The following is a 72089-nucleotide window of genomic DNA, read 5'->3' as shown; positions in this document are numbered from 1 at the left end:
ATTTAAATTTGCATAATATGAATTGAAACATGTTTAAACATAATATAGGTAATTCTATGTATAATATGTACTTGCATACTTAAAATTTAAAATTTAAATATTAATATTATATTATTATTATGCCATACATATAATAATAATACAATCGAATATTCTTTAATTTAAATAATTCTTTTTTTAAGAGGAAATGATTTTTCCAACATTTATTACAATTTATTACATATATTGCATAACTATTATGGATTTATTATATCATTTCTTTTAAAATTTACATTACTTATACATGGGAGACTGTTGTACCTTGAATAACATTTTGCATTTATATGCTTTTTTGAAACTATTTTTAAAATACTACAATGGATAGTCTCTTCTTAAAGAATCAAAATTTTTGTCCACTATATAATAGTAATAATAATAATAATAAGACAAAAGAGGGGAACCGCAAGTGGGTCCCTAACATCTATACCAAGAGTCCTCTGTGTCCTCCTTGAGAACGACTTGAAACCCTAAGACGAGGCATCTTCGGGTTGGAGGCGCTATTAAAATCATATGAAGCTAAAGGATTTTGTCGAGACCAGACGCCAAACAGAAAGCCCACAGTTTCTCCGTCGGGATTTCTCCCAGGATAAATGGATCCAAGGTTTCGGACCCGAACATCCTGAAACTAACGCCCTGCAGATTTCTTCAGACGCAAATAACATGTATGGAGGTTTCATCATCCTCAATACAGGCTCTACAAGTGGGATCATTAGCGATCCCCATATTGTGAAGGTGATAGTTCAATCGTCAGTGTCCTGTCAAGAGTCCCACCACCGTTCTCAACTGTGCTCTAGCTTGGCTGTGGTTATACACAGTTTGGCCTGTCGCATGCTTTGCGTAAACAAGATGGGCTTGTCGTAGCCATTCTTTGATTCGGTAAATTACAGACCATCTTGCTAAAGGAATGGCAAGCTCAGGTGTAAGGGACGTTTGAGACGACCCCTCTCGTGCCAACGAGAATGCTGCTTGATTTTTTTTAACGACAGAGTCTGACGACTGACTTTTTTTTCAGTGCTAATTTGTCCGTAATATACTTTCGTTTGAGAATCTAAATATTAAACAGCTATGAAAAACCACCAGCTTTAAAAAAAATGGCACGTTGATATATAAAAGTCCACCACCACTGTTGAGTGTCTACGTTCTTTCATTAGGATCAAGGTACAACAAGTACACCCTACTGTTATTTATGTGAAATAAAAAGAGCATTTTTGTAAATAATAATTTAAATTTATTGTGTTAAATTGATTGATTTCAATTTAAGATGTGTATGCGGGTGTTTTATGGGAATGTCATTTTAATTTACAACATCCTTTTGTTAGTGAAAGTACGTACCTACATTCTTATTCTTTTTCTTTTTGCAAATATATAATCTTTAATCTCATAATCATACCTAAAATGCCTAAAATATTACAATAATCTAATCTATAATTACATAATCCGTTGAAGATATTTAGGTTTCCTCAGTTGAACCACGGCTGATGAAATCTGCTGAAAATACTGAAAACCAGAAATAATAAAATCAACTTAAAAGTATGAAATTTTATTATTGAATAGTTATTTTATACAAAACATGTTTTTATGTAAACACCGTGGACACAGCCCACAGCCATAGTAAATCTAAGTAAATTACTGGAGTAAATTATTACTGGAGTAAATCTAAGCAAAAAAAGGCTGTTATATGGATTAAAAGTTCGAGCAGCGAAACTTTGGGGTTTTTCTTTTCACAACAAAATAAGTATTTTTTGAAATTTTTTACTTTCCCGGAGTGGTGCAACATGTTTAAAAAACAAAATGGCGTCAAAAATGAAATTTTTTTCAGAAATTTTATCATTTTTATTTTATATTCGCAAAAGGAGGCATCGGTGCATATCCAAATTTGGTAGGTTTGTAGTCCATGTTAAGAACTATTCCTCATAATTTTTTGGTGGGGTTTCGTCCCTTCCCCTCCCAGTTATATATATATGTATACATACATATGGTAAAACAGTTCATTTGACTATAACTTGAAAAATATTCGATTGATTTTAATGAAACTAATATCAATAGTAGGTTTTATTACTTACAACTTTCGGTTAAAATTTTAGCGAAATCCGTTAAATAGTTCGGCCAAAATTTCTAATTTAGGGAATTGTTTAAAATGGCTGCCATTTTATGCCATTTTGTCCTACGAGGTTAAATTTTTTTTTAAATTGTAGCATTTTTTATTATCTTATTTTATAATAAGTGGCTTACCCGTAAAATGACTCCTTGACCCATATTTTTGCGAAAAACGGCAAATTTAACACTTTCTGGAAATAATTGTTTGGGGGGTGTATGGACTGGCTTTGGGGGGTGTTTTTTGCTTTGGCATGAGAAAACTATTTTTAAAAGAGGTCTATATGGTTTAAAGCAAAATTTTTAAGTTTTAACCCCCGCGCTGTAAGGGGGAAGGGGTGTATGAAATAAATGTATCTTAAAAGATTTTAAAAAGAGGTCAAAATAGTTTAAAATGCTAAAGTAACCCAAAATTTTAGATGCTTTTATTAATATAGCACTTTTTACAACGTCCACCACTTCCCCTCCCGCTTTCATATTTTTTGCCAATTCAAAATTTTTATGACGTATGAAGGGGTTGTGACGATAGAATATAATATCTCCAAGACAACTCAATGGAACAGGTAACTTAAAGCAACACTGTCCAATTGTGCTGTGTTTGGATAACCATTCAATTCCTTCAAATGGTGATAGTGACCGAACTGTGATCGAAGAATCGCACAATTGAGCGGTGCTCCTTTTAGTTACCTGTTTCATTTGTGTTGCCTTGGGGATATTATTTTTGATTTTAATTTTAAGGATTTAATCCTATTGAAGAGGATTGCAAAAATCAATCGAAATCGGTCTAGCTAAATGATACAATTTTTTATAAATCTAGCTAATTATTTATATTATGGGTCCTGAAGGGAATATATTTTAACAAAATGCATGATACAGCCCACAGAAATGCTCGTCTTAATTTAAAAAATTTGCGTATATTAAAAAAATATGGATTTAAGAATTTTCTCAATGTTAAAGTTAGTTGTCGCCCTATTAGCTCAGTTGGTTAAGGCGTAACCAATTCCGTCCGCGATATGCTTAGCGTAGTTGTGATGGGCTGGTGTAGTGCATGGTATATGCATGAAGGAGGTGCACTCAGCCTCTGAAATTGAGGAGCTAGTAAATGAAATTATCAGCGGATAGGTGGTAAAACACATATATGGTATCACGATGGGCTGTATAGCCTAAGTGTGTCCTTCGTGGACAACCAATATAACTTAACCTAATTGGCTTCAAATTCTGGAAACAACAGATGTGAAAATTGTTACAGATAGTGAAAGTTTATTTTCAATTACAAATTTATATCTGAGTTCAAAATCAAAATCTTAAAATACTTTTCAAACTTTCTGCCATTTCTTTCCACGAATTCTGCTGTCAATAACTATATTTTTCACACACAGCAGACAGAAGTCTTCAGAAAACATGAAAATCGAAAACTCGTTTTCCATGCATTTGACGCTCAAACCACGATTAAAACTTCAAATTTATATTAATACCAAACTTACCTGAATCAATTCTCTAACTTGCAAACAAAAAGAAACATGTAAATTTTGCTTCATTATGGGCTCATGGTCGACAATACTTTTTTTTAATATTAGACCTTCCCAATTTATTATAAAATTATTTTTTGAAAATTATAATTTGAAAATTTGTTTATTTAGTTAATGTTTAGAAATGAAAAGCGTTATCTTCAAATCAATGAAACAAAACGTAAAGAATTATTACAAGAGAAAGAAAACCTTTAACCTTATAAAAATAAAAGTTTTTTTTTTTATTAGATGACCACAAATGTAGTATCAACAATACATCTTCAAACATATGCTTGAAATCTTTACATAAATAATATAATAAATTTAACTAACCATAAGTACCTATTTAACTGTTAATAATTAGTTAATCGATAAATAAAATTTGTTATAACTAATTTTAAAATTAATTAATTATTTACAGTTTATTTTAATAAATTTATATTCAACAAGAATGAAAAGAATACCAATACTTAATTATCCACTCATAGATTATACTTTACAAAAAAGTTATTCACATCTATGAAATCAATCATGTCTATGGTACTTAACCTAAAATCAATTTAATTGATTTAATTGTAATAGGACATTGATTACAATTTGTTAACAAATATAATCAATAACAAAATTGCATAAACAATTCAATTTTAGTTTTTTACTGTCTTACAAAATGATGTGAAAAAGTGCTGACAACATCGTAAAAGAGCTAATTTCAAAACGATTGAATTTGGTTGTGTCTTTTCTTATTGAAATTATTTTAGAGTACACTCTAGAGTCAGGGCTTTAATTTTAATATTATTTAGTTTTTAATTTTAATTTGCCAGACAGAAATTTGGTCGCTTTACTTTAACACAACCACTCTCAAGTGTAAGGCGTACTTCATCCCTATCGAATTTCATTCTCGACCATAAAGCAAGTAGTAATAGTCCAGACCTAAGGCTTGTCCTGAATGGATGGACGTCAGTTTGAACAGCTTCTTCAAAAAAATTATGTTAATTTTGACATTAAACTGAATTAGTTTTAATAATTATTTACACATTAGCTTGATACGCGCCCGCTTCGCTGGGTTTAAAAGTAAAGGCTCGTAAAGACCACTGCGTTATAGCTTTCACCTCTCTTGTTCTTATTTATTCTCTTCCATAACACTCGAAATAGGCGTAGGGATTGTTTTACACTGGTAAAATATATGTACAGCTTTCAATTTTTTTTAAACGTAAAATAGTCAATAATTCATTGAGTATATCAGAACCGATGGCCATGAATTGTATCTTCTTTACCATTTTTACAGAAATCTTTAATCTATGGTACAAAATGATGCTCATAAATGGCGCAGTGAAATGTTAGAATTAATTTAATTCTTTTTATTTTAAATATGTATTTATAAATTATAGCTTATGTGTTATTCTGATGTATGAGTTATATTATTGTAGAGTTTCATTCGAATCCATTCAGTAGTTTATGCGTGAAAGCGTAACAAACAAACAAACAAACATATATAGGAAAACAAATAAAACATATAGGGATAGGATTGGTTAGAATGATATAAACAGCCCGTTAAAGTATAAGCATGCCCTGTTTATAATCGGTATTTTAAGAAAATAATTTAGAATTTAAAGAAAAAAATTACCGAACTCTCAAATGTGACATGTTCCTACATGGTAAGCACCTATAATTAGTTTGATTTATAATTGTCATAAATTTGAAAAAACGAAAGGGATTTTGTTGTTGTAATAGGAGCTCAAATTCTTCAATTATGCACACAAAAATTATAGTGGTCCAATTGAAAATTCAATTCAATCAAAATTTGGATGCTGTATTTCCTATATGATGATACACACTCTTAGAAAAAAAATCGGGATGGAGCGTTAAAAACTGGCGTTAAAACCCTATATGGCAATGTTTGTCGTTGCGACTTTATCGTTGCCGCTCATCATTTCTTCATATCCTACTCGAAACGGCAATCTTCCTTATCGACAAGATTCAAAGGTTTTTCTCCATATCCTAATCTACTATTCAACGTGTCAGTACATTGTTTACTCACACTTGGTCCAACGCACTCACATGAGAACAAATTTAATTGCATTTATAAATAACGAATAAAATTGAATAGAATGTGTAAAAACAATAATTGAAATATAATTTTCATTTATTTAATGTACCAGAGTTCTATCATCAATCAATTTTTCCCATCGATATTATTAATCAATCGATTAACTTTTATTTAATACAATAAAATAAAACTTTGTTGATCTCTTATAATCCAACGTATATGTACCTACACGTTGTATGTATTGAAAAATAAAATTTCTCTCAATATAGAAATTTGTCATTTTCAACCTTATGACCCCTACTTCTTTCTTCAATCATGATTACTTTCAGTTTCCGTGACTATGTGTACTTATCTTTAAGTGAAAAAAACAACAAATTACTTACCAATTACTTATTATATATTTATAATATCTTTTAAACATGAAGGTCATATGACATAAAAAAAAAACATAAATATAATGACATAATTGTGGTTTTTAAACGATTAATTATTTTATTTAAAACAAAAATAGAGTATAGTCAATAGTGCAATGTAATTAATTATTTATTAAAGGTGTTAAATCGTAAAATTTGTTTAAGCTTTTGTCTTAGTCTATAACAACCGTGTTAAGTGGGTATTGCATATTATTATTTCCAGTGCTCCAATCTTTACTTTGTATGTAAAATAAATTATTCCTCCGCTACGACTAATTGATAAATAATACCGATATGCGATAAAAGCTATACTTAGTTTTTAATGTCCAAGGTACAATTGTTTAACAAACCCTGTTTGATGAAAATGCGTGATCAACAGATTTGATAAACGCATTAGGCGTGTTGGGTGTAATTTTTGACAATGTGTTTTATTGTATATACAGTGTATTTAAGATGAAGACCCTCACACTTTTGTCATTTATTGGAATAGCGATTTGAAACGATTGCACAGTCATATAGAAAGGTGGGTTACATTTTTTTAAGATAGTTAACCGAAACCTGAACCTTAAACTCCTGAATCTACCACAAATTGACAAATAGAGCAAATTCTTAAAATTTTGCCTAGCGCCAGAGATAGTTAGAGATAGCGAAAAAAAATTATTCGAAAAGTTGTTTAGAATATTTTTTTATGCCCACCGATTTTCCTGAATACTGAATACCGATTTTCATGCCAGAAGTCGCATTTTTAATTTTTTATTATTTTGGTCTTTACTTAAAATTATTGTAAGTTTATTTTTTAATTTTATAACTATGAAATGTAAAAACTGGATAAAATTGATAATTTAATAGTGTTTTGTATTCAATTAACTTGTAATAATTTTGAATTCAAATATCAATTAACTTGTAATAAATTTTGAGTCTAGACCAAAATAATAAAAAGTAAAAATGCGAATTTTGTCATGAAAATCGGTATATGGGTTAGATTACTTTTCTTTGTAATTCTTGAAATTGACCTATTCCAAATATTTTACACGAAAACAAAATTCAACCAACTGACTGACATAAGCCCGCACGTTTTCTGCGAAAATAAATGAATCTGCCTAACATAATTTTTTTTTTTTTTTGCTAAAACTTTTTTTTATATTTCATTTTATAATTTTATAAAAATTTTCTCTTTATACAGCATTACAGCTGAATTCCATTAATCCGGCGCTGTTAAAAACTGAGGGGTTTCAGAAAATTGGAATGTTTAAATTATCGGATTGAATAGAAATTTGATCGGAGAGCGGTGAAAGATGTACGGGTAAAGGGTACCGAAATATTGGATGTGTCAAAGTACTGTAGTGCCAGATTACTGAGACACTACTGTACTTACAGTTACATCATACTTTTTTAAAATTACTACTGAAAATATAAACTTTAATTATTTAATACTTACACCGCAATAAAATTTATGACTTCGTCAATAGAAATTATTTGATACTCAAATAACAGTTGTTGTTATTTTTTGGTTTTTACATAAATACTAAATACTTTCTGTAAATACTTAAACACAAAGAACAATGACGAAATTTCGACAAAATATTATAAAATATAGTGTAAAGGCGTATATAAGTGGTCATTTAAATAAATCCAGATGGTATGTTTTATTGTTAACAAATTTTCCTTCAACGAAAATGAGCTATTGATTTTGTACTGATGATGAATTATACTTTTGGTGTAACACAGAATAAATTCGTTAACGCGTAATTTTGGAGTGTATACAGAGTTAAGGCGAGGGCCGAAACAAAATTTTGTTATTTCTCAATTAATAGTAGTAAAATTGAAAATTTATATAATAAATGAAATTATAGTTGTACAAAATATTATATATTTTAAATTACATAGATTTTTCTATTTGGATCTAAAATGACGTCAAACGCGAAGTTCAAATAAATATTTTAAATTAAAATTTAGTATTTGAAATTATTATATCCGGCTGCAAACATTGGATACCTTAGAAGCTAAAATTCTACATACATGTAAGTATATATGAATGAACTGTTTGTCCGTGTGATTGATCAATTGATCAAAAAATTTTGCATGAACGCTTAGTTTGGATGATAATACATGATGATGTGGCGTCCTGATTTCTCATCGCTTCCACCATATTTGATATACATGCCGTTTTTAGTCTTAAATTAAAAATTTAAATAAAACTTATTTTTTAGAGTACAAGCTTTTATTGTACTAAAAAGTAGAAAATAACTTTTTCTATGTGTCTCTTATACATGACTATACGTAAAAGCTTGAGGCGCTCAATGTAAATCTAAGTTGCAAGATTCCATCCGAACAAACATAGTAACAGGCATACATTGAGGTGATCCGAATTATTGTTGATATTTCATATTGAGCACCTCAAGGTTTTACGAATAGTCATGTATGAGTGACCCATAGGAAAAATTATTTTCTACTTTTTAGTACAATAAAAGCTTGGACTTATAAAAAGTAGTTTTTATTAAAATTTTTATTTTATTTATATTTTTAATTTAAAATTAAAAAACGTATGTATATTAAATATGGTTGAATCCATCATGGCATCCAAATCGCATAAGCCGTTTTGGGGTGATGCGAGGACATACAGACGGTCAAATAACAACTAACTGAGTTTCTTTTTTCACACCCATAGCCATATGAGATAACCCTTAAAAGTTCTCCTGGTAAATTTGGTTTATTTAATCGTGCCCCAGTGAACAGGAGGTGCCACAATCTGCATTGCACACGGACTCTCAAATTACTATCGGCGGACCTGAAGCCATGGAAAGTAGCTTCAACTATGGACAAGTGCATTGTATATGCAAAATTTCACCTTATTCAGAAACCGGGAAGTGGGTGAAATATTGATTATAAAATTCTAGGACATACATACAAGTCAAGTTAAACAATAAAAGCTTTCAAAAATATTAGCTTATGTCAAATTATTATTTTCTCCCATTTTTAATATCGTGCCAGATGTTATTCTAATAATTAACAAAAATTTATGATTTATTTGTTAATTTTAGTTTTTTCCCGTTTCTTTTCATTTTAAAATGAAAACGAAGGCACTGACTCCTCGAAAAAAATTTCTATAAATTGTTGTGTTAAGTTTTTAGTAACAATTCCGCTAATTATAATTATCTAATTCTGTCTATACATTCTAATATGCCAGATGATTTAAATTGATTCTTAAGAACGAATTCACTCAGTTTACACAGCTCCTGCGTGATACATTTCTATTATTATTTTTTATATATTATTTGAAATAAACAATACAATTACTAAAATAAACATCAAACCATTTCACACTTTAATAGGTAATAATAATATTAACGTATACAAGAAAACATGTGTAAAGTGTAAAGATTTTTGTTAAACACATTTTTAGAGATGAAAACTTTAAAAGTTCAAGAGAAAGTACACCGATGAACATTAATTCATTCATATAGGTATATTTTTTTTGTTTGTTTGGTTGATATGCACGAGAACAATAATCAAGTATTATGTGGTGGAATTAATATTTTTGTTCATCTAATAATAATTACTTTTAATATTTTAATGTGTCATAAATCATTGAAATTTTTTTTGAATAAATATTTTGGTAATGGCTACAAATAAACTTTGCACTTTTTACCTTGATTATGAAACAGTAGGATAGTGAAAGTAATAGAGAGCCTAAGGGGTACATACGAAACTCAGAATTACATCTCAGAAATAAATTTCAGGCAGACATACATACTCGACGCAGGATTTACTGATAGATTGAGCAGGCCAGTGTCAATAGCAGCAGATTTTAGGAGTGATAAAATAGATTTAGGAGACGCAAAATATTCGTAGAAAGAAAATTTGTTTGACAAAAAAATTGGATAGCCAAATTTTTTCTGCCAGGGATCACATTTATAAATAAAGAAACAAACCGTCGATTTTTCAGACTATGAATAAAAAAAAGCACCACTTAGGTATGCGGAAGGCGGTGTTTTTCTAGAACCTACTACCAAAAAATTCCTAATGGTACAATGAAAAGGTTGTAGACAGAATATAATAAAATAAAGATCAAAACACTAAAACCCCGGCGACTACAAAATCAAACTCTTAAAAGTATGAAAAGATTAAAAAGTTTTCCAGAGGACGGAAAAGAGGTCCCCTGACTGTAATGACGATTTTACTTATCATAACAATTTCAGATGAATATGTTCTCTTGTTCTCATTATACTTTTAAGAGCTTCATTTTTTAGTCGACGGAGTTTTAGTTTTTGAACTTTATCTTATTTAAACTATATATGTATGTATTTTTGAAAAGTGCTAATTATGCCCTTTCATTTGATACCTAACACAGTGTCATTAAATTAAAATTTAATCACACGACCAAAGTGAATTTAAAGATACCTCATTTGTCAAATTATGATAAGTAGTTTAGTAGTAACGAAGGAACAGATGAACATACATACATAATACCGGTCAAACACATATCCCCCCGTCGTCGTCGAGGTAAAAATAATAACCAAATAAGATAATATCAAAATTTATAACAATAGTCAGACAGCATTTAATAAAACTATCAAATCATTATAACTCATCGAAAATAACTACGTCGAAAGTAGTCAGGAATTGTAATATAATGCATCTTAAGTACTTCGCTCGAATTTATGACCATGGTCACTTCAGATTCAACGCTATTTTTTTACTTAATAATTTTGCCATCTTAAACATTATTACTGCGATGCTTCAGTCATTCTCTGGAAGGTGCAAAAAAGCTAACTTTCAATGTGAAAGTCCAGAGTTGAAAAACAATGCTCCAATCTAATTGGTTGTTAATTTCTACACGAGTAAGATTAAACAAAGTAATAGCAAAAAATTCTAAGGTTTGATAATGCTTCAACGCAAGCCATGCCCATATCTTGGAGGAAAATACACAGAAAAATATTAAAAATTATTATCCTCCAAGTATAGATGAAAATGGATTTGACTAAACTATAGTGCCTATTCTAACTACCACTATATCATGAACCACTTGCTTTGGAATGGTAGTTTTTTAAGTACACGAAGACATCCAAATGGAATTAGCCTCAGCAGCAGATTTTATACATTTTCCCATTTTCATATTCCTTATTAACCTTTTACCCGAACTTATTTCCTAAATTTACCTACGACCTGCATGTAATTTTTAATATTATTTTTTTAATAAAACCATTTAATTTTTTGAGTGCACTTCAAAATATGTATCTTACAAATTTCACAAATTTGAATTTAAAAGGTGTCATGGATGTCAAACATTTGTAATCAACCATTCTTTCTTATAATAATAATATTACAATCAATATTATGTTTTATAAGTTTGTTACAACTTGAAGGATCGTAAATAAATAAAGCCCACAACATGCCCACATATCTAGATAAGATAAATTAGAAAAACATAGGCGTCGATTACTACTCGAGTTATCAAGAGGTTTTTGCCTTGGATGGAAGGATGGAAAAGTAGGTAAGAAAAATGTTGTTTATGCTATTTTACTGCATTATTGGATCAATCAAATTATGATTTCATTGGATAATTTTTGCCTTGCATTATCTTACAAATTCAGAAATATTAGATGTTAAGATAGTGCGAGCGCCAAGGCAAGTTTAGACTTGCGGTTGAAATTATTTGTACCTATTTTAAACTTTCATAATGCATTTTGTTATAACTTCATGAATGTAGACGAAAACTAATTATAAAATTTTTCTATATCTGCCTTGGTGTTCGAAATATCGAAAGCTAAATAATTAAACAAAATTTTCAATTTTCGATATTTTGAAAATTAATCCAGATATCGAAAAATTAAATTAGTTCTTTTCGTCTTATATTGTCAACTTATAACATAATTGACCATTAAAATTGAAAATATTTTTTTTAAATTTGGGTCCCTACTTCCGTGCTCATTACATCCTTAATTAGTCGGGCACACCGATTTTTTTTGTTTTCAATAATTTATTAAGGTTTTACTTTAATTCAAATAGTTTTTTTTTTTTTATTTCCATCGACTAGTTTTGAAGAAATCTATGAGGACATATCATCCATCTGCCGTTTTCCCATAAGACCAATGTTAAATATGCCTACTTTTGAAGTCATATATTTATTTAAATAATCGGGCAATAAAATTTTCAGGATTAAAACTTCATGTAAAAAAAATCAAGGATTTTATCCAATATAGCCCTGGCGCTCGTACTTCCTTAACTGAAATTTCGGGTTTCGGAAATTTCGGTAATGAGCATATCTTTGCAGATTAAATCGGATGAAATGTTCACTTATTATGAGTTATTTGCAGTTTCCCATATATGTATTATTTTATGAATTAATTTCATTATATTTTGTTCATTTGCTCTAGTAGACTCTATACACATTCAAGGAGGTCACGAATTGGTTAAACTTATAGTAGCACTTATGATAATAAATAGAAAGATGGATCCTGGAAACAATAAAAAAACAATTCAAAATACAGTTAATGAATTTTAGAGAAATCTATTCTCATGATGCAGATTTGATCATGCATTTTTTGAATCCATAATTAGTTGTATTGTATTTATTATGAAGTCAATAAAACTATATATTTACTTAAAGAACGATATATTTAGTCGCCTTGTGTAACTAAAAATCTAATTTATAAATGCATTCATTTTTATACCATGTAAATGAAATATACCAAAGTAGACTAAGTTTAATCCCAAGTTTGTAACGCTTAAAAATATTGATGCTTTGAACAAAATTTTGGTATAGGTGTTCATAAAATCACCTAATTAGTCCATTTCCGGTTGTCTATCTGTCTGTCGTCTGTCGTCTGTCCGTCTGTCATCACGTTAACTAAAAAACGAAAAGAGATATCAAGCTGAAATTTTACAGCATGCTTAGGACGTAAAAAGTGAGGTCGAGTTCGTAAATGAGAAACATAGGTCAATTGGGTCTTGAGTCCGTAGGACCCATCTTGTAAACCGTTAGACATAGAACAAAAGTTTAAATGTAAAAAATGTTCTTTATAAAATAAACAACTTTTATTTGAAACATCTTTTCGTAAACATCACTGTTTACCCGTGAGAGCGCAAATTATGCGCAAATTGTATAGTATGTATTATATGGAGATATCAGTTATATATGTGTCACATGTATGTGTAATGTGACAGAAAAATCAACACTGTCTATACATGGTATTTCAACAATTAACTCAGTCAATTGTTTGTTTCCACTTGTTAATTCTCCTTTATAAATGCATTTATTTGTTAAAATAGACTATCGAAAAGAGAATTTCCACTAAATTTAGACGAAGCATTCATAGATTTATGAAAATGAAATTAAAAGCAACTAACTATTTATAATCTATCTAAAACAAAAAATATAAGCGTATTACAATCTTTTCATCCGATTGAGAACCACGCTTCCACATTCACATACGAATTCTGATAATGACAACACTTGACTTATAAAGACGAGGATCAATATCTAAACTCTTCGCCTATAATTCTTATGCATATATCTACATACGTACAGATGTCAAGTAGAAACAACTCAGCAAAGACAGATTCATTATCTACAAGGTAAAGTAGGCACGTGCCTACAAGTGCGAGGTTACAAAGGAGGCAGGCGTGTGGAAGTTTTTTTTACAAACATAAAACTAATTATATAAGTATGCAAAAAATTACAGTCCGTTGATATTGACATTTGTATTGTTATTCAAATGTATGACAGTTTAATTCATATAATTTCTGCAGTAAAGAAACATTTTAATAAAAAAACGGAAATCACACAATTGTGTTGAATATCAGTGCATGCATTTTTTTTTAAATATTTATTTGGTGGTTTTCGAAAATTTCTAAAATTTTCGAAAGTATTCCTAGAATTTTCTTTTTGTTTTTCAAGAATATTTCAAAAAATCACTAGTTGAAGCTAACTGCAAATTTTCAACTTCCTGTCTTTTATAGTTTTGAAGAAAATGGACACCAAAGTTTTGTTCTAATTTGCGCCCTCACGGGTAAACATTGACGTTTACGAAAAAATGTTTTAAACAAAAGTTGTTTATTTTATAAGGAACACTTTGTACATTTAAACTTTTGTTCTATCTCTAACGGTTTGCAAGACCCAATTGACCTATGTTGCTCATTTACGAATATCATTTTTTATGCATTACAAACTTGGAACTCTCAATAGTCAAAGAATATGAAAAGGCCCCAAAGAAGATACGGAAGAGAAAGTATACACCAGATGAATCTGCTGAAGATATTACTTCTTCATTATCTGGTCTGGAAACATTTAGAGTGACAATATATCTAGTAATTAGAGACATACTTGTGTTTGAACCTCAAAAGAGACAAGAAATGTCCAGCCATTTTTACAGGAATTTTTTTTTTTTAAGCAATTTGATCAATTTTAACTGAAGAAGTTCAAAATAGAGCAATTATGTTATTAACAGTGTATTAAGGTGATTTAAAAAAGTGCTTTTTGATGAATATATCCACTTACGTTCTTATTTAACATTGATGGCTCGAGCCAGAAAGCTGCCCTGAACAACCAATACGATTTTAAAAGTTCTAAGATATAAACAAGTGAAAACAAACAATTGACTTAGTTAATTGTTGAAAAACCATGCATAAACAGTGTTGATTACTCTACCACATTACACATACATACATGTCACACATACATAACTAAAATAACTGATTTTCCCATACTATACAATTTACGCCTAACTTTTGTTCTATCTCTAACGGTTTACAAGATGGGTGCTACGGACCCAAGACCCAATTGACCTATGTTGCTCATTTACGAACTTGACCTCACTTTTTACGTCCTGAGTACGCTGTAAAAATTTAATCTTGATATCTCTTTTCGTTTTTGAGTTATCGTGTTGACAGACAGACGGACAGACAGACATACGAAAATACGGACAGGCGGACAGACAACCGGAAATGGACTAATTAGGTGATTCTATGAACACCTATACCAAAATTTTTTTTCGTATCATCAATATTTTTAAACGTTACAAACTTGAGACTAAATTTAGTATACCTTGCATATTACATATGCATGGTATAAAAATATGGAACTAAAACAAATCTTTATTGATAGTTTATTATTATAAGGGCGCTAATTTTTGAAACTGTCTACGGGTGCAAAATTTCTTAATTCGCATCTGCTATTCAGAATAGATTCGGGATAGTAGTAATTCCTTAACTATGTATAAGGAACTACAAGCAAATGAACGAATATTATACAAGTGATATATGTTTAGTAAAAGCGTTGGAAAAATTTCCTTTTTCGGCACATGGATATGCTTCATGCATGGACTTGCGCCGCCGTTTATATTTCGTATTCGTTGTGTGCGTAGTTATGGTAGGGACAATAAAATCGATGCCAGCGCTTCCAATGAAAAATTTTGGCGATAAAGGAGGCTGTTATGACTAATTTGCAATTCTTTACATGTTAATGTTATAGACTCATATAAGACCCATCACGATTAAAACTTACAACTATACTCTACCTTCATAGAAATGAAGGACTTTTTGGTAACTACATGAATATCTTTATGGTGATTGAAAGTTCATGACTTTCAATCACCATAATTAACATAAATGTGTAAATGATTAACCAAAATAAACTAAATAAAAATGTCATAATAACTTTGAAATATAATTGACTGTATGATAAATTACACAATTTATTCTGACAAATATGTAACATAACTATATCGATATTTATATTAAGTATCCGATGATACTAAATAATGTTTTATGTAAATGTTTTAGAAAATTATATTAAGAGAATATATAAATTATGCAAAGTTGTCTAGGTAAGCTTGCTGTCTAAATCAACCCAGTTCAATATCTAAAAGAGTGGCTAACAAGGGTAGAAAGACATTTAAAAAAAGTTTAAATAGGGAATATTCATGTATTTTTTTATACTTTTAATTCATTGTTTACACCTTTAGAACATATTAAAAATATAAACAGTTTAAAAAAGCTGTAATTAAGTGTAAAAAAATATTTAAAATAGAGAATAATTTTGAGATGTTTAAACGCAGTCCTTTTGGCGCTCTCTGTTGATGACGTATTAATATGGGAACTGTCAGTTGGTGACTCCACGAATGTAGTACTTATAGTATATATCCATGGTAATACCATACAAAATATAAGTAATTAATATCATAAAGCTTGTAAACAAGTCTGTCAAGCTACATACCATGACGTCACGTCTGTTTTAGAAATTAATTAATTAAGTTTAAGTTTAAAAAGATATTAATTACTAAAATAATAGTTTTATAAAAAAAATATTTGAACCAAATTTAAATATCATGAAAATTCGCTATTGGTACATTTATGTAAAACTGAAACAATGAACCATAATGGTAAGTATTGTGAATGTATAATGGAATACCTGTTGAAAAATGACAAGAGGGTAATAACGTACTTAGTTGTATTGTGAGACAATTAGATAATACCGACTGTCATCTAAGTTAAATAATAACTTGTGAGATCAAGGTTGATGCATCAGCTTTCGATCATACAAACCAAAATAATGTAAAATATGATTAAAATAAGTGAAAATAATTGGAAAAAATCTTGTTTTATCTTTTTTGTTATCCATTTTAATAGATCATTAACAACCCACAAACCTCACAAAAACTATTTTGTGACGATTATTCGACGAAGAAAGTTTCGTTAAAATTTTTGAATTATGTCTGCGGGGTGCTACATTCTTCGATTTTGTAATTCAAAATAATAAAGTAGAAAAAAATCAACGAATATTTAACTTTTCACTGCGTTTATTCAAGCATTTGAGCTTTTCAGATTTTTAGGCTTTCGCCATAATATTACTATCGAAAAAACACGTATCGATTCATTTTTAGGGGAAATGAAAATATGGTGAATTGTTTTATCGGGGTCACTTTTTTGAACTTTAAAGTGTGTTTTCGAGCTTAATGGTACAATTTAATTGATCCGAATTTATATTTTTGCTAAATATAAGTTATTTTAAATCAGAATTAAAAAATTGAAGTTAAAGTATTATACACGGCTGCGTACCTCTTCATAAGTGCAATGGTTGCAAATATTTGTTTTTTGCCCCAAAAAACTAAATTTTCTTTTTTCAACCTCTGATAACTTTCTCATATACACATAAAATAACAATATACTACAACATAAAATATCGATATTTGAAGATATCGATGGTACTAAATTTAAAGCAAAGTGTTGTTGTATACTTGTTTTAGAAATATTAAATATAAATAAAATATGTCTTAAATTCAGATAAAATCAATAAAATTTAAAGCAACATGAGAGATATATTTACAATATATCAATAACATATGTGTTTATAAATATAATTATTTATGATAATATATAAATAATTATATTTGTGTACATACATTATACATACACATAAAGATTAAAGTCTCCTCCACAAATATAAGTATTATATAGAAAATACTTTCGCTCTTATTTTAAAATTTTAATAAAATAATGATGTTTCTTCTTCTTTATATATTATATTATTATTATTATATTAATAATACTTACTTTCAACTCCAACTAACGTTCTTCAATTCTTTCTTTTATTGACAAAACATTTTTTTGTTAACTTCCTCTTAGTTAGTTATTGTTTTCATTTCGAAAAGTAACTCGAAAATTTTATGATACCTTTACATTTTTAATACAAAATACATAACGAAAATGGCATTAATCATAAAATAATTATTAATGTTGGAGTAAAAATATTTTAATGTAGTAGAAAAATAAAAAGTAAAATTATTTTATCCGTCAATTTTTCCAAATTTCGTTTTCTTAGATTTAGTAATTTTATATAAAGATCGAGAGGTGTTGTGGGACACACGGCAGGAACTATGTTCCTTTCGTCTCATGGTACATTATAAATGTACCGCTTACTTTTTTTTTACTTGCGCTTACTTATCTCTGTTTTCTTTAACTTCTGATAACTTTCACAACTCAATCTTTTTAACTGATAAAACATAAAATTTTGACAAAAAATACAAATTGACAGTTATAGGTAAAAAGATTTTTGCATTTTCTCAAAATTCATGGCAATCTGAATCAATTGATAAAGTTTTAGTTTCCTAGGTAACCTATATATCCGTCTTTTAATGTCCGTTGCAGTTTTTTTGGTTTTAGCTCCCAACCAGTAAACAAATATCGTGAGGTAAGGAATATAGCTCCAAATAGAGATTTGAGGTCTATAACATTTAGAAAAATGTGTGTAGCCAAATTTGTATTTTGTTACTAATGAGCTGATTATAAAAATTAGTTAAAATAATATAATTTTGATTCTTACAGTCGTTTCGAACTGAATTATCCACAATTTGATTTATCGGGAAGTTATTGGTCTAAGCTTTAAAGGCCATATTCATAGTGCTTATTTTTTGTGTAAAAAAAACCAAAAAAAACTAGACAAAATTATTATATTTATTATCTGTAACACATAATAATTGTGGAAGCTGATTTTGTAAATGTGCGTTATTTTTTCTCATTGTTATATCATATTTTATAGCGTAAACAGATTTAATGCCTGTCTGCCCTTCACCTTACCTTAACTGAATGCACAAAAGATCGCGTTGAATGTGTTATATAAATAAATAATTTAATCGATGTGTTTAAAAAAAAAAAAAAAAAAGAAGTTGGATACAGGATGCATTATAATTCCTATGCAAAATTACCGATTTCTTCAATTTCAATCCGTTCCTATCAAAACTAATTTCAGAAAACTTTCCTCTTACTCACTTGACATGCGGATGTTTGTCATCCTTTGCAAAGCTGTATCAAAATCGAAATCGAATTAGACGAACGTTTGAATCATCGATTTTATAAGTCATGGATCTAGTGCAATCTGATTTCCGAACGCTGCCCCTATCTAGGCAACTGATACACTCACGGAAATAGCGAAAATATCAAAATTGTTAATTTTGGACGACCCTAATAAAACCCCTAAGATTACAATCTGAAGTCTCAGTTTCTTGGTAGGTCTCTTTCAAGTTTTCTTGAAACTGTACACTCAATATTCTAAAATTTTTTCCATACCACCGACCAATTCTTTTTTAACAATATTTGCCCGGAGAACAATGAACAGAGCAGAACGGCGCTTTGCAAAAAAAGATATTGTATTATATATAGCTTGTGCTTAATTAAAATAAGTCGACCGTGGCAAATTATTAAGAAAGACAGTAGGTTTTTTGAGTACAAAAGTTGCTTAAAAGTTTCGCTCTAATTTGCCCTTGGTAAGAAAAAATGTTTACGAAAAATTGGTTCAAACAAAAGTTGTTTATTTTTTATAACGAACATTTGTTACAGTTAAACTTTTGTCCTAAGACAACATAAGAAAAAACACAAAATTTTAACATAAGTTAACTTAAGAAAAACTACAAAATTTTAACTTTTCTGAAAACCATGTAAATTTTTCAACCATAATATCTCAAAAATTATTAGACATACGGAGCTGTGGGTTGGCTTCAATTGTTTAAAATTTTATATAGGTACTTTCAAAATGTTAGTAGCAACAAATGTCAAAAGGTCATAGTTTTTTAATCGAACTAGAAAAACTCAAATTTTGCAGTCTTTCACGGATTACACAGATAGCACAACTTTCTTTTGCTTGCAAAACACACTCCCCTAAGCAGGGGTCCAAATAACATACCAAAAAAGCTGCTTTACATCGCGTTTTGCGATTTTAGTTCATTTTTTTGTAAGATTTTACTGGCGCTAGGTATAGGCTGTTTTATATTGTATACATATAGTTTTTATATTAATTTTGGAAATGCAACTTAGATTAATCCTAAAATAATAAGTCATTTTTAATAACAAAAACTGAAGAAATTGTCAAAAAACCTTCTTTTAGTGTATGGCTTGGATGTTAACAATTGTTTGAACAAGACAATTTTTTTTCAAACACTATTGTAGGGAGGAAAATTGGTTTTCTAAAAAGAAGTACCCATGTCACAAAGGGAGGTGCACACCAAAACGTTATATCCTTCTTAAATCAAAAGTTGAAACTTAAAACATTCTTCAAAAGCTTACAACATTCTACGCCTAATGGCTCTTAAACAAGTCTCATGTTTAAAGCCAATAAAACTCAATTTTTAATTTTCCAAATTATTCCAAGATTTGATCCAACCAAAACCGGCTTTTCTTTCACCCCTCCTTTAACAACAAGCTCCTTCCCTCTGCAGTTAATTAAGGGGAAACTTAATATTTAAGTACTATGTAACTTAATAAGTAAATAAGAATTAGTAAATTAAGATGATTGAATGAATATGAAATTATGATAGCTGGAAGAATATAGCTTATTTTCACGTATTTTGGTATAATTGGAAATCTTCTTCGGATAGATGGAGGATTTAATAAAAAATAAACAAAAAGAGTTTATAATCAGCCTGTCGTTATTAAAACAAGACGACTCATCATTGTGTATAATTCACGGTAAAAATTTTTTCTTTTTTGTATGAAAACATGAACTTTCACATTACAACTTTAATCTCTTTTAATATAAATAATGTAAGTGCTATGTATGGATGTACCCATTACTCTATGTACATTTTATACATATGTTTGGCGACAGCAAGTAAAATCCGCGAATGTTATCTTTATTTTGGTAAAATTTATACTTATATCATTCTGCCACACACATATGACAGTTAATCTTTCCGGCAAATCGAAGTATTTTCCTTTGAGAAAGGGAAGTATCTAGACCTTATCTGGCGAAACAAAAAATGTAAAATGGATCGGGACGCCTTCTCATCAATTGTTAGAATCCTTTCAAAAAACACTTCAAGCTAGCTCAGATAATTTTCATTCATGTCAACTTCGAAATATTACGATTGCTTGATAAATCCCATAAAAGATAAGCTATTGAATTTCAATTTAAATCGAATTCGCTGTAAAAGTGTCGAAAATTTTATAGATATATATAGGCCTACGCTAATAGAAAAAAAAAACCTAAAAAATCATGACGCCATTTATCATTTTTATTTCAGCTTTGGATCTTTTACCTACCGAAAAAAAAGTTAAACCGTTAGTTTCCTGCCTCTTTTTGGAAATCAGAGTTCTGATAAGACTATAACGACAGCAAGAATAATCCTGGAAAAGGCTATAATATGACGAAAGAAAAAATATTACTAGTATATAGTAGAAAAATTGAAAACTTTTAAAGGTAAAAGCTTGAGACGCTAATATTGCAAATGTATAACTGTAGGTATATATGAAATATGTATCAAGGTATGATAATTTTAGTCCCAAGTTTGTAACGCCTAGAAATATGGATGAAAAAAATTTTAGTACGTAGTTTTCGTTTGCCCGCCCGTCCGTCTGTCAGAAACATGATAACTCCAAACCGAACAAGCGTGCTCAGGACGTAAAAAGTGAGTTTAAATTCGTAAATGAGCCACACAGTTCAATTAGGTCTTGGGTTCACAGGACCCATGTTGTAAACCGTAAAAGTTAGAACAAAAGTTTAAATCTAAACAAAATTTCCTATAAAAAATGAACAACTTTTGTTTGAAACATTTTTTCGTAAACATCACTGTTTATCTGTAAAGTGCAAATAAGGCTAGAATATGAGTTTCTCAAAACCTATACAAGATAGAAGGTTAAAATTTTGTAGGTAGCGTCAATAAATTTGTCTATTGATTATTGTTTCATATCAAACCTGTCTGATAATATGAAGGGGGACAAATAGAAAATTTATCGAAATTTCCAATTGCAAGCCAGAAGATAGCCGTTTTTTAAACTTATCTATTTTACAAAACAATACAAGGTCTGGTATTCAATACTGCCTGTACAGGGTATTCAACAATAAACTGAGTCAATTGTTTATTTTCACTAGGTTTCTTGTATTTTATGTGATCCTCATGCTATTTATTTTATTTTAAGTGCAAAAAAAAAAGTTACACAGTCAAAAGTATTTTTTACAAAAGTTTTCTTTAAAATCGTTTTTTCTCACTCCTTAAAAATGGCATAACATCTTGTTCTATCAAATGAAATCATTTTCTTAACCTTAAGAATATTAACTATGACTAAAAATGACTTTAAAAAAAGTCACCGTTTCGTTTTTTTATATTCGTGGAAAGAAGATGTCTGGTTGGATATGTATGATTTCACGCTACAGATCGAAATTTGTTATTGAATAGAAGTTGGTGATTTTCATGATGATTAAACGCAAACTAAAAAATACCTAATTAATTGGATGTAATTTTAATCGCGAAAAAATTTAGCATTCAGTTTTCAACGGAAATTTATAGCAAATATCTATTTCAACTAGCCATATAAAATGTAGAAGGCTCCAATTTTGGTTTAGGGCTATTTGAACACCTAATTTCCCTCCGCTCTTATATACTACAGGTACTAGATAACGATATCGACAGTTTTAATTTTCAGATTTCAGGAGAAAAATCGTTTTTTATTTATCCTAAATCTATATTTACTATTTTATAAGCCTAGAAGACAGTAACGTGAACGCACAGGATTTTTTTTTAAATCTTACATATTTCATCTTTGAGTTTTGATTTTATAGCCGTTGAAAACGCTCAATTTACCTACAAATTATTCGTATAATACCTACATAAATACACTACAACAAAAATTTTTTAAAAGATGCAAAACTTACATTCAATATTTATTTTTAAGTATATGCAAATTAATTCACAATACTAAAATATAATAAATTCTTTTATTCCCAACCATAACATTAAATTAAAAAATTTAATTATAATATAATATTATTTAATTATATTTCACTTTATTTTATTATAATAATCTTTTTTTATTTTATTTTTAATTAATTCTTCTTTTTTTTTTTTTAAATGGGAAATTGATCGATGAAATAATAACATAATAATATAAAAGTAATAATTATTATTAAACTATTAAACAATTCTTTAATTAATTTTCACTATTCATTTGGATTGATTGAAGTGTTTTTTAAATCGACACAAATTACATAGATATTTTAAATTCAATTATAGGGTAATGTGTAGTGTCTGGAATCAAAATTCACATTTTTTAAAGCTCTTTTTTAAACATAACTGTAGAAATAATTTTCTAGTTACAAAACTATTTATCTTATACATTTTTATTATACCATGTATATATGAAATATACATAGTATATTAAGTTTAGTCCCAAGTTTGTAACGCTTAAAAATTTTGATGCTATGAACAAAATTTTGGTATAGATGTTCGTAGAATCATCTAATTGACCCATTGTCGGTTGTCCGTCCGTACGTCCGTCCATTTGTGAACACGATAACTCAAAAACGAAAAAAGATATCAAGCTGAAAATTTTACCTACAGCGCACTCAGGACGTAAAAAGTGAGGTCGAGTTCGTAAATGAGCAACATAGGTCAATTGGGTCTTCGGTCCGTAGGACTCATCTTGTAAACCGTTTGAGATAGAACAAAAGTTTAAATATAAAAAATGTTCCTTATCAAAAAATAAAAAAATTTTGGTCGAAACATTTTTTGGTAAACATCACTGTTTACGAACGAGAGCACACATTAGATGCAAATTTTATAGTATGTATTAATATGGAATTATCAGTTATGTATGTGTGACATGTATGGGTATATGTGTAATGTGATAGGGGAGTAATCAACACTGTCTATACATGGTATTTCAACACTTAACTCAGTCAATTGTTTGTTTTCACTTGTTTTTTGTTATGGTACCTACTTAAATATTGAAATGGTGTACTAAAAACTGTATATACATTTTATTAATTTGTGATTCATTGTGCACGGTCATAATGTATATGGATCTCACCCGAATGTGCCAAGAGTAAAACCTTGAGAGTGAACCAGAAAACTTTTTATTGTAATCTCCACATTTCACTCCAGGAAATCGCATCATAGAATGTATGTGAACAAACATCAAGAACTCAGCAAGTTTCCTTTATGGGCATTCTCATCTTCGAACGTCTAGTAACAGCTTTTGAAGTTTTTTCTTAAATCGACTTTTATTAAATAAGACTTCTTATTTATCATCTTTTATTTCGCGTAGTATTATATCAGTGGTACAGTACGATGTTTGATCCAAGGTACATAATGGTGCATTTTTTCAAACGTTCTGAACATTTTACGTTCTGATTAATACTGAAATATGGTACAGCAAAACGCTTATCAAGAAACAGTGATTAAGATAGAATGTGGTTTAAAACAAGTAACATAATTTAGTTAAATTGTAAATAAACAAGTCACGGGTAGAGTCTGGTGCGACCGTTGAGGTCGGCACAATTAACCTCACACCAATTAAAATTTATAAAAATTAAAAAAAAATTAAAACTCGACCGAGTCGAAACGACTACCGAATGTTATGTAACTCTTTTCGGATCATATTGCCGTTAATACGCTTCAATCTGCACCTCAACGAAGTCGATATCATTTTTTGTTTCCGATATTTCGATCAGAAGAAAATAAGAAAAAGCTTGTCCGACTCGAAACAACTCGACCGAATGATATGAAATTCTTTTCGGATAATTTTCCCATTAATACGCTTCGAAAATCGTTCCCATTGCAATAGCTTTCTAATGTGGTTCCTTCCATATGTGACTGACTATATTTGGCCCAAAATGCGTTTTATTCTGCGTCATATTATGAATACTATTATATTAACGGTTTTAATTTTAGTAGAACTTCCCTCCCCTTTCCGCAAGGTACATTACATTTTCTAGAATCCTCTTGCAAATATAACATCAAAATTTCTAGAAACTAAGAATGATTATCGTTAAAAATGAGGCATGAAACTACACTATACCCTATAATAAATAAAATTTGCGTGTTTTTGTGTTGAAAGATAAAGAGTATATTCTTCTTTTATAATTTGATATAATTTTATTATATTTTAAAGATCACTTCCGACTCAATGTGATTCCGATTGTTCGTATCCACTGACACATTTTACATAAACACGTAGGTATATAGAGGTACATTATATTTTAGATGTTCATTCATCCTTTTATTTTACATTTATCAAATTTTTATTTTTTTTATTCATTGTTAAATATTCTAATTTATATTGTATTTACAGCTAGCAGCGTCACGAAAAAGTTGGCTTCAAGAGGGCTGGATTTTGAATATTCCTTTTCTTGTTGAAATTACGTAGGAAAATGAACTGCATGTGTGTCACCTGAGAGAGGTTGCGTTGAATGTACTTAAATTTCAAGTATAGGTACATTCCTAAAAAAGGCTTTGGAAATTCCTTATTTTATAATCATTTTACTGACGAGCACCCAGACGCACCCGCGTTTCCTAGACAAATTAATACAAGCGCTTTCAGGTGCGAGACGAACTTTATTCCTGAGTTCAATAAACAAAGAAATATCCGAAATTCAGGTGTCATAAAATAAATTATCGCAATCAATTATCGACGATGTTAACTACCATACGTCATCATTAACTCCTCTTATTCTGACAGAATTTCGCGCCGTTTAAACATTAGATTAGGTTAGGTTATATTGGCTGTCCACGAAGGGCACACTTAGGCTATAGAGCCCCTTGTGATACCATATATGTGTTTTACCACATTTCCGCTGATAATTTCATTTATCAGCTCCTCAATTTCAGAGGCTGAGTGCACCTCCTTCATGCATATGCCATGCACTACACCAGCCCATCACAACTATTAATTAAATTAATTTTTATTGCGACGGCGAGAATCGAACCCGCTACCCTAAGCATACCGCGGAAGGAATTGGTTACGCCTTAACGTTTAAACATTGGTTTCATTTGGATTTTTGAATACTATTCTTAACGAGTTTGAAATCATTTCTTACGAGTTTGAAATGATTGGTCTATTCTTTTATTTTATCATATTTAATAGGATACAACTGCTACAGCCTCCAGCCAAATCTTCTTGGGAACAAATCTTCCTCTCATTTATTTCAGTTGATTAGAAAGGTAAAAAATGTCCAGGTTTCAAACAAATTTTGATTATAGTTTTTGGTCCACAGATAGTTACCATAGGCGGTGGTTTTTTAGTCTTAAAATATAGTTTTAAAAAACTAAAAAATACGTTTTATTATAATGTCTAAACAAATACCTTATTATTATGATACTGTAAAATTTCATGTTAAAAGCATAGGGTGCCAAATATTTATGACTAGCTGTTTCTGGGCAACATCCCCACTTTCACCCCTCCCTCCACATTTCCTTGCGTTGGATAACAGTTTTGTAATGTACAGGTCATGCTCTTTTATTTGATACCCCACTTAGGTATATTTGTAAATATTCGATATTTCCTTCCCACTTTCTCGGTACACCCTTCTACCTTCCGAAGGTTAAAAAAATTTCTAAATGTAATTTAAAACATTCTGACCAAGTTTTGAACTATTAAAAGCCATAATTGAAAAATATGAATTTTTTATTCATGAACACCCCCGCAACCCCCCTTGTGAGCGGAATTTCGTAAAATCCGTTCTTAGCTGACCTCTACTTGGCAAAAGGAATATTCCTCCCAAATTTCAAGTCTCTAGGTCTTATAGTTCCAGAGATATCGTGATGAGTGACTATCTATCTATCTATCTATCTATATCTATAGAAAGTCTCCAATATATATATAGATTAATATAGACTAATTATAAGAATGCATCCCTTGCTACTTTGGTACCTACTTTAGAATCTATATGTTATGGTAGGTCCACACGATACCAACTTCACACAGACTTCTATAGAATTTTGTCTGCGCAACAAATCAGTTCAAACAAAAGTCGGTATTGTAGTAAAGTTTTACATGAACATTTTTACTCAGACTTTCAGTCTGTACAAACAATAGTCTGTATCGTGTGGACCCACCATTTTAGTCAGACGTTCATAATTTTTTTAAACTATATTTTATTCCTAAATTATTCCATTAATTATTTTCTGAAATAATTCATTATTTTGTAAAAGTTTGCATTTTTAACCCCCGATTAACAAAGAGCGGAGTGTTATAGCAGTAGTTTATCGTAGCAGTCCTAAACAGATCAACTGATTTTGAGAATGTTCTTAGCTATGTTTCAAGTTCGAGCTAGAGATGCCGTATCCGATAACAACTAGAAAAGAGGTGATGCTCTTTGAACGGCTCAGCAGATTTTTTTTTGAAAAACAAGTAAGAAAACTCTCGATCGAATTACCATTGAAACAAAAAAAATCAAAATAGGTTCATCCGTTTAGGAGCTACGATAACACCAAATCGGTTCTGATCCATTCCTTTGATCTTGATTGTAGCATAAGCTCATTTAACTCATGATTTTGAGATAGAAGAAAAAATTATAATGATCTATCAGATCATAACATAGTAACATTCAGTTATGCAGAGATAGATTTAGGTCCGTGAGGCCTAGGCCTAAGGCGGTAACATTTGAGGAACTAAAACTATTACAAAGAACAAAACGGTCTTTCGCATAGAAAAAAAAAGGTCGCCATATTGGACGGGGTCTAGAGCGGCATCGAACCTAAATCGACTACTGCAGTTATGACTAAAACTATACTGAGATAGAAGTAAATAATCATAATACCTACGTAAATTTTGGGTTTTTCCATGCTATTTTTTTATACATCTATTAAAAAATCCATAACCTAAATTTTAAACCAAAAGTATCTACCTAAATATTTAACAAAAATTGTTCAGTTAAACATCAGTTAAACAACCAAATAATCAATTTTTTGTTTGTTTATATATAATTAATAATAAATTATAATAATTTCGACATTTTTAAATAATCTTTGTAATTCAAAAAACCATTTGTATATCCTAAATAATAATAACAATTATTAATTTAATTACTACATTATAATCATTTTATATCACTTCTCTCTGCAATTGTCAATTTTTATAATAAAATAATATAACATATAGTATTGTCCTCATTATATTCTAAAAACAAAATATAAAATTTAAAAAGTTTCGAAATATTTGTTAATATTGCAGATTCAACAACGTAATAAACAATAAAACGAATTTGTTTTTATTAAATAAAAAAAAACAAGGACATTAAACTTTACTTCTGTATGCAAACTACAATATATCTACACTTCATCAAAATAAAAACGCGACACTTCTTATTTCGTTAAAGATACAACTATCGATTTGCAGACAAGTAACTTAGATATTCTTGGAACTTTTTGGCTATACCACAGAACATTTTAGGGACAAAGAAGTGAACCTGATTGATCATTCTACTTTACTTTTATAGAAAATTCAAAATCATTTGTAAAAGGAAAAAAAGTTGAATGTTCCCACGGAGGCATAGCACATATTACGCCCCTTTTACGAAAACTGTCGCCTCTCCAATTTCATGTGTGTTTCAAAATCGTACGATTTTTCTTTCTTAGGACAGGAGGATATTTGTAAGCGAAAACAATGCATAATTCTAGATAAATCGTATCTACATACTAAACTTATGCTTTGAAAAACATATTCAACTCTTTAATTCTTCTATTTTATCGTATTTGCATATTTTCGTAGATATTTTGAGATTTTTCAATTTTAGTGCATGTTTTTTCTTTTTACAAATGGCCTTGAATTTTCGATTGCCATGATAACACTTTGAATCTGAAAGTAATTTGGAGTAGTGTATTTTAAAATCACTTCTTTACTCTTAAAATATGCCTTGGTAGAGTCTATGCTAATTTTGTGTATTTCAGTTGTATTAGTATTATGGTATTACGAAACCATTTTATTTTTATGGATGTATGAGTATGACAAAAATTTAAAAGCTCAAAATTTTTTTATATATGGTAGACTTTTACTAAAAGAATATGTGGTTAAAATTTTAAAATCCATGCAAATTTTTAAGAAAAAAATCATTGAAAATCGATTTAAAGTACATAGCCCTTATGGAGATATCTCAAAAAAACGACATATTTTCAAAGTTTCTGATAAAAAAATTTTTTAATAGAAAGTAAACACATTAGCAATGACATAGACAAGAAACAAAACAAATGTCTCCATCTACATAAAGGCTGTACGAGCAAGGTAGATTTAGGGTTGAAAATATTTTTATCTTTGATGATGAATTTTACTATAACTTCATGAATGTAAACGAAAAATAAGAATATAATTTTTGAATAATTAAAGAAAATTTTCAATATTTTGAAAATAACATCAGATATCGAAAAATTTTATTCTTATTTTTCGTCTTATATCGCCAAGTTACAACATAATTCACTATCAAAATTGAAAAAATAGTATATTACACATCTAGCGAGCAAAAGTAAGGAATGTCTCAGATCTCATGTTCATTATCGCCCGAGGCGAAGCCGATACATCACTTCCACCGACAATGAACATGAGATCTGAGGCATTCTTTACTTGCTCCCGTTTGAGGTATACTATTTTTCTCCCCAGCGAAAGCAGAAAGCGGCAACATCGCTTTGCACTGCATAACGAAAGTTGATACTTTCTGTACGGAGATGAGAAAATATATTTTTTCATATGTTTACTTGAATTTACATGATCATACAAGCTCATACATCCTTAATTATAACATACAACTTTTATACCTAACATCAGTATTTTCATTACAGGGTGTGTATCATTCCAACGGGACCCTTCCATCCCACCAAGTACCAATCTAAAAATCAAGCAGATCTAATGAGTCTCTTACTCTTACTGAAATAGTTCAACATGCCACATAACCTCTATGTGACTTCTTGTCTTTACATAGAGGTTGTTTCACACCAAATTTTTTACTCGAGTGGTTATAGGAAGCCTTGGCATCAATTATAATCCCTTCAATTACGGTACTAGTTAGTATATCAGAATCAGTATAATATTTAAAAATGTGCATATAATGTGTGCAACGAAGATGATTTTAGCAGAATATATAATATATCAATATGCATGTTGCTCTGAGGTATATTTTAACAAGTTAATTTTTGATGAAAACATGATAATGTTTTAAATTACATGTCGGTAGATCAATAAACGCAATATATACATTTTTTTTACTTTATAAATGTCAAAATAATTAAAATTACTTAGAACAAATATTTATGAGTTTATATAAAGAGTTTTTCTTTAATTAGTCGCCTAGTCATCAAGTACCAATACTTTCTTAATGCTCTTTTAATAAAATTATTGTTTAATCAACATAAGTTGAATAGGTAATGTGATATTCATTTATTTAAAGAAACTAATATTAATATAATAATTTTTTTTTCTTCATCAAAAATAAAAAAATTAAGACTTATAATCTCACTGTTGTGTCTGTCTGCCAGTCTATCCTAATTTCTATCTGTCTATCCTAGTTATTGCCTAATTTCTCAATTCATACGGGGCAAAAAAAGTTTCAGTGTGATAGTTATATAGAGTTTGGTGATCCCATCACAGGGTTATAGCATAAACATTCGGGATCTGGTTTTGAGGATTAATTTTGGAGAATAACTTAGAAAGCTAAAATTTAAACTTTTCACAAGTATATCATGTTACTTATATTATATCAAATTTCGAGTTAATCATGTTACTTATCAAATTAAAGAGCTAATTAAGAGGACTAAAAATATATATTTTTTTATTAGTACAAAATGTAGTTTGGATAAATTTGAAGAAAAATTTGCGAAAAATGACCTGCTCCTTTACCTCGGAAACTTTTGAGTCTAAAATTTTGACAACAACAGACAGGGTATAGATGCTTCTCTCATTCTTTTCAAAAATGAATGAAATCCTATTTTGCTTTATAGGTTTTTTTGTTTGAGTAATTTATTGATGTGAGTAAAACTTTTTCAAAGTGTAAATATTAATATATATTTTACTTATTTGAATTACTCTGAATGAGAAGCACAAATATACTTTTTCATAATTTTAAACTGTATAGTTGGAACATTTTTAAAGACCGTTCTTCCCCGTTATTACCAAAACTACTGGGCTTAATATCACTCAGTCTTAATCCACTTATTTACGATATAGCAGAGTAAGATTTTGTCCACTAAAAATAAATCGGTTGGATAAACGTTTCTAATGATTAATCATGATAGATATGTAGATAACAAAACACAAAATTATTTTTCTTAAAAAATAAGGATATTATTATTTTTATAAATTTAGTAAAATTAGGCATTCAGTCACGTTGATGCAAACGCCAATCAAAAAGTATTACGTCACGCCATGAGAAAAGCAATGTAAACAACATTACATATTAATAGAACGAAGCAGATTACTCCATTAAAACTGCTTAAACTTAACATACATAAAAATGATTGTATGCCAATCCATGATGTCATTCAAGACGCCATGACACTCTACATTGTTTTCGAAGTAAATCTGAGTTGGTTTTTGAAAATGCAAAATACATAATGCAAATTGTGTTATTTATTTATTTATTTTTTTTTTTACTCTTTTTGTTGTTTTCAGATCAGAATCAGATACTAATGTAACATATAAACCAATTTTTCAAATTTAGGACAAAAATTATTACTAAATAGTATTTATCTACAGTCGAGACGATCTTCCGCCATGCAAATTTTTCGACGGGGAAAAATATTAGCTAAAACGAATATATAGACCATAGGCCCATAATAAAGCGAAATATGTACGATTCTTGTTGCCAGGCATTTGGGAAAATTATTAAATTTAGTATGGTAATCAAGAAAACATAAGGTTTAAATCGTTTATGTTCAAAGATTAAAACTTTGCCGCAGCGCTTTGTTTCTACGTAGTATTTACATATTTTTATTCAATGACTTCCTATCAACATTAACGGTAGGCAAAAAACCTAATCGATATGCGAAAACCAAAAAGCTTGAATTATATAAATTCTACTCTCGAACCATGATTAAAACTTACTTTTCTTTATCGTCCAAATGACAGACAAGAAAAATAGTAGAAATTTCGTAACAAAAGTATAAAACGAATTTTTTTTATTTCTTTGTAACATATTTCTGATTGCTGTAGCAATTTTATGTAATATCATCTCATTCTCCTTTAAAATTAATAAATTTAAATGATCCAATAAAATTTAGAAAGTTACTTATGGTAAACAAACGCAGGTACATCTAAAATTAATCAACTTCATTTATAAAAATTATATACTAGATACCTATACTTAGGTATAAAACAAGAAAATTTATGAAAAATAAACCCAATACAGAGTAACTATCAAGAAATAGTTATTTATTCAAGTCGGCAATTCTAAATAATTCCGAAAACTTATTAATTATTAAAGAGTATAGTATTAGTGGTTAGAGCATATAGTTGCGTTCGAAATTACCTACCCGTCTAATAATAAGTATTGAAGTAGTGTATCATTTTTTGTTTTATAAATATAGAGGAAAGTGATACAATGATCTCTCAAAAAATGATCCCTCGTTGTTTTAAGTAATCTATTAAAGCTATCTATTACAATTATCGATAAGTTTCTTCCACCTAAAATTAATCGTTGAACAAAATTTATGGCGATGTAAAAGCTATTAAATGTTCCGTAATAAAATAATAATTTTACTGCATCGCATATCTGGTTACACAAATTTCAACGCAGAATTTCTTTTTTATGTGTTCGAAAAATAATGAATACTTCTAAAAATTTGAATTAATACAAAGAATTTGGCAAGGCAATATTACAACAATTAAATACAGAATCCTAAAATATTTCGACGTTATGCTTATCCTGCTTATCCCTGCTATATAGGGCGAATGAAGATTACGAATTCTTAAAGTCCTAAAGAAAAGCAGCAAAGTCACCAATCTGTTTACATTTTTAAACTAATTTTACTGGTTCGCGAGCCAAATATGATTGAGAAACGATTATCTACAGAGTTAAAATCACAATATGACATAGAAAATTTTATGAATGTGACGGGGAAAATATTTTTTGCAAGTGGATCTTTAAAAATTATAGTTTGAAAAAATAATTAAAATAAAACAAAACATTAGAGGATAATACCGCACCTTGGACCACAACTTTTATTTATATACTTTTAAAGGCATTTTTTAAAGCCATATAATTATGGAAATAGCATCTAAATTATTCTTCTAGCATCATAATTCCTACACACAATATATCTTTTTGAGGATTTGATTATTTTATTAATTTGTGATCCATGGTATAAAATCATAATGTGCCATGAATCACACCCTATTATACTTTAGATCTCTTCAACATGTAATATTTATTAGTTTACTGTAGGGAACAGGATTATAGAACTTATGTGATTGAAACATTGAAAACTCCCCTTTTTCAGCTTCCAGAAGCAGCTTTGATTGCTTTTCGATTAACTCATGGTGAATTATTATTAAATAAAACATTTATTATTAAATAAAACATAAACTTACAAAGTACACTGATAAATGTACACGATTTAGTTTTCCTTGACCTTCAGAACATATTGTGATTGAATTTTATCTTTATTCTGAATTATTTTACAAAGAGTAGATTTTGGTACAATTAAATTCGACACAGACTTCATCGCGTATTTTTCCACTTTCATAAACGGATATTAACTTCAGTTTTTCTCGTGCTGATAATAGTTTGAGCATTCGTTTCGGCATTTTTCAAATATACATCCGTATGATAGTAATGAATGTAAAACTAAAACTGAAGCTCATTGAGGCTCAATATTAGTTAAGTGAGGAATTTGCTTATAGAATAAGAATAAGTTAGTAAACAAACAAACAAAACGATGTTATCTCAGTCTCAGTTACAGAGGTTAATGCATATATTTATGCGCAGATATAGAGGTTTGCTTCGCCCCACAAACAGGGGTAATTCAGTGCCAAAGTGTTGAGACCTCAGCATGAGTTCCAGTTATGAAGATTTCTCACTTATTCTGATCCCACTTAATCAAGTTTTACAGTATATACACCATTTACACGGAGTGTGAAAAATGTATGCAAAAAGAACCTAGTTTTTAGTACTAATCATAATCATTGGTACAATACGTTGCTTTGATTCAAGGTACATGACGGTGTGTCTAATCAAACCCTGCACCATTTTTAAAACTAATTATGATTTAACAAAATACCCATCAATAAACAGCGATTTAAATAGAACAGTGATTTTAACATACAAAATACAATGTAGTTAATTTATAATAAATTAATATTACCAAATTCAAATTTTTTACTTTTTGTATTAAAAAATGTGATTTTTATTTTACTTGAAAACAAATGCATATTTACACTCATTCTCTCGGTGCCTTGCTTTCTAGTAAACAAATTTTAAGCTCCATATATTAGTTAAGTTGTAGCTAACAATATCTTCCAAGAAACTGAAGATTAATTCAAGGTACAACTTCTTATACCATACCTACTACAAAAAACATCATCACTTTTACAGTTTTAAATAAATTCAAGCACCATTTATAGAGTTCATCTGATTGTGAATCGTGACTATTTACTTAAATCAATATTGTACTTATTGAATTTATAAATTTAATATAAAAAAAATAAAAATAAAAACAATAATCACATGCATATCTTCTTACTTGATAATATTGTGCACATCTAAAAAGAAATTTATAAAGAAAGTTTAACTTCCTTGCTGCTTGTATGTTCACTTATTTCGCTGACTTCATCATCTTCAATATATTATCTCACATTGACCCTGGAGAATGTTGATTATATTATATGTAGATTTAATCAGAATGTAATTATTTTTATTCATTTTTAATTTATATTGGTTTTATTTATTTTTTAAAATCATAATTAATTATTTTTTGCTTGAATTGTCAAAATTATATGAATTAAAAATATCAATGATTCGAATGAATTACGCAATTTATTGTTTTAAAAAATTATTTAAAAATTTTCCCACATAAAAGTACTAGGAAAGTATTTGAGTTGACATACTGTTCACTTTGTATTTAAATACCGGGTGGTTTTCATAGTCGAGATTGAAAGAATCAAATCATCCTTTCAACGATGGCAAAACAGTCGGAATCATGGAGTTTAAAAATGGTTGTTTTTTACAATTTCGCCCTACTTTTCATCCTTTAGGCACATATAACTTTCCTAACATTTTTTCACGTATTGTGTTGTGAATTACTTTCATTTAACATAAACAGCTGTCAATAAAATATCACATCGACACTTAAAGCCGAGATTAAAATATCGATTTTCTCAATTACTAATTTAAGAGGATTCTCCCAGTCAATCCTGCAAGTGATCACTTAAGTGTCTGTAAAAACTGCACGGGTTTCTCAAAAATCGATCATTATTAATTAAATAAATGCCATTTTTTAGTTTAAAAATTGACAAATCGTCATCTACTTTGAATACCTTTTTTCTTCTTCAAATACTTTTAATTATATTCTCACAGCCACGAAGGCGAATACCAAACGACAACGAAAGCAAGCAAGTACCAAATGAGTATATAAAATACTCATCGCATAATGAATATTTTCCGATTTTCGCTTTTGTTGAGTGTTCGCCTTCGTGTATGGGCTGGGCTGCCTTTAGAATGTTATGTGGGTATAATTAAAAGTATTTCAAGAAGAAAAAGGGATAATACTCCGGCCGCTGAGCTGGTTTTCATGGCCGATTGAGTTGAGAGGCCACGAAAACGACCTATGCTTTAAGGTTTTCGTCGTTTTTTCGAAATATCGTTCAGTAAATTTTTATAGACAATTTAACGCTACCAATTATGCTAGAAAATGATATTTTTTTAAACTGTGAAAACACATAATATTATTCTCTAAAATTAAGAATTTTTCAAAAATGTTAATTAAAATAAAAGTTCTTTAAAAATTTCGGGACAAAACCGAGAAAATAGCCCTTTTTTAGACATTATTGTTGCTCCGAAAACAATTCAAATACGCTCCATTTTTATTATTTCCAAGGGTTGAAGTTATATTATAAACTGGTGTGACAGATACTTTTGAGCTTTTGAGCGGTCACTCCGAGATATTGCGAAAATAGAAATAAAAAAAAAAACAAATTAAAAAAAAAAAACAAAACAAAACAAAAAAAAAACATGCAATTTCGCGATAAGGGTAAAATTGGATTGAATTTATATAATAAAAGTCGATGTGACACCCTTCGCTGCCACCATAAGAGCTTTCACACCAAATTTTCCAAAGTGGATGAATTTGCAATAAAATGATCTCTTACAGATTAATTTCCAACAAAGTGCAAAATACTTGTGATTTTTATAAATATAAAAATTGATAAAAAAATATTTTTGCCAAGATAAACCCCGGCACACTTGTACATAAGGTTAAAAAGTACTGATTCATATGCGAAATTTTGAAATCCCTGTAAGTGCAGTTTTATTGTCACACGGGCACCTGGGCTATAATGATTGGTGTTCAAGCCTCCCCCCCCCCCGTAGACTTGGTGGTATTTTATTGTGATGTTCAAAGAATATGTCACTGGTAAAAATATACTGGGAATAAATATATTTATGCTTCAAACACACAAACACATACAAAATTTACATACAAATTTTTCTCGGTTTTTTGAGAAACTCTTCCAATATTTCATTCACAGAAAGTGGAATATCAAAATGAATATTCAAAGATGCAAGTCCGTTCAAACGTTTTTGACCAACTCCGCAAGTATGGTTTTAGCCTTTTGAGCGTGGGAAATGTGATTTCAGTGTTTAATAGAAAGTGAGAACTAGATTTGAAAAGACTGACAAATTAAAAAAACATGAAGTTCATTCCTTAAATTTAGCTAAGAGATTCTATATTAATTAATATATGTTATTTTGTATAATTTAACTTCAAAATGGTTTTATACTTAAGTGTCTTTATTTCATTTTTTTTATTTTTCAAACTGTTAAGATCGAATTTTTTTTGAAAGCAAATAAAGCCACAAAGCAAACCCCCATCCCCAGAACGAATCCTGGATCCGCGCCTGGTTGTATTTATAAAGTTAAATAGATAAATGAATAGTAATTCAATGTATGAGCGACTATTTTTTTAAACCACAATGTTTTATTAATATAATAAAATAATAAATTTATTATTAATATAAATGTCAAATAACAATTGAGAATAATAAAAAACTTATGAAAAATTAACTGATGTTATTAACTTTTCAATTATTATGAAATACGAATCAAATGTAACAATAACGTTTTTAAAAATAAGATAGTATTTTTTTAATAATCTATTGGTTACATCAAATAATCTAAAAGGTAATTTGTTAGTAAATTAATCATTTGATGAAAGATTGTAATCGATCTAAATTTTGATTACTTTATATTATTAAAAATGATTGTTTTAAATTTTTTTTGGTTGTGTTGATTGATTTTTACAACTTCTCGTATTTCCTAGATGAGTGTAATAGTATTATATTATTGACTGAAACCTGTTGAAAAATGAAAATTACAATCATGCTAATATGGATTATATATAATCCATAACTTGGCTATTTTGAAAAAAATGACATTAAAAAGCAAATCACTGCAATATGAAAGAAGATTCGACCTAAGCAATTATTAACAACTACTGACCACAGAGTAACAATACCTACTAAAAAATTAAAAAGATTCCACAGATGTAATTTAGTGTATAATATTTTATAATGGATATTTTTACGAACAATTAAAAACAAACCCATAAATTTTTTAAATAATTAAAATTATTTTAGTCGTTACGATAATTAACTTAATTTTTATGGTAACGCACTATGAAGCGAAAAATAATTGAGGAAGTATCATAATTATTAATTATAACGCGTAATAAAAATAATTTTTTTTTTAACTTAATCTAATACAGGCCTGTGTGAAAGGGACCAGCCAAGGGCAGAGGGCTTTTGTTCATCATGTTTCGTTATAAAAACGAAACAAACAAGAAATTATTTTTCAAGTAAGACAGGAAAGTAGTCAAAGCTCTAAGGTATGCTGACTCTTTGAGATGACTCTAAGTTGAGAAGGAGCTTTCATTCGTGGCTGTTGCCACAGGCAAAACTGCCAGAACGCGAAGCATTTGGTAGACTTTTGGAAACGCATCTTCATTGCAAATATCGAGTGGTTCGAACAAAACCACTTTTAACGTCCTGTCCGGAAATGCGTTTTTGCAAACTCAGAACTTTGTCACAGATGTCACGATAATCATAGTGCAAAATTAAAGAGCGTGATTCAAAAGCGCTAAAGCGTTAAGTTCTACTCATAAATCGACGAATATCCATGGCCAACAGTCTCAGGATCTAAAATCTATAAATGTCAACAAATGTCTCAATAACCTCTCCGTGCGCACGGATCTAATTTCTTATAATTTTTCCAATGCTCTACCACATTCTTACTATTTATTGGCACATTTTCCAAATACAAATTTTTTGTATATACAGCTGTGGGACCTAGTTAAGTGAAACATCAAGGTATTTCGTTTCGGCATTTTTCAAATAAAAATCCGTATGGTAGTAAAGCAAAATTAAAACTGCAGGTCATTGAGGCTCAAAATTAGTTAAGTGTGGAATTTGCGGGTAAAATAAAAATAAGTAAGTAAACAAACAAAACGATGTTATCTCAGTTCTCAGTTACAGAGGTTAATGCACATAAAATTCACTCGCTGTCTCAATTATAGAAGTAACTACGACGATAAAATCCCAGATAAAGAGGTTTGCATCGTCCCACTAACAGAGACAATTCAGTCCCAAAGTGTTGGTACCTCAGCATGAGTTCCAGTTATGGAGGTTTCTCAAGTATCCAGGTGCCACCTAACCAAATTTTACTGTATATTTTTTACGTGTATCAGAGGACATGATAGAAAACTGTGTAAAAAATATTAATTATATAATTAATAATAGTTATTTTTTGCAAACAAAACATCTAAATCATTGTGTAGGTATGTACTTTGATGTAGATATTTAAAAATTTGGCTAATATAGAACAAACATAGGTAATAGGTACAATGCGTAAGGCGTTACATAATAATTTAATTTAGATTATTCAATCCATTAATCTTTCTGGTCTTATAAATAAGCTTTTGAGTCAATGTGATACTTTTTTTCAATTATGTATGTATGGACGAGTGAAAATTTTTTAGTCAGAGGGTGGTCCTTATATAAAAGTAACATTATATATTTTATAGACCTTAATATGGGTTTCGAGTCGAGATTAAAGGTATACCTATTTGAAAAAAGACCCATTTTGCTTCAAAAGTACGTAAAATTGCATAAAGGCTGTAACTAGTATAAAGGCTATCCTAGTTTGGGCAGCTAATTTGAATGCAACCTTCTTTTCGATATATTGGCTAATAGTTGGCTCTTATAATATTGTTAATAGGTCCAAAAAATTTTTATAGATCGTAGGTAGTCATAAAGATAAAATCAGGATTAATTTAAAGGTCTGATATTAGGGCAGCTTTTTAAACCTTACAACTTTGAAATATAACTGTTTAACATATAGAGTTATTCTGCTGTTAAAATACTTTTCTAACCCTCGGAATTATCAAGTGTACATGCATTAACTCGTATCAAAATTTGAAATTAATTATAATAATTCAATAAAACTTTCGCTACTGTACCTACTTTTTTTTTCACTTTTTTATGATAAATTAAATTTTTATTACCTATTTTAAATATTTAAACAGGATAATATCGAAATTTAAATTTCATGTATGTGATATAAATTTTATTATTTGAATAATTAATTTGTTCAGAATTTTAGAACTGTTAATTTTACGTAAACATATGGCAAGGTGTTGTGCCTTGAGTATAACGTAAATTAGAACATTCTTCAGTTTTTCGAAGGATATAAATATCGTCTGTAGGACAGCAAATATCTTAAAACAAATTTCACTCATCAAAATATTAACAATCGAGAGACTGATTGTCCAGTTTTTTCAAGGAAAATAGAAATCAAATTTTGCACAGACTAAAAAATTTTGCTTTTATTTAATTTTTACTTATTTACAAGTACATTATTGTGTTTTAAGCTTCCATTAGAACTTAGCCTTAACCACTGCTTACTATTGAGAATTTTTAAAACCATACTTAAGTTCTAAACAATGTTGAGGACGTAGTTCAAATAACCATTATTATTGTCTCCTTTTACAAATAGTATGCATGATAAGCGCAGTATACGTGGGAAAAAAGGCAGTCTTATGAACCTGTTACGAGACGCTTAGAATGGAGAATACTTTTAACCTCTTTAGATCACAGGTATACATATGTGCACCCAGGTCCAGCTCTTTTCCGCTGGGCACTGAAAGCGAGTGTCCAGGGCCTCGTGATCGTCGGAGACATTCTTTGCAGCTGTCGTTAAATACTACGCCTTAAGTACACGATTCATTCATTTGCAATGCGATTTTCAAAGTTTCTAATCCCAAAATGATGAAGTATTAGTATATGTAGTCCAGTCGCTCTATATTGAGACCAACTTTTTTGAGGTACACACTTTACGATAATGAGGGAACTAGAGAATGGGTAAAGATGCAGAGTCGAACTTAAAATACGTATTTTGAATTATCTTCAACTTTTCTATTTAATGTTATAAGCATAAATCAATAGTTTTCCCAAAAAACCGACTTTTTTCAAAATTTTTCAAAAAAATTCTCTAAAAAAAATCATTCAAGGGCAAACTTTTTTTAATTTTTATTTTTGATAACATTAAAAGCCCATCCCCCATGGTCGCAAAGTGTGTACCTCAAAAAAGCTATTCTTTTATTTTTTTATTATAAAGAGCTTGGCCTAGTGTTATGTTATTCTGATAGATTTTGTATAATTTAATTAGGTTCGATTGAATATTGAAAGAAATTCGATTTGCCACCTATCAAAATATGTACAATGAAAAATAGTCGAAATTCTTATCCAGGGTAAACTAAATGCTAATATTTTGTATTTCGTGACAGAAAAAATAGATATTTTTTAGCACATTAATTTTTTTATTCACTCTTGACACAATGAGTGAGACTGTCACATAGACATAGAAAATGAAGTGCGTTCTAGAGCTAGCTGTGAAATGAAGTTTACAATCGATCTAGTGAAATTTTACAAAAAAAAAAAAAGACGGCTCTATTTGCACCTTCATTTATTGCAAAAAAACAGACAAATAATGACATCTATTAACATCATCGAATACTTAAACTTGTTTTAGTATTGGTATTAGATGATACACTAAAATAAATATAAAAAATTAAAAAATAAAATTTAAATTTAAAAACAAATCCTGAATTTAATTTTAGCCTAGATTAATTCAAAAAGCACATGAAATACTTACTTGATTCATTTAACTTTAGATTTTTTTTGTATTTAGAAACTTGTTTCAATATTCCAGTTACATACCTAAGTTGGAGTGCTATTCTCTAGAAATTACATGTTGAAGAAGTTGCGCCTTCAGGCAAAATCGATGGAAGTGCGCTCCATGGCACATAATGATCTTGTACCATGGGTCATTTATTAATAAAATATAAATAGCTTAATTAATATTTAAATTCTCACAAAACTTCATCATGTGAACGAATACTAATAGTATTAACTAAAACTCTTAATATTTGATTTTTTAAACATTAAAAATAATTGCAATCCAGGGTTTGACACTCTCCCGTGTATAATTTATGGCTAATTATGCTTAGTGTTTTATTAGTTAATAATAATTATAATATTATTAATTAAAATATTATTAATTATATTAATTAGATTATAATATTAATCTGTCATTATAATTGTATTTTTATACCATGTATATATGAAATATATCAAGGTATACTTATTTTAGTCCCAAGTTTGTAACGCTTAAAAATATTGATGCTACGAACAAAACTTTGGTATAGGTCCATTAGTTCATTTTCGATTGCCTGCCCGTCTGTCTGTTTTACAAAAACGCAAAAAGATATCAAGCATTTTTATAGCGTGTTCAGGACATCAACAAGTTTTCAGAGTAAATAATTTTTTATTATTATGACAACAGAAACGAAATAACTGAAAAACCTCTCAGAAAAGAAATAAAAAGTTTCAAATGTTTTCTCCTCAGGTAATCATTGCGTCCGATATGAAGCTCCATATGTGAACAAATGATACCTACTCCCCCCTAAACAAATTAAAACTATGTTGTTTATTAACAAATATTTATTCTCAAATAATATTTGTATAAAAATTTATATTTAAATATATAATAATTTTATAATAAATTAATAACAATTTTTATAAAAAAAAAGGTGCCTTAAGTGCAATATATCTATAACCTAAAATTTTTGTAAGCTAAATCGAAATATTTTTAAGTGTTCACCACGAACCTTCCTTTCGATGACCATTTCAAAATAAAAACCCTGTTTTTTCATTATATTACATATGTCGTTCGGATCATTTTCTTCAATTGTTACCAAATAAAACAATCCTTTATCAGATAACATGTTCTTCACTTGCAGCAACACACGATCAGTAATTTCTCGACCTTTCGATCCTCCAGCCCAACTTCGCTCAATACCATTACTTAAAAATATTTCAGAACTTTCTGTGACTACGTAAGGTGGATTAAATATAATTATATCGAATATATTTGAACGGAAATTCGTAAATAAATCCATTTCGAACATTTCTATTTGAGTATTATTTTGAATAGACGTCTTTATAGTAACATCGCAAGCATAGGGATTTATATCGGTTGCAAAATATTGTGCAGTATGACCCAAAGCTTTAGCTAAAGCTGTTATAGTAATACCAGACCCCGATCCAATTTCAATAATTAATAACGGCTTTATATTTCGTATTAAAGTTAAATCTAATTCAAGAGCGTCTAACATTAAAAAACTGTCTTCAGCCGGTTCATAGACTTGTTCATAATCTTTTAATGTTAAATGTGATAAATTTGGAGTATCCATTATTGTTTATGAAATAGAAGAGGAAGATGGTTCTTGTAGAGTAGTATTCGTTTTTTCCAAAACAACTTTACGTCTGTTTGTTTCTTTTTCAATTCCACTATGGATTTTATTCAAACGATCTTGAGCATTTTGTAAAACTGTTGAAACGGCAACAACTTTATGTTTTGCAGTCATTAATTTTTTTACATAACTATCAATATCGACATCACTTTGCTGTAATTCCGATATCTTCTTGATTTCTTCTTGAAGTGTTTCGATTTGTTGTTTTAATTCTGATTGTGATATTCTGAAAAATAAAAAAGACAATTAAGTGTTTTCGTTAAAAACTAACTTGTTTTGATAAGGAATGGTTACGTAAATTTGTCAGTTTTTGTGCAAGACTCATCTATTAATACCGTAAGAGACAACAAAAATTTACATTTACAATACAAAAAATATCTCTTTTGAAAAAGCTAACAATTTTTGTTTGAAACATATTTTTAAAGTATGGAATGGCGAGGGATGGCGGTCAATCTAGGTCAAAAATTGGGTTTCTATTATATATGTCTCCTTCGAACTCAATAACTTTCATCAACGTCATTTATTGATTGAGTACTCCCATTTCAAAATAGTGGAAGTGATCGATTCAAATGAGTAGGTATATATACTAATTGATCTCAATGAATGTATTTTGTGTAACTTAATATTAGTAATTATAAATTATAAATAGTTCTAATAATGATAATCAAGCATATAAATTTGCACTTTAGCGACTTTTTTGAAAAACGGAAGGAGGTGTGTAAAAATGCGGAAATAAATGTGGTGGGTAAAAAGTGCACAAACAATTGGCGGAAGATGAAAAAGTTGTTTATTTAACGCGTTATTAATTAAAATAAAAAAAGAAAACATAATGTATTTACAGTAATTTTGCATTAATAAATAAATTCGTGGATCATAGATTGAACGTAAGGGCCAAAAATCTGCAGGCTCGTGCTAACTCGACCCCATTAGAGGCATAGCCAACCCGTGGATCAGAGGGTAGGCACTCACATAGCGTGAACACAAGAGTCAACAATCCTACAGACTCATGCTAACACGACTCCATTAAAGACATTGCCAATCCGTGGATCACAGGATGAATGCAATCACGGGGTGAAAGTGTAAATAACTTCAATTATTGGCCCCTTTTTTATTAATAAAGCTATATATAAACAACTTTTTCAAACTAAATTCGTCAATTGTTTATGCACTTTTACAACCCCCCGCCCACACTTTTTTCGCATTTCACACACCCCCTCTCATTTTCAGAAAAATGGAAATTTAATGCCAAGTGTTGGAAGTTAATTGTTAAGTGCACTTGTTTTCTACTCATCCTTAGTTTGTCAAAGTTAATTATAATACCGCTATCTATTAACTACAAACCAATACTAAAGCTGCGGTTTAAGTCTAAGCTAGACTGTCAACAAATACTTTTTTTTAATTATTTTTGATATTGTTCGAAATATCTCTTTTAATAAGCCATTTAAATAAGAAAAGGTTGAAACCTCATATTAATTATGCGTTAAATTTAATTTTAAAAGAGAAGAATTATTCTTCGATAAAATCAAAAACAGCAAATACAGTTATGTTTTTAATTTTTAATTAATTTTCTTTAAACTTACCTAACAGCATTCGCCCTTTCATTTAACTGCACAATTGTAGGTTTCAATAAACCCATCAACCCTTCAGCTAATGTATCCCGTATTGGATTATCACATGAATTTTCAGTATTTTCGTCAATTGACGTTGCAGTACTTTCGGTGTCTTCCATTTTTAATCGTATGTTTAGAGGTTTGTTATTTCAAAGTGGTTTTAAAAAATATTTTAAATAACGTTTAGGATTTTATTTTCTTAAGTAAAAATCATAATTCATTTCCATTATTCGAAATACGATAGCATTTTCATTAGTTTTTCCAAAATTTTAAAGAACAAACCATTTATTGAGTATTCCGATTAAGAACTATTTTTTATTTTTAGTTAATGGAAATATGACCTACTAAATTACTTTCTAAACCGGAATAAAGTATAAAAATGATTAGAAGGTAGCCTCAAAACAGGTATTTTTTTTACATTTTATTTCATTATTGTCTAAAAGAATTACTTATTTACGATAATAATGATTAATATAATAAAATTTTGTTTCAGAAATTATTTTATGATTTGTTTAAATTTATTTAGAAAATATGAATACATTTACAGAAAATAATAACACAATGACCCTACAAATTGTAAACTCAGGACAAGATGAAGCGGGAAATTTAAAAAATGAAAACATAAATGTATAAATTAAATAAATTTTTCTAGTGAATAACTTGTTTATGAACGTAAATTTTGTTTTAGATACCATTACATGATGTTGAATATTCAATTCCGTTAATTGTACCAGAAAAAAAGTATGAAATTAATAACGAATTAGAAAAGGAAATTAAGCGTGTATACATTTTAAAAGATACAACATGTAATTTGAATCAAAAAACATATGTAGAGACCGAAATCAGTCCACGTGACTTAAGTATGAAAAAATTAACAAATTTTGATAGAAATAACGTAATTAAATGTAAAAAATGTCCTTTCATAACTACAACACAACAAAATTACGATACACATTATTTACAAAAACATTCAAAACAGTGCCTCACAAAATTAAAAAAACAAATACTTTGTCCCGGTTGCCCAAATATTTTTTTAAGTAAAAAATCATACAAAACACATTTAGTTTACGATCATCACGTTGTAGCTGATGATTTGAAAATATTTTTAAATGATACTTCAAAAAATCATAAAAATAAGGAAATTAAAAGTTCTTCAACCGAATTAGTTAAAATTTTACCAAAAAATGACAAAATAATAAATGAAACTTCTGATAATTCATCATTTATTGGTGATAATATCGATAATTCAGATAATTTAGTTTTTACGAATGTAAATTACACAACCGATGTTAAATTACCAACAATTTTAATTGCTGACATAAACATTGATCAAATTGAAATAGAAAATAGCGTAAAAATTGAAACTGAAGAACCTGCAAAATCAAGCAAAAAACCTAAAACCCAAATTGTAGCAAACAATTCAAAATCAATAGATCCAATAAAAGAACCAAAAGTCTTTAAATGTACAATGGATCATTGTAACGCACGTATGAAAAATGCAAATAATTTAGAGTATCATTTAAAATGTCATAATAAAACAGAATTTTTATGTCCTGAATGTCCCACAAATTTTAACGTATGGAATAGTTTACGTGGTCATTTATGGCGTAAACATAAAATCGATATTGAGCTATATGGTTGTGATAAATGCGATTATAAAACTTTTAGTTTAAGTCAATTGAATAATATTCATAAACGTATTCACACCGATATGAAACCATTTTTATGTGATATTTGTGCGAAAGCATTTAAAAATCCAAAACAATTACGTACACATAAAACAATACACAAACCAAGTTATAAAATGTGTAATTTTGTTTGTGATCTTTGTAATCGGCCATTTGCTTGTCGACGATTATTAAAATTACACGTTGAAGGCGTTCATCAACAGTTAAAACGATTCTTATGTAATTATTGTGGATATAAAGCTAACTCGAAGAGTGCAGTACAATTACATGAAAGAAAGCATACAGGACAAAAGCCATACGAGTGTGAATTTTGTGATTATTCCACAACGGATCATAATTCATTACGACGACATAAATCAAAACATAACGGAGAATATTCCTACAGATGTCCGTATTGTTCATATGCATGTATTCAAAGTTCAACGTTTAAAATTCATATCAAAAGTAAACATCCAAACGTGGAGCATTCAATTACATTTTCATGTAAATATTGTAATTTTAAATCGTTACGTAAAGATAATTATTTAGCACATGTTGCAAAACATAATGTACCGCCAACATTTGTATCGGATACAGTTAACGATCCATTAGCAGCGACAGCTTCAAATGATTTACAAATTTTAGCGCGTAATACAAATAAAAATATAAACGTGATTGAAAATGCCTTAGTACAGAACGATACAAAATTAGATTTATACACAATTCCGTTATTAATAAATTCATCGAACAAAAATTTATTTATTAATCAAAATAATTGTGTAATTGAACGATTAGATAATTCAGGAAATTCAACAGTGATTGAAGAAAATGATGATATAAAATTAACAAAAACTAAATTAATACAATCTTCGAAACAAGCAACGGATAATTCGAAATTTCTATTTGTTTCAACTAATGATTTTAGTAATAATTTAGATAATAATACGTATGTGTTGGATTCGAATTTAGTCGTGGAATCGAATACTCAATCGTTCTTAGTGTCAAATTTAAATTTACCACCAAATTGTGGTACAAATGTTTTGCCAAGTACGTAAAAGGATGAAAATTTTGTGTTTTTTTATTTTTGAAACCTGTTGATATTAAAGCCATAAATAATTTGTTAATGTCTTTAATAATTTAATTAAAATATTAAAATTATCCAACACTGAATATTTACGAGATATTAACGTTGTCAGAGTAATAATTTACATTAAAATATTCTTTCCCTTAACAATAACTTTATTTGTGGAATTAATAAAGGATCCTTGAAAAAAGATGCCAATAATAGAAATTGAAACTGTATGAAAAGTCCCACACTTTTCTTATACATAAAAATCTAATGCAGTGTTTCCAAAAATTAATTTTAATGCATACAGTAATTGTCTGCAGACAATTTAATATTAAAAAAAATTGTTATTTTGTTATAAATTTGTGAATTGTGCAATAAGAAATTAAATCGAATATTTTCTTAAACAAATACATATATTTTTTATAGTAAAATTTTTTTTAATTTTTAGATACATACAGTAATGCCTTCCTTCAATATTGTTGTCATCCGATTTACTTATCTCCTGCAAGTTCCATCTCTACCTCTGTCTATCTTGCTAAAATTTTAAACCAGAAAAACAGACATGCGAATGAAAATAAAAGCTTGTAAAAAACCTCTGTAGGATAGGATAGCCCCTTTTGAAATTTTTCAAAACTGCAGTCAAAATTTTTATTATTTGTGGTTAAAACTTTTTGTTCACGCATATGTAATGATCAATTTTTAAAACCTTGCACAATAGGAAGTATCTAAAATTGATCGATTTTTTTCAGAAAAATTTGTTGAAACTACTATATCTTTGAAGGGGTATTGATTTCATAAACGGCATTAAAGATTACTAGATAAGAAATTCGTCTCTTGTCTAAAAAGGTACATTTATTTGTCTTTAAATTCTTGTTCTACCGCTTAACTCTGGGAAATTTTGGATTCCATATTTTTGTATGTAAGATTTATTTCAGAATGTGTTAATTCCAAAAATCACTCCCAAAAATGACGTTTTTGTTCTTACAACAAAAATTTTGTTAGAAAGGTGTTAGCAAATACTTACTATCTATCTATATATATAAAATGCTTTGTCCTGAATAACAGACTAACTGACGGATCAACGCACAGCATAAGCGCTGATCATAGAGACCTGAAACTTGGAATGTGATCGTAGAGACCTAAACGATAAGAAAGGATTTTCTGAAATTTTACCCCTAAAGAGGTGGAAAAACGGGGGCAAAGTTTGTATGGAACAACGTGATTCCTCGGTCCAATCTACTTCTTTTGCATAAACATTCTTTAATAGATTTGGTGGAAAGCGTGTTTCATATTTTAATGAAACTCATCGCCTACTGGGGTTAAAAAGGCATAGAAAGTTATTTTGAGGATGATTTGTTTCGAAGTTGATATCAATACTCCTTTTAGTGCTTTTGATTTAAACTACAGGCAAAGCAGCGATCTTTGTTTTTTAAGTTGAAATTACCCAGCGAAGCGGGTGGAAAACTGCTAGAATATTATATATGTGTAATATTGTAATTTCCATTGTAAACAGGTTACAAAAAAACACTCCAACTAACGCTAACTCAACGCCCATTAATGAAAATCATTCATGCTTTATGTTTAGTTGGTCTGCAGGGCCGGATTAAACATTTGAGGGGCCCTGGACCGAAAATCAAAGGGGGTCTCCCATGTAAGGGGCCCCTTCTTATTTTAACGAAAAAAATATAATCATCACATGTAATATAAGAAATTATTTATATTATATTGAAATACAGTAGAATCTCGATAAGTTAAAGTCCAAGGGAAACACAAAATATTTTAAGTTATAGAGGTTTTAAGTTATCAAGTGTCTATGTTAGGTAATGGTTAATATAGAGGTATGTACATGTTTCTATGTACCCTAGTTAATATAGAGGTATGTACATGTTTCTATGTAGTTACTGAGGGCCTATACAGAGATTATTTATTTAAGTTATAGAGGTTGCGTCTTTTAAATTATGGAAGTTTTGGGCTCTGTTGGGAAGGGAACATAGTATTTTTTGAAGTAACAGAGGTTTTTATGTTACCGAGGTTTAAGTTATCGAGATTCTACTGTAATTTAAACGTAAGTTTTATTGTATGTTAAAATTTCTTTAATTATTTTGACTATTTGATTTTTACAGTAAATTTTACTTTGTATTTATTATAAGCACTCTGAGTTATGTGGTTTTGGAGATCTACGATTTAAGATCGCATGCTCGCTTATTCCATCATCCATTTGCTGATTGATTTTTTTAACATTTTTTTCATTTGATTGTTGGGGGCCTCCAACATGCATTAATCCAGCCCTGTTGGCCTGGGCCGAGTTAGCTTGAGTTGTGGTGGTTATTGGCCATTTTATGGAAGTCAAATTAAGTATAAAATAACGGAAATTAAATAATACGGTGACATAAGTACTATTTCGTGTTGTTAGGTTTTTTATACTTTTTATACCATGTATATATGTAATATGCAAAGGTATATTAAGTTTAGTCCCAAGTTTGTAACGCTTAAAAATATTGATGCGATGAACAAAATTTTGGTATAGGTGTTTATAAAATTACCTAATTAGTCCATTTTCGGTTGTCTGTCCGTCTGTCTGCCAACACGATAACTCAAAAACGAAAAAAGATATCAAGCTGAAATTTTTACAACGCACTCAGGACGTAAAAAGTGAGGTCATGTTCGTAAATGAGCAACATAGGTCAATTGAGTCTTGACCTATGGGTCCCTAGGACTCATCTTGTAAACCGTAGGAAATAGAACAAAAGTTTAAATGCAAAAAATCTTCCTTATTAAAAAATAAACAACTCTTGTTGGAAACATTTGTTCGTAAACATCACTGTTTACCCGAAAGGGCGCGTAATTAGGCGTAAATTGTATAGTATGTATTATATGGGGATATCAGTTACGTATGCGTGATATGTATGTATGTGTAATGTGATAGAGTAATCAACACTGTCTATGCATGATATTTCATGCATAGTTTATGCAATTAACTCAGTCAATTGTTTGTTTTCACTTGTTTAAAGGAAATTTTAAGCACTTTTGAATTCTTTGTTCGTTGATACGCAAAATCCCGAATTGTTAGTTAGGAGGTATTGCGAAGTTTTTAAAATCATAATCTTGCAAAAATAACTTAATGGATTTAGAATATTTAAACAATAACTTTGAAACATAAAATGTGTGTTAAATAATTCCACAATTTTGATTTTACGCCCATTAGTCAACAAAAGTCAATATCTTTCCCAGATGCTTGGTAATTATTATCACATATGCGAGCAACATGTTAGTTTTTATCATCATGAATTCGTAAATATTAAAGATTCTTTAATGTAATTTCTACAACCATTATCAATTTCTAAATTATAATCTGTTTATTATTTATTTAATATTGAAATGTTTTATAGATAATGTTATTTATAATAATAAAAATGCATTAAATAATTTATTTTAATAATCGTCGATAAAGTTTGATGCATTTTTGTTGATTTTTGTTTGGACAATCACAATCCTAAATAAACATCGCCTTCTGTAGAAGAAAATAAACATCGTCTTCATTATTCTATAATCGTCTCCTGCTGCTGTAATGTATGTTGTGTATTTTTTTAAAAAGATAAGAAAGTAATCTGCTTGGTTTGCGTTTTGAAAACGCGCCTTATTTTCAATTGATTTTAATTTTGTATTATTAGACTCCATATGATGGTACGTGATAAAATTTTTGGGTCGTTTTTGTGATATTCATTTTTGATAATTTAAAAATAATTTATTGGTGCTTTTACTTCTACTTTTTGACTAAAAAGACTAAAATTTAGTAATACAGATATTATATTGAAGAGGAAAATTTGATTTTCAATAAAATCTTAAACTTCTAGGGTTTTTTTGTGCTAAAAATACAAAAAAGTCATGCATCAAACCCCTTCTCAATAATACCGGAATAAAATATTAACTTGGTTTTTAGTGGGGTTAAAAAATACCCCACAGGAACCCGTTTTAATTCAGTCTGCTTATAAAAAAAATCTCGTTGATATTCGATACGATTATATATATTACTAGCAGTTACCAACCTGCTTCGCTGGGCAATTACAAGTTTAAAAACAAATACTACCTCGTTATAGTTTTCACTTCTCTTGCTTTCATTTACCCCCCCCTCTTCCCCCCTTTGTTCAAAATTTCATGGATTTAAGCATTTAGGTGAAAAAGGTTTGTGGATTATTGGTATTTCGACCTCATATCATACAGGATTCAGCGTAGCATGGATTTTTCAACCCTAAAATTATCCCCTCTTATTTTCGCAAATACTTGGACCTCATATCATAAAGAATTCAGCGTAGTATGGATTTTTCAACCCTAAAGTTACCCCCTCTTATTTTCGCAAATAACCAAAAAATCTGTAAAAAAACACATAGTCACGATGGCACCTATTTGATCTAGTGGCCTAATGCTTGAAAGAGCTATAACCAGCTTAACAGCTACCTGTGGACTCCTTTTTTTCTGTTTTTACAACTCTGACCCCTTTGGTACTTGTCACAACGCCACTGTTCTTTACACAGAAAAAATTTTGCCGGCTAAGAATCAATTCAGCTGAATAGATAGTGTTTGATTTGCTTAGAAATATTAATCCATCCACAATATTTTTAGGGAATTACATCCTAAGTAAATAATAATAATTTCATCTAAAGTAAATAAAATTTTAAGCTTAAGATTGCAGCCGCTTTTGGAATTTTATTCGCTTATAAGATTTTAATAATATATTTTGATGAACTATTTTAATAATTATAATTATTAAAATGGTTCAACGAATTTTCTTTAGCTTTAGCTATTACTTTTGCTGCGAGAACAAAAGGACATCAAATTTTTTGCTTAATAAAAAATATTCACATGTATAATAAAGACTAACAGACGTGTATAAAGCTTAATTCTACGTATATAATGTATTCCATAAAATAGAACAAAAATAACATTTTTACATTTTCATCAAACACAATTACTGTTTTCCTGATTAAAATAATCCTTAATCTCCATAAATGTAAATAAAACATACTATAATAAATTTTTAGTAAGTTAGTAAATTAGGTAGGTATGTGGCCTGGTGGTCCCATTTTTCAAGACAGTATACTACATACATGATGAAGCTACCATTAATTTTTATTATAACGCATGCGTATAAATAAATACTACCTCATAAATTTATTTATACCATCGGTCATACATTACTCTAGTTTTGCTTTGATATTAATAAAAACTAGAATTTTTGCAATAAGAAAACGTCAATTGTTGCATATAGAAAAAAGTATAAAAATATTATAAAACATTAACCATATTTATTAAAAAATTGTGTTCAAACAAATGTTTATTAATTAAATGTAACACTAAAAATGTGATGTGTATTAAAAATATTTAATAGAATATGTCTTACTTCAAATAAATATTTAAAAATTGCCAATTTTTTTGCTCTGTGTGACAAAGATAGGCGTTTTTTTTTAAAGTTACTAGGATTTGTGTGTAAGTATTGTGATATTGTGTTTTTTGAAAGCTCTTCCTTATTTACCAAATAATTATGACATCATTATAAAAATGTAAACAAAAATATAATTTATGCAAATTAAATGGAGACTCGCAATTATTAATTAATACAATAGATCTATCTCTCATGATTAACATTTTTAATGTTATCCAACCATCTGTATTAAACAATTTTTTTTTGTTGTCATTTCCTATTTTTATTATTTTATTATATTATTTCATAAAACACACGTAGACAAAAAAAATTTTTGTTTAGTAGGATTTAGGACAATTAAAAATTAATTTAGATGTGTTGCAATTTTGTTTTGTAATTAACAAATAAACAAAATAAATTTTTTTAAATATAATTTTAATCGCAAATTAAATCATTAATAAGGAGCGGCTTTATAAATTAATATATTGTAATGTTCCTCCTAAAATGAAAGTTAATTTACCGAAACTTTCATAAAAAAAATTATTATTTTTTAATGCTCATTTAATTGAGTTTATATTTTGATCATTATTAGTTAAAAATTAGGTAAAAGATAATCGTCTTTAATTATATGTTTATTTGGGTCTAAACATTGATGTAATCAATGAAAGACTGTAATTGTAGAATTCAAAGTAAATATGATACCAAATGTTATTGAACAAATTTCGAACATTTTGGGTAAACGTCTGTCTCTGTAGAGTATCGTCGCAAGCTTAAGACATTTTTGTTTATTTCTAAATTTTATTCAGTTTAACCCAAAGCTTTAAATAAAGCAAAAGCAGTGATTTAAAATCATGCTCCGACTCAGTTTCAATCATTAATATCGGTTTTGTACTTTTTATTTAGAATAAATCTAATTTACGAACGCGTAACATTAAACACTCTGTTTTGCCGGTTCATAGACCTTTTCATAATATTTGAATATATTCATAATTATATTTATGAAATAGAAACGAAAGACTAGAATGTTTAATTATTTGTTTTTCGACTTCACTTTAGTGAAGTAGTAAGTATTTCGTAACACTATCGAAATAGAATCAACTAGACGCTTTATTGGGATTATTTAACGTTATTTTCATACTTTGGGTCTAGCTTAGATTGTAAAAGTTTATCATGGAGTATATTTTGTAAAATATCTATTTTATCATTAATTTCTTAACGCAAGTGTCAATATCGACATTATTTTGGTGTAGTATAAGTTTTTGATTTTTTGAATTGTTTCGATTTATTGTTTTAATCCAAATTGAATAAATGAAAAAATGTTTTACAAGAATTAAATCCTACATTACGGGTTTATTCTCATAAAAAAATTTAATGACTTCTTAATTGAAATAAGAATTAACATACAAGAGATCGTTAATCATTCAGAATAATTCATTTTTATTATTTAATCAGTGATGCTTCCGCGTTTTCTAGATACCACTCTTTAAAATGAAATGAAACGACATTTGATAAAATTGTACATAGTATAAAAATCACATCACTTTCTTAAATCTGAGTAAGGTTTGAAGAAATGCTTTTACAAGTGAAATTTACAAAATTTTAAAAGCCCTCTCTAATGTAGCTCTCTCCAAACTGAACCGATTTTCTTGAAACATAGCTAAGAACACTCTCCATTAAATTATCTTAAACAAAATCAAAATCGGTTCATTTGTTTAGGAGCTACGATGCCACAGACAGGCAGACACACACACATGGCAGTAAAATTTATAAAATCCCTCTTTTTAGTTTGTGGGTTAAAAATGATGGCTAAGCTTGATGATAAAGTTGGCTGGAGGTCTATTCTAGAGTTGCTAACTTTTTGTAAAGTAACTATACAGATGAGAACATGAATGTCACACCCCCTTTGTATCTTACCCTTGCACCATCAAATATGTACGGCTTTGGTAGATACTAGCTTTGCATAAAGTATATGAAGCGGTTTACATTAATGCCGCACAGAAATAAATCCAGTAACTTTGGTATCGAAAGTTAAAAAAAATTTTTGATGTACGACATTAATGTACTTCGTTTCGAATACTTATGCGGAGTTAGTATCCAGCAACGCCGTACATATTTGATGGTGTAGGGATGAAATACCAAGGGGTGTGACATTCATATTCTCACCTGTACCGCGCAAAACTGAGGCCATGGTGCTTAAACTTATTTTTACATATAGGAGCATCTTTTTCTACATGATTCTTGGTGGGTCATACCCAAAAAATTTCAGCATGGGCTTATAGACTATATATCTATTGAGATGGATTTTTCTTTCAAAATACGAATAAAGTAATGATTTATGCATTTGCTCATAAATTTATAAGATTAACAATTTAACGACCTGTAGAATTGGATAGTAAGTTGTTCATTTCCAAAGTATTAATTGGAATTTTCTTAATAAAAACTAATTTTTATAATCCTCTGTTTAAAAAAATAAATATAAGTGCCAAGAACGTGGGTATTTTGATAATCAAATACCTACATGTTTTTTAAATGAGTGCAAAGTACCCATGATTTATAATAAATAATTCAGAAAAAATTATCTTGAATGAATATTTTAATTAAAAATTTCTTTTTACATATTTAACTTTTTACGGACTTTTAAAATTTATTATGTCTACCTTAGAGACACTAGAATAAGAGTCTGGCTATCTATCGCCATATTTCAGCTATTGCATAACGCGCCATATTTCATTATCATGATTGGTTGGCTTGCCATAATTCTTTATCATAATTTTTTATCCACCACAAGAACTGGAATATGGCTGATACAATAAAAAAGTGAGCAACCTTAAATAAAATAAAAACATTAATTCAGAGTGCCAGATTCTTATTCGAGGGGGGGGGGGTCTCTGGTTAACAATAATTTCTAAAACATTACATAGTATTTAATGCGAGGGAAATGGGTGTAAGACAACAGTCAATTATGTTTTATTAATCTTATATATTCTACTATCTGTTTCTCGTCCGCTTCGATGAACTATTCCAATTTTATGAGTATTCGGACACAAGCATTACTGGATATTCAAGACACCATTTGCGAACTGGAACCTACTCTTGAATAATATTCTTAATAGAATATTATACATAGGTAACGCGAGGGATATGCTAGCCTGTAAGTGGATGCGATATGATGAATGAGAGAGAAGACTGCCAGTTAGTTCCCATATGTCCTTGTCATAGTCATATGTAATAATCATATGATGCAATATCTAGCCAATGACATATAGATTAGATAAGGACATATAGGAACTAACTGGCAGTCTTCTCTCTCATTCATTATATCGCAAATTTTTTTTCTCTATGTATGGTGGCGTTCATATTCTATGCTTAAAAAAGGATAATAATCTGAGTTTATCAACGGGGATAGAAATTAAATTTAAACAATAGTACTGTAAATCGTTTAAAATATCCATAGAAGTAATAATCATAGAACGTTAATGGAAGAGACCTAAAAAAAGTACGCGCATAGCTGCCTTCGTCTGTCTTATATTACCTTTATGAAATACACAGACATTCACGTGTTTATACAATAATTCAAAATATTAATATAGCGCTTTGTCAGCCTGAGAGGCAAAAAGGGCAGACGGTCTCTTTTTTCGGTTTTTTTTAACGGTCAATAATTCACTTATTGCGTTTCCTATGCTTTTAAGCCTCTATGTTATATATAACCTCTTTGAGAATTTCTCATAAGAGTCCATGTAATTTTGTATAATTTTAATTATATTAAACAATGCGGTAAATTTTTTTTTTCTCTTAACTAATGAAACTGTATGATTTTTTTAACAAATTTAAAAAAAAAAATAATGGTTAACTATGAACCTTTACACTGCTATACTATCTTAAATAGTAAATTAAATATGTATAGAAGTGATAAGAAATCATTTAATGTTGATACCACTAGATAACAAAAAAAAAATGCATATTTCATAATAATAACGTCCGTAAGGAAACATTAATCAAAAAAATTGGTCACGATGATTATCTTCGGGGTCTTATATGGAGTACAAACAAGTTTAAAAAAAATTAATCAATCAGTATTTAAATTCTTTTTTTGTAAACTAATATCTGTTTATTGTTGGTGTAATAACGAGGTGGTTGTTATTTATTTTACACCTAAAAGCAGAAATTGATGTTTTTTTGTGTTAATATTGATGAAGAGATTTTATTTTTGACCACGAATCGTCAAATCACAAGATCTTTCATAAGCCAATAAAGTTCGATCAGCTGAGTTTGACAATTAAAGCATACAATTATTGATCAATAGCAAGCCTGAGTTTGTAACATGTTTTTAAACCCTGTATATATGTAATATATATCAAGGTATATTAAGTTTAGTCCTAAGTTTGTAACGCCTGAAAATATTGTTGTTGCGAACAAATTTTTTGTATACCTAGGTGTTCATAAAATCACCTAATTATTCCATTTCCGACTGTCCGTCTATCTGTGGACATGATAACTCATAAACGAAATGAGATATCATTCTGAAATTTGTATTGTGTGCTCAGGACGTAAATAGTGAGGCTAAGTTCGTAAATGAGCAATATAGGTAAATTGGGTCTTAGGTCCGTAGAACCCATCTTGTAAACCGTTAGAGATAGAACAAAAGTTTAAATGTAAAAAATGTTTCTTATAAAAAAATAAACAACTTTTGTTTGAAACATTTTTTCGTAAACGTCACTGTTTAGCCGTGAGGGTGCAAATTAGAACAAAACTTTGGTGTCCATTAATCTGCTTAAAGAAAAAATCAATCTGTAAATATTCAAGCAACATGTAAACAGCTTCGAATTGTGAGGTTTGTTCGAGTGCCCTAAAAAGCATAGAATATTATACATAGAGAACGCCATGGCCCAAAATTTGCTATATGATGAATGAGAGAGAAAAGACTGCCAGTTAGTTCTTATATGTCATTGACTAGATATTGTTTACATTATTGTTATTAAATAAATAGGTAGTTCAAAAACGATTTATGGAATATTATTAAATACATTAAAATTTATTCAAAAAGTAAAAACGTCAAAAGAAACTTTATTTACATAACATAAAAAAATTGTCAAATGTGTCGACGGGTATTATTTTATTACTTACTTGTGAAAACTGCGGCCACATATTGGAGGATATTCAAATTGCATATTAAACACTTTTTAATTTTTCAGAAAAAATAATACAAAACTGTATATAAACTCTTTGTACAAAACAAATATAATAGTAGCAGACACAAAATCTCTATACATCATATGATTATGACAAATGACTATGACAAGAACACATAGGAACTCATTGGCAGTCTTCTCTCTCATTCATCATATCGCATCCACTTACAGGCTAGTATATATCTCGCGTTATCTATGTATAATATTATATTATGCTAAAAAGTAAGCGTAAAAACAATGCTATCGATGATATCGAACCAAATTTATGTGTTCGAATCATCGAAAATTGTATTTATAAAATACTCTTTCAAATAAAAAACCAAATTTTCATATCTCACACACAATTTTTTAAATTTAAGTTTAAAGTCTATCATTTTAAATAAAAACCCATATATATGAAATTATTGAAGCATGTATTTAAGTTTTTTTAATTTATAATATTATACTGCGTTTTAATTTTTAATTACTGGATTATTTTATACAGATTGTACAACCAGTAAATATTATTTTAAATTTAGGATAGTAATTTCGTCAATAATTTACCAATTTATCATCAATCTTTATTGATCAATAATTTGTTAATAACGAAGAAAACCAAGTGAATTAAAGTAATGATATTGTTTTGTTGAATTCAATTAATCGAAGGTCATTAAAATTAACCTTAGTTTTAACTAAATTGAGGCATTTTTATTAATTTTAAATTTGTAGAAAAAAATACTTAAAATTTACGTTCTTATTTAAATAGTGTCTATTTTTTTGAACGTAAGTGTATTATTAAGTTATGTCACAATTAAGTCACTAAACTTTTGCTGTTAAGTGTACTTATATAGTGTATGATTGTAGTTAGATAGCGGCATTAATAAAAATTAACAATAAAACCACGCGCACAAAACATTTCCTCTTTCCTTTCCATTGCTTAACAAAACAACAACAAAAAAAACAAACAAACAAGTTCTGTATAAATTTATATTTATTCACTTTTTTTTTCATTGTTTCAGATCAAAACTACAGTTAAAAATGTTTAAAACAAATAAAACTATAATAATCAGACAATTATTAATCTTTATATTGATGACATGTCGTAAAGAAGCTTAATTTAGGGGTGTACATTGTTACAATGTAAGGGGTGTAGTCTCGGAACACCCCACAACATATTTTTAAAAAAGAGCATGTTATAATTTAATCATATAGTGAAGTGAAATTTAACATTAATCATGGCGATGACAACACCAGCATTGTATTCAAGTTCGGCAGGTGTAAATTCATTACAAAGGTCTCAAAATACACGGCAATCATCGAATTATTCGTTAAGTATGACGAATAATGGTGGTGCACCTTCTTCTTCCAATAATCATCATCGTAAATCTGCGGTTGAATTACTTGCCGAGACAAAAGCATTTTATGTGAAAAGTGAAACCGTACGAGGACGTACACAAACTTTACCATTATTATCGCATAGCCGTAATCGACATCGAAATGAGCGGGCAAATTTACAATCAAGCTTATGTAAGTATTGTCGATTTTTAGCGTTGATTTTAAGTCGTGTTTTAGAAGGAATGGGAAAAAAACATTTTCTTTCTAATTTGAGCTTGATATAGTCCAATTATGGCCGCTCCACTAAAACTCCATTTAAACTTTGGTTCCGGTAACTTGGGTGTTTCTAGCGAAAGAGAAAATGCTTCTCATACTTCTACTGGCATGAAATTCTCAATTTTGCAAATAATAAAGCTGTTGAAAATATGTAAAGGAATTAAACGAAAATGGAAAATTTTTATGGAGTTTTTAAGTAGAGGAGAGGAAGCTTTGTGTCTTATTCCAAAAATTTCAGAACGAATTACACAGAACTATTAAGCTAAGCAGATTTAATAATTCTATTTCATTAGTTCCGAATATTTCGGCTGTTCTATTATGCTCCAAACCCCTTTACAAAAAAAGGAATCAGTCAATTTCCTAAAATTAGCATAGTAGCTTTCGTAAAAATTATTTCGAGACGTCAGTTTCTTCTTCATGGTAAATTAAAAAAATTAGTACGAAATATACGCCTCGAAACAAATTAATAATTTTGAAAATAACTAATTTTTACGAAAAATTCAAAAATTATTTTTTATTTCACATTTATAATGGATTTTTTTTCAAGTATCGACTCAATTAATTAAGATATTAATAAATTAGAGATTTTTTAAATTTTCTAAATGAACTAAGTTTCACCTACAATTTATTTGATTGTAACTTTTGATCAGCGATTATTAATCTTAACCTGCGGCTTGCAATTCATTAATTAGGCCGCCTGCTAAACATAAACTTTACTTCCATCTCTTGGTCAATTAGATGATCTTTGATACAATTCATTAATAGCTATACTATGTTTGGTCCCTCTTAGCTTAGTTTAAATGAATGCTGATATCAACCTTCGAAATGTCTGCACGTTAAAATAAGAATATTTTTCGATAAGCTTGCTATTAGAATGGTAAACGAAATACGCGTTTATTATTCGTATAATTATATTTGAATAATAATACCAATGTCAATAACTCAGTAATTAATATATTAACAGTAAATCAATTATATAAAAGGAAGTTGACTGGCTGTAGATAGTTTTTTACTTCTTGGAAAGACGTTATTATAAACCAATAAACTTTTCGTTTTTTTATTTTTTTTATTTTGTTAATTGTACATTTTTGTTAATTTCCTTTGAAAAATGAGATTAGCAAAATAAAAAAGTGAAAAATTTATTTATTTATAATTATGTATTTCCACAAATTGTAAGTAAAACTCTCTACATTCACTTAAATTCTTTTTATCTAAGTAAAAATAAAAAATTATTTATAAAAAGAAATTTTTATTTAAATAACCACAGGACGTAATTTTAATAGACAACGCAGGTTTTTAATTAAAATTTATAAATTTTTTCTCAATTTGTAAAGTATACAAATCAAAATTTATAGAGTTATTATATATGGAATAGCATGTCGGGTAAAATTTTGCTAGAACATACGAAGTTTTTTGTTTAAATTTTTGTTAACCATTAACCTATGCATGAATGTGGTTAAATTTCATTGATAGAGCACTATTTTCCTTCTGCAAGATGAAATTGGTCGCAGGTTTGTTAAAGTAATTAGCATTAGACTTCAAAAAGATATCAAAGTAAAAAATCGAACGGTATTAAATCACATGATTTGGATGGCAAATTATACTCTGCATGAAAATTTCGAATTGTAGCTGCCAAATCTTTATTATTTTTAAAAACTTGCTCAACAGTGGCAAGTGTATGTTGTTTTTTCCGTTTTCTTTGATTTTCCGTCGTCAACACTTAACCCACAAATGACATGAAATTCGAAATTTGCGTTAATTTTGGAATATGCTTTATAAATATTATAATTAATATCAAAATTTTTCGTATTATAGTAGTTAGTTCGGGAATACGCGACACATCATCATCCATAATTACATCATCAACGTTAAATCGCCGATCGACGGGTAGTACAACGTCAACAGCACATCAATCAAGTGCCGACATGTTACAGAATGCATTACGAAAATTATTGGATTGTGGAAGTCCTGTAACTAGTTTAGAAAATGTCACAAATCAATCATCAACCACTGCCTCAAATGATATGAGTTTTGATGTAAGTATTTAATTATTAAATTAGCTGATAGTTTGCAAGTTTGAATGTCTCATGGAGCAGAAAATATTTCCCCACTGAATTGTACATTTGAAAATGATCCTGAATTTGAATTATAAAGAAATTTAGCTACTTTTTAAAATATACTGAGTAAACTGAGTTGGATATTGTAGTAAGGAAGTGTTTGTATTAAGGAATAATGAGCCACGATTATAATAATCCGAAAGTTTACTAATAATAATTATCACTTATTGTTTGAAAAATAAATTATTGTGGAATCCACTATCCAAATGATCAATTTTGCTCGCTTGCTTCTTAACTTTGGAATACGCTATAAAAATTTAAGCTCACTATCTCTTCATTTTCAAGATATTGTATTCTCGAAGAGAGAGACGAACAGATAGAAAAAGTGAACTATTGATTAGGTATTATAACTATAATAGTTAAATTAAAAATCAAATAAAAATCAATTGTCTTTATATACAAAAAACTCCCACTTACAAATTTATTTCTATTGCTGACATAAACGGTCATTATATTCGCAAAAAAACAGTTTCTGACCAACTAATAATTATAAATCATTTCATGTGTTAATTGAAATGTATAATCGATTTTTAACAGAAATCATTTATTTTTAGATGGACTGTACTACACCAATTAGTCCACCAGCCGAATATGCATTTTGTACAAGCGCTAGTGAACGTCGATACACAACACGCTCACTATCCCATTCACAGCCAGTAAGCGCATCAAGTACACGTTCCGGTGAAATACCAAATCCACACGAGAATGGATGTTGTTCAGCGCATTTAGTTGTATTAGCGAAAAGTTTACCAGATTTACATACAGCTAGAAATTTAAGTAGTTCCTTTGAAGGTTCACGTTCAAATAAATCAGCCACATCGGATGTATTTTCATTGAATCGTGATTCGGGTGGTGATTCTAGTGGCCATTTAACGCATAAAAGTGAACCACCAATGCCACGTCAACGGCAAACAACTTATACAAGTATTCCACCAAATATTGTCGATAAACAACATTGGTCTACGTCAACCACCACGATGGGTGGGAATAATATTGACTTACGTCGAGATTCTGGATCATCGACTCAACATAGCGGGAGTTATTATCATAATACGGCATATTATGATGCCAAACATAATATTTACGATTCAAAAAATTATCCACAAACATATTCGATAGATATCATTAAAAATAATTACGAAACGAGTAAAAATTATTCAAAAAATAGGTATAACACGACAAGTAAAAGTAATAGTTTTGAGACAAAACCGAATGTACATACAAGTTACAGTACGCAAGAAACACCTCGTAGTGCTGGTTACTATGATAAAAATTCACCATCGTCGTTTCATGAACAACAATCCGATAACATTTATAATCGTAACAATTATTTTTGTCGTATTACAAAACATGGATATCCGTTAACAATGTCAATTGCACGGACTGAAATAGTACAAACATCAAATGATCAAAAAATAATCACACAAAAAACTCGAATTACATCATCATCATCATCGAATCAAAAATCACGACAACAAGATCGTGGTCCTATATCACCTCCGCCACCACCAGTGTTATTTGAATCACATGATAATACTGGTGAAATAATCTTACCTCCACCAATTGAATGTTGTGATAATTACTCTCAAGATAATACCTCATTTATGGATACAATAATACCACCGCCCGTATTCGAAATGGAAAATGAAATGTATGAGAATTTAGAAATAAAACATGTGCCAGAAAAGTATAAGGATACACGTATTATACATGATAATGTGAGTGAATCTAGTTTTCATGAAAATGTTGCTCCAGCTGTGCAACAAAAGAATGTCGTATATCGACACTCAACAACAACAACACCACCTGAACGAAGTAGTACAAATAATACATCAATTATTAGTACGACTAAAAGTAACAATACAGAATGTACAAATGATGGACCAATGAGCTTACCTTTTGAAGATCCTGAACTGAGTCCTGGTTTAGGTACATTTAAAAGACAAAAATGTTTTCGATATAAACAAAAAGCGAATTCTACAAATAATGGTCGACCAATTTTACGTTCAAAATCTGATATTAGTGATCGTTATAGGTAATTGAAATTTTTTTATTATTCATTCATTTTAGTTATTTGTTAAGGTTTGTGTCGATTATGTTTGGCGTAATTCTAATTTACGCGCGCAATGCGTTTTAATGTTTCCAGTAAACAACAGAGGTAGAAGTCAGATAATAATATTAAAAAATTAATTAAACAGAATTTATACGATAAACGTTTGGAATTTTTTCTAATGTACGTTTGGGACTTGTTTCTACCAATTAAAAAGTCCAGTTCCAGAGTTATGGAACAATAACACTCATAAGACCCCATATATTTTCAAAACTTTAATTAATTATATCTCGTAAAACATGCAGTAAAAAAATCTAATTTTTTTCTATGAATGCATTTAAGTATAATCTTTCGAATAGATATAAAAAAAAAATGCGGAATCAAGTATAATGATTTGGGTAATGAACTCATAGGGATAATATAGATAGAGGGGCAAACCATAGGCTGCTCTGTAAGTGGAAATATCTGCAAACAAAATAAAGTTGGTTATCATCTGTCTATCGCGACTTTCTCTATTAAAATAAAGTTCGGTAGCCTCTGTCTCTGTATCAGATAACAGCTACCGCGACTCTATCTCTTATTCCTATATATATATATATATGTATATATATATATATATAACCTCTTTGAATGAACTACTTTAACAGTTTTGTAATTTTAAACATCAATCACGAGTCGATAAGCATTTCAAAAATTAACATTTTCTTATTTATATTACAGGCGTAATAGTAAATCACAACCAGGCTTAGTACGAAAAAGTTGTGGTGGTGAGATTTCAAGAAGTGTTTCACATTTAGAACAATTTTTCGAACAATTAGGCTTGAATTCGGACGCATATGATAATTTATTCATACGAAGTGGCAGCGATAGCGATAGTCCTGTATACTTTTCGGATGTATCAACTGTGGATTCGAATCGACCCGTTTCACAAGTTGATAGTACAGATGCAGGTTGTACTGCTGATGGTGTCGGAGGTGTAGGAGGAGGAGTAGGTGTGGCCGGTGGTGCAGGTAATTTAGGACCATCAAATAATATTTTTAGGTCAACTGAACAACCTTCAATCGTTGAACGTAATGCTCGCATAATTAAATGGTTATGTAATTGTCGAAAAGCACAGCTTGCCGTACCTGCTCAAGGTAAGTAATAGTAAATATTGGGTTCGATATTTTCTCGTGATATTCTCGACACAACGTATTTTCTATAAAAAAAATATATATATTTCATATAATTCTGTATAAAATTTTTTTGAAATATAGCTGGAATCTTTTTCTGAATTATATTACTGATGTAACAATGATCTAGTATATTTAGAATTTTTTTCAGTTTCTTCTCTAAATTAAAATCTAATAGAATAAATCGGTAGTAAATTTCTATTTATAAATTGATTTTGTTTGAATGTATCTTGTCACACAGTAATAAATTATTTACTCGTGCAGGTGAATACAAGAAACAATAAATCGAATATATTGAATATATTAGTCTTTTGAGGTTCTACGATAATTTCCAAAAATTATAGACACACATACTATACTATAAATTTTCCATGATTAAAATTAAAAAAAAAAAAAAAAAAAAACTCCAAGCTTTAGGTCATCACTAAGTCGTATTTCCCCTGATTAAACGCTTCTTATTATTAAATATTTCTTATTCAAATTGAATTTTTATCTGTTCTTTGAAAACTCGAAATATCTACAATAAAAGAAACAGAGGGGTTGGGGAAGCTTTCAACTTAATTTGTAGGGGCTAAAGAGTTGCGCCAAAGTCTTTAAATAGCGAAAAAAACATGTTTTTTTGATATAAAAAAGCGGGAAGGTGGCTGCGAAATTATTACCCCCAAAAAGCACTCCCTTGACACTACGCAACTGTCATACAAATTTCCAACACTCTTCAATAAACTATTTCTGTTATGCAAACATTAATTTTATTTTTGTGTTAAGCGTCAGAATTACCTATTCAAGATTTTAAGGTGGTGAGGTTAGATGTAACATTGGCTGCGTTTAGCTTAGGTGAGCGCTCACCTCATCATCAATTTACTGAACACTCGTACCGACACCCCATACATGATAATCCATTTTTTCTTTAGCACTTTGCTTTGAATTTTGAATTTACGATTTGATTAAAAATTAATACCTAAAAACGTGATTCCTAGAGTACCCAGTTCAAAAATTATCAAAAATCTTCCCTTCGAAATTTTAATATTTATTTGTTAATATAACTTTAAACAATATTAAGAAAATGGTCATAATAATATCGAACCTCAATAATTATTTAAAAAAAATTATATACAGAATTTAATAGAAAAAATCAAAGTGCTTTTACGTTTAATATATATTATAATAAAAAAAAAAGAGTGATTGAATTTAAAAAAAAATATCCTTTATAATTAAGAGTTTGATTGACTGATTGTCACTGGATCAGTGATGTTAAACTTATATCACACACACAAACACGTCACTGTTTCAGAAGATCCTATCGTTAGTCTAATCGACTGTAAATTTAAAACAATGTAACTTGTGCAATTTAACAATTATGATAATAAACATAATATTATAAGCGTTGAGAAAAAATAATAATTGAAAAAAAAAATGTAGTTTATTCAAAAAAATATAACAAAAAAAAAATCAAAAAACAAAACAGTGTTTACTATATTTAAATACTGTCTAAAAATTGAAAATAATAAGTTTCTATGTAAAATATTTACTTTATCCACTGTTATGTTTGTTTCACACTTAGAACTTATATACCATAGAAAAGGAATAACCTATCAACTACATTAATGTATTGAAAATGTAAGATACACAAGTGTATATGTCGAAGCCAACTATCCAGCAATGATATTCAGATCTAGCGTCTAATAGAGCATTCAATGAATTGGCTGGCTGATGCTTAGGCTATTCATACAATAGGGTGACCATTTGAAAAAAAAGATGAATTATCTAACATTAGAAATTATTTATTTACGTACTCATGAGATACAATAGCAGCTTAACTCAATAACAAAGTAGAAATGTAAGTAATTAAATTCCGGGCCACCAAAAGATTACTGACTTGCCACAGCCTCTCTCGAAGAAATTAAACTTTCTGAAATTCCACAACGATAGTTTGTATCTTAGTACTGCAACTCTTGCCGCGAAAACCAGTTTTTAACTGGTTTTTGATAGTACTAGTAATTTTAATAGTACTAAGTATCATAGATATTTAGTTTCAACTTTTTGTCACCACACTCTTCCATTGTAATTTTTTCTACGTAATTTAACTGTGAGCAACACCAAGAATATTGTTCCTCGTCGACGCCATATTGACGGTGTGTGAATTTCAGCGTCAAATAACAGAAGCGGAACTAAATTTATAGATTCAAGTAATTAGCCTAGCTGCTTGATTGAATGGCTGAATATCGTCAAAGTCTATTGTTGAAAAGGCCGAACTCACAACGCTCAAATTTATAACACTCTTCTTTTTGTGCCGGGCGTTAAAAACCACCTTAGAAACTCTTGCCTTATTCATTCGCTACACATTTTACAATCATCTGCATAGTTACATTTGCGGTTATTGTAGCCGTGATGGGTCGCATTTTTCAAACGCTCCCTGTTTTATGTTTTCAGGGCAAACTCCCTGATTTTAATCGTATTATCCTATTACTATTCAGATTATTACCGTCATCGATTGCCATAGAGATATTATAAATGGTAACAAAAAAAATATTTATTTGTAAAGAGCGTAAAAGATAGCTATAAATGAGCATAGAATTTATGTGTTATACATGATGAGTTGTTAGATGTGTGATACATGGTCGTTAGTTGTGTGTCTATGGATGTTAGTTGTCTTACGGTCTATGCTTATTTATGCCCATCCCTTACTTTCGTTACATAAATATTATTCTCTATTCAAATTTTATGATAATAAATTAAAATACTATGATTCATTCCTAACACCTCCATGCTCAACGAAATCAGTAACAGTCTGTATGAGTTAGAGTCATTTTCCTATGTATATAAGTTCTATGATTTAGACACTGTTGTGTATAGACAGATCTTGACAAAATATGAGGGTAGGACTAGTAATGAACCTATTTGTATGTTGTTGAAATCCAGAATTGTTCATACGAATAACCTTTTTTATTTAAAGCGGGATAAGTATTCTTATTTCGTGCAACAAATAGCTAATTACTCGTGGAGCAAGTAAAATTTACTTCGTATACGTAAAAAGTTCGCTATATTCAAAATTATGCACAAAGAGAAAAAACGCATTCGTAAGAAAAAAATTTGTGTAACTCGTACGAATTGCCTATACAAGCGGTAAATATTGCCACTCGAGCGATAAAAATTCGCACTTGTTACTCGATATACTTTGTACCATTTTCACTACTAATTCTTACACTTTGTCAATAAGACAATTCGTTAATATGTGTCTAGATCTGTTTAGACAAAACCTGTCTATGTGAATTTTTAAAGTACTTATTTTGTTTGTGTGCCATTAGAGCCATAATACAAGAATGCCCTCTATTATGTGATTATATGCAAATAGAATCTCATTTACGAACAGACAAAATATTTATCTTAGTTTAATGTATAATAATAATTGTGTGTACATAATAGAAATTCTAGAAAAAAATTGAATGGTTATTAAAAAAAACAAGATTTATTGACAATAAACATAACCTATTTGACATTAAGTAAATTAGATAATTGTGATGTGAATTAACTTAATAAAAGTGATAAAATCAAATTTATTTTTTCGCATAATATATTATTCTCAACATCTCTGGATAATTTATCATACATGCGTATTAAGTATAAAAAAATAATCTGTTCGTAAACGAAGTATTCAGCAATTTATTGTGCTGCAAGTTGATTTAAAAACAGATATAAAGATTTATTCTTTTTGCGCCGAAAATATTTTGAATAATAATTTTTGCCCTCTAGATAATTTCTCAGTTTCAGCCATTGGTCACAACTAACTGCTAGTTCGTTTCATTACTTTTTACCGACTGTACCTGATACATGCGTGATATATTTTCTTATAACAGCAGTCTGTATTTAATATGAGTCTTTGAATAAAAAATTATTTGATAAATCCAGCTGTGGGATGGCAAAAAAGATTGTTTAATACTCTTAATTTTAAGTTTCTATTTTCCTTTGTATTATAAACAGTGCACCTTAATTTGTCAATCTTGCCAATTTTATTATTCGAATTCTTACCATTTGAAAACGCGCAACGATATTTGAAACTATTAATGAATCATAACAAGGTCTTCTATTTGCTAATCAACTTGCAGATTTTATCTGAAAATAACATTCCAAAAAAAATCACATAATATGGTATATTTATTATACATGCATAACTTGAAACCTAATATTGTTTTTTCTTAATTATTAAATATTTATAATTATTATTTTTCTAAACAAAAAATTTCTGATTGATATTAAACATTATTTTCTATTAACAGTATTATATTAATTTTCTATCTTTAATGAGTTCGAAATTCTAAAAGATATGAAAAATGAGGAGTGGAATCTTGAATAATGTTTGTTATGAATTAGAAATAAAAAACAAAAACTCTTGCACATAATTAATTATGAATAAAAAATTAAAACCAAAACAATTTTACAATTTAATTAATTTAAAAAACAAAAACTAATTTTTTTTAATGATAATTTTTATTAATTTATTATTTTATAAGTTGCTTTGTGATTTGCAAATTTTCAAATACTAATTTTTTTATCTAGTCGTAATTAATTTTTTTTTAGTAATATAGATTTATATTAAAAATTTGTTGAAAATATTTTTAGATTTAAAAAAAAAAAGTATTATTATTCGAAAAATGACGTTAAAATTTATATTTTACAGAAAAGGAAGGTATCCACTCTGTATTATGTTTTTTTAGTAATTATTTTTAATTCTTGTAAATTATTCTATCTACCAATGTTTTTACAAATTATTTGGAATTTTATAAAATCTGTTTTGTAATTTTACTATTTATACAAAAATTTATTGTAATTGAAATTATGTGAAACGATATTTCTATATTTCAGTCTTTATGTACAAAAAAACAAAAATGTTTAAAATTATTGTTAATATTTATATTTGTTATATTTAATAATTCTAGGCACATGAAAACCAGAAATTTAAAACAATCTACTTCTCCGACTTTTCTGAAAAGATAATTTTATTATTCTAAAACATATTAATTTGTAATCAGTATGTTTTTACAAAATTGTTGATTTTCCCAATAAAAAGCTACAAACAAATATATTTCGGCAAAATAAACAAGCTTTCTTGACATAAAATTAAATTAAATTTTAAACCATTATACTGTAAAAACGCTGTCAGGCCTTTTGTTGACGTAATATTGGTAAAAACAATAAATACATACATATGTTAGATATTGTATAATAAATAAAGTTGATGGTAACATAACCTACAATTATACAATTACTATAGAAACCATCAACAAATTAGTAATTATTGTATATTAATTTTTGCCTATATGACATCACATCATTGCGGCTCGTATTTTAGGTCACGTGATACACAGATTAAAAATTACGACTTTTAGTTTTAATATAATAAAACAATAATGTGCTTTTATAATTCAAAAACAGAATACTTATTTTTATCAAATTCATAAGTTATTTTTCATTACTGAAAGTATCCTATTATTTATATGGTCTCACATCTATGGATTATTTTCTGTGGTGTTATGTGAAATCGCTAATTACGGCATATTCCCGAAATCATTTTCAAACACTATAAGCCCAAAGTTATCTTTTCAGTAAAGCCAAATACCACGGCCATTCACGTTATTTTTAAATTATGACAGTTTTTCAATAGGTTTTTGGACCAAAAAATAAAAAATAAAACAATTAAGCTATTGTTTTTAAAAATGAAACGTTTCGTTTTTATTTATTAGAACTTTATCAAGCACTAAAAAATTAAAATTAATGATCATTGAACATTGATATAAACAAAAAAGGTATTATGTTCTATTTTAATAAATAAAAACGAAACGTCGCATTTTTTAATTTCATAGCTTAATTGTTGCATTTTTTGGGTCCAAATTCCGATTAAAAATCTTCATAATTTACTGTACATTGGACGTAAAAAATTTCTTCTTTTTTTTATTTCAAGTTGTATCTTCAAAAAAATATCCTATTGTTTTGATCCAAATAATTCCATTTTAACAGTACATAATTTCTAATTTAATAGTCTGATGTTTAAAGTGAGTAAATAGTCGCAAGATTTTTAAATTCTAGAGAAAGTAGGCGTTTTGAAAGGAAAATAAAAATATATTTTTGATATTTTAACGAAGGTAAGACCACGAATGTAAGAGAAAATGATTCCAATCAAATTGACTGAAAATTCTGATCACAAACCTTATTAAATAAATTAGGAATTAATGTTATAAAGGAATATTTTTAATAACTATTTTATTTCAAATGACAAAAATACTTTCCATAAAATTTACATATCAATTGAATATAGACTCAAAGCGAAATTCCCACACAGATCAGTTTCTGAGTGGACCAGTGGAACAAGAATATTATTTACCATTTATTTAAACGCATAGAATGAACACAAATTTTAAACTGAACTTGAAAAATTTCTCTCTTATTTTATTTAATTTTTAACTTTGTTTTATATTTTCATGTGCATTTGGATTTGAAAAATTTTTATTAAAGTTTTCATTAAAATAATTATATAAGCCAAAAATTTCCAAAAATAAAAAAAACTTTAGATTATTGAAAAACTTGAAAATAGAAATATTGTTTAGTAAAACAAAATAATTTACCGTATGTGTCAAGAGTTCTTTTAAATGGGGGATAAAATTCGAGAATAATTCAATTTTAGAAAGCTCTGGAAATAGGATTTCGTTGACGCTGAATCGAATGGTAACTTTCTGTTGTATGTAATTTTAAGAATTGACTTCACAAGATTTTCCAACTTTCGATTAGGAATCCTCAATTTTTCATATAAAGTTAGAAAAGGTTTAAAAAAGAAATAGTTTGGTCTTATAGTTTAATAAAATGCCAGTTCAACTGTAAATTTTAAAATATTTGGATTCAAAATCGTCTTTGTTTATAAATTGAATGTACTTTTACTTTCAAACATTGTCTAAATCTCACCTAATGCTTTCAACCTAAAAGCAACTCTTACATTAAATCGTTTGACGGTAGCCCAATTGTGAGGACAAATTTTATCCAAATAATCCTTATAAATATTGTTATCATTATTTTCATAAATTCTATTTTATGAATCTTCTTTAATGCACCAAATGGGTTTGTTTTTTATAAAGTGGAATCTCGAAAAAGGTGTATTGACTAATCCAGTTAAAAGATACTCAATCTAGCACTTTCATGTTTTTGGAAACAGTAGCAGGTGGTTCGATACAATTTAATAGAGATCAAGCACAATTCCATAAAAATATTATTTTGGTAAAAAGATAGCTGTTTGATTTAAATCAAATAAATTCTGTCAAAATGGAAATCACTTGACAAGAAGCATAATAT

General features: G+C 28.8%; 4 protein-coding genes across 4 annotated transcripts; 2 read left to right on the top strand and 2 right to left on the bottom strand.

The window, feature by feature from the left end:
- Nucleotides 1–42152: 42152 nt before the first annotated feature.
- On the bottom strand, nucleotides 42153–42811 carry LOC123305369 (methyltransferase N6AMT1). The gene has a single exon (XM_044887067.1). It carries the CDS (start codon nucleotides 42809–42811, stop codon nucleotides 42176–42178), a length of 636 nt encoding a protein of 211 aa, XP_044743002.1. The 3' UTR covers nucleotides 42153–42175.
- Nucleotides 42812–42817: 6 nt separating this feature from the next.
- On the bottom strand, nucleotides 42818–44628 carry LOC123305381 (SNAPIN protein homolog). The gene is made up of 2 exons (XM_044887084.1): nucleotides 44452–44628; nucleotides 42818–43097 (listed from the first exon to the last, which is right to left on the bottom strand). The coding sequence occupies exons 1-2, from the start codon at nucleotides 44598–44600 to the stop codon at nucleotides 42818–42820; spliced, it is 429 nt and encodes a 142-aa protein (XP_044743019.1). The 5' UTR covers nucleotides 44601–44628.
- A 414-nt stretch (nucleotides 44629–45042) lies between these two features.
- Nucleotides 45043–47203, top strand: LOC123300407 (myoneurin-like). Its single transcript, XM_044883016.1, has 3 exons — nucleotides 45043–45057; nucleotides 45170–45341; nucleotides 45648–47203. The coding sequence occupies exons 1-3, from the start codon at nucleotides 45043–45045 to the stop codon at nucleotides 47201–47203; spliced, it is 1743 nt and encodes a 580-aa protein (XP_044738951.1).
- A 5406-nt stretch (nucleotides 47204–52609) lies between these two features.
- LOC123305345 lies at nucleotides 52610–64798 on the top strand. Its single transcript, XM_044887036.1, has 5 exons — nucleotides 52610–52701; nucleotides 58824–59331; nucleotides 61231–61451; nucleotides 62087–63567; nucleotides 64303–64798. Exons 2-5 carry the CDS (start codon nucleotides 59040–59042, stop codon nucleotides 64724–64726), a joined length of 2418 nt encoding a protein of 805 aa, XP_044742971.1. The 5' UTR covers nucleotides 52610–52701; nucleotides 58824–59039; the 3' UTR covers nucleotides 64727–64798.
- Nucleotides 64799–72089: the final 7291 nt, after the last annotated feature.

Source organism: Chrysoperla carnea, chromosome 1, assembly GCF_905475395.1.
Source record: "Chrysoperla carnea chromosome 1, inChrCarn1.1, whole genome shotgun sequence".
Taxonomy (NCBI): domain Eukaryota; kingdom Metazoa; phylum Arthropoda; class Insecta; order Neuroptera; family Chrysopidae; genus Chrysoperla; species Chrysoperla carnea.
Note: the sequence above shows the minus strand (reverse complement) of the source record. Positions and strands in the feature narration are given on the sequence as shown.

Bases quoted from the DNA above. Each gene is read 5' to 3' on its own strand.
- LOC123305369 (XM_044887067.1), bottom strand. From the start codon at position 42,811: ATGGATACTCCAAATTTATCACATTTAACATTAAAAGATTATGAACAA.
- LOC123305381 (XM_044887084.1), bottom strand. From the start codon at position 44,600: ATGGAAGACACCGAAAGTACTGCAACGTCAATTGACGAAAATACTGAA. The intron at 43,098-44,451 runs GTAAGTTTAAAG...TTTATTTTTCAG, and splicing joins GAAAGGGCGAATGCTGTTAG to AATATCACAATCAGAATTAA.
- LOC123300407 (XM_044883016.1), top strand. The intron at 45,342-45,647 runs GTATGAAAAAAT...CAACCGAATTAG, and splicing joins AATCAGTCCACGTGACTTAA to TTAAAATTTTACCAAAAAAT.
- LOC123305345 (XM_044887036.1), top strand. From the start codon at position 59,040: ATGGCGATGACAACACCAGCATTGTATTCAAGTTCGGCAGGTGTAAAT. The intron at 59,332-61,230 runs GTAAGTATTGTC...TTCGTATTATAG, and splicing joins AAATTTACAATCAAGCTTAT to TAGTTAGTTCGGGAATACGC. The intron at 61,452-62,086 runs GTAAGTATTTAA...ATTTATTTTTAG, and splicing joins CAAATGATATGAGTTTTGAT to ATGGACTGTACTACACCAAT.